This window comes from Cibotium barometz, chromosome 13, assembly GCF_041138505.1.
Source record: "Cibotium barometz isolate CiBa-2024 chromosome 13, ASM4113850v1, whole genome shotgun sequence".
In the NCBI taxonomy this organism is placed as follows: Eukaryota; Viridiplantae; Streptophyta; class Polypodiopsida; order Cyatheales; family Cibotiaceae; genus Cibotium; species Cibotium barometz.
In genome coordinates this window covers 24062373-24134461 of record NC_141058.1, presented here as the reverse complement: position 1 = coordinate 24134461, position 72089 = coordinate 24062373, and the positions used below count along the sequence as shown (strand labels likewise).

The 72089-nt window shown below is 41.6% G+C and overlaps 2 pseudogenes; both read right to left on the bottom strand.

Moving 5' to 3' along the window:
* Nucleotides 1-13279: 13279 nt before the first annotated feature.
* On the bottom strand, nucleotides 13280-15312 carry LOC147632531 (copper chaperone for superoxide dismutase, chloroplastic/cytosolic pseudogene; annotated as a pseudogene).
* A 23151-nt stretch (nucleotides 15313-38463) lies between these two features.
* On the bottom strand, nucleotides 38464-69769 carry LOC147632530 (octanoyltransferase LIP2p2, chloroplastic-like; annotated as a pseudogene).
* Nucleotides 69770-72089: the final 2320 nt, after the last annotated feature.

The following is a 72089-nucleotide window of genomic DNA, read 5'->3' as shown; positions in this document are numbered from 1 at the left end:
GGAATCTGAAGTGATGAGATAGAAATGATGTGATGGGATGAGTATACATATAAATGGAATATGGAATAAGTAATGTAGATTGATGAGGGATAATGTGGAAAAATGAAAGTTAAAATAGAAATTGTGTTGTAAACTGTTTGTAAATACTGTTTGTAAATGCTGTTTGTAAATGATTGTTTTATGTCAAGAATGCTGGGGGGAGCATTTTGACCGTCTTGTGATTAAAGTCGTGATGGTAAAGTTGCAACTGCTGACGGGGAGTCAATGAAGGACGTCTCGCGTAGCAAGGTCGGCCGAGGTCTTGACCAGCCTCGGTGCGATTAAAATGGTGAGCTTCCGGTACGGTGGATGAGGGGCCAAGGAAGCGGCCTATGCGTGAAGCGCTAGGTTACCTGCGAAGGATCCTAGAGGGTGCTGACCATACGGTGCTCGGGCTCTGGGTTGCCTAGGATACCCACGCGTGCGTCGAGGAAGATATTGGAACAGAGTTGGAGTTGTTTTTTGAAATCGAGCATGGATCTGGTTGATTGACCTTGCTGGTCTTCAATGGATGAGTCCATGGCTCCTTATATGGATCCGTTGGTTGATCTTGCTGATCTTCAATGAGAGTCCATCTTGATAAGTGATTATATTACCGAGTATTATGGGCTAGGAACTATCGAAACGGCTCCTGAGCGTTCTAGTTGCCAATGATGCCATAGATACTCTGATGAAGGAATGATGGAAAATTAAGAATCAATTGGATAAATTGGAAGATGGTGATCAATGATACTATGGTTTTATTAAAGGATTGTTTTAAACTGGTTGAATCTGGTTGAAAAAGGCAATTTCATATTGGTGGGTGTGTGAGTGGTGTGACTAGTTTTATTTTGCATGAACATCCGGCTAGGGGGCCTTGGAACTCTTTTCCTTGGTACCCGGGACAAAACCTAACCAAATTCTTAATTGGATCCCATCACTACAGTGGTTGGGCGGTTGGCTAACCCATGGGACTGGATGGGGTTAGGCTGGACTGATGGATCCGTAAATCGAGACTCAAACTTTTGTTTTTACGATAGAAAAAAAAAAGAAAAAAAAAATCCCGGACAGTAACTGTTCTATGGATAGGAATCAACGGCTGTGCCTCTTGAATGGGAAAAAAAGCGTTGATCCCAATGATCCAAGTGCAAGTTTCTTCCTTGAACTGACTAAGTATCTTATAGATGTAATTGGATCATCTCGATCAGAAATGATCTTGACTACGTTAGAGTAAAAAGTTATCCTGGTGGAATCGCCCGTGCTTCCGGTTAAGAAAGTTTTTTCGGGTTCGGTTTTGGAACAACCGACGGATTAGTCTCTTATCCGGATATCCGTGGGCGAGGCCCCGAGTGTGGGACCCCTGTCCCGCGCGAGAAGCGCTACTTCCGCTGCCAGTACCCCGAATCCGTTGCTCGGTGGAAACAGGGATCTTACAGTTGGTATCAGAGCGTTTGGTTGATAAAGATCAACTGAGAAGACAAATATATCAAAAATTTATCAAGAAACACAAAAAAGTTATAATTGTGTGAGATAATTCATACAATTCGATATTCAAACTGAAACTCGTAATTTGGCAATTCGGTCTTCAGATGGAAGTACCGCAATTATATAGAATCCCTGACTTGCTTGAGGCCTAGACATGATAGTATTTACCTTATAATTCCAAAGGCCGTGACTACCCGTATATACCGAGAGTATACTGCAGCTCTTTACTGACAGTATATACGAGTAAATCTAAGACTTGAAATTATAAGCGTTAATGCTATCTAGATGATGATTTCGAACGTGATTGATATGATTTTTAATTCTGTTTGAGAATGAATGAATTGATTTGGATTCTGATTGAAAATGCTGATTGAAAAATGTTGATTTTTAAAAATTAGTTGAAATATAATGAAACCACAATGAGGGGGAATGGGACGAGTCCCTGTGATGATATTCATAACTAGAATGATGATAACGAATTCAGCAAATCACTATGAGATTAGTGGGTTGTGCTGTCAGATTGCTACTGTTAATACTTGACCGGTAGATCAAGTTAAGGGATGTCAAATTGAGAACTTTCTTGACTGAAATTTTCGTGTGGAGGAATATTCCGAAGGAAACTTTTTGGTCTAATGGACCATTATCATGTTAAATGAATTGTTATTTAATGATGAGTTCTATATAAGGGATATTTATCCCAGTGTTCTGTTGGGTTGACCAGAATATAAGCAACCCCAGAATAAAAATTGGATCTTAAGAAAAAGAGTTATCCTCTACCTTGCGAGATGAGGACATCTCGCACTTTTTAAGTGGGGTAGAATGTAAGATTCCTCCCCAGCCTTCGAGGTATACAGGAGTAAGAATCTCCCTTTCTGATCTTATAATTATTCCCTCTCTAAAATAAAAGAAAGTTTCTGTTTAAAAAAAGGAAGACCCTTTCCCTAGAATACTTCTCAGGAGTCCCACCTGTTTTAAAGATTTAGAACAATGAGTTCAGAAGTGAGAATCGGTGTTTTGGATACCAAGGTTTTGGCTTTCATTCGAGTACGGCCCAAAAGAAGTTCTTTATCTCTTGGGGAGTATAAGAAGTTATCCCCCAGATATTGTGACCCTTATATCTGAATTCAATGAAAGTAGGTGACTTAGCCTAATGACTTCTTTTATCTCCTCGTCTAAAAATTCTTAATGCCTTCTATAGAAAAATGTGTCAAACACAAATCATGGAAAGACGGTAAAACTTCAGTGGCAAGTTACCGATGGCTTCTAGGTTACGCTAGCTCCTTCCTTTATATAAGTCGTAACTTTTACTTGTCGCTCACAGTAATCTTACTCCCATCAATCTCCTTTCTTTCTTAATCTCCTTCATGGCTTGGCAACAAGAACTAGTTTTATCCATGATGATTTCTCACCTTCAAGACGCAAGAGAGTCTGTGAAGAAAGACTTTATAGAACAGTATGAGCGCTCACTTTTTCCTCACCTAGGAACTTCTGTAGTGCAGACCAAATGGCGGACCTGTCAAAACATAACTAGGGTAACACCCTGGGGTCAGCAGCACTTTCGTAACAATGTCCGCTTGGCCATGGTTATTGAAGCTTTGGGTTTGGGTCCCCGATACTACTGCGTCATGAGATCAAGGCATCTTGGGTTTTCTGAGCGGGTCTTCTTACTGGCGTGTTTTCTTCCTCATGAGAAGATATGCCTCTATCCCGTTTTTGGCTTGCCTCCTCTCAGAGGTCCTTTTGTTAGATCACCTCATACCACTAAGATAGGTGCGGCAATAACCAGCAGAATCATTCCCATAGATGAGTTACCCTATACTTGTGCAGCTTGTGAGGACTGCTTTTGTGACCATATGATGGACGGGCTTATGGAAGTGTAAAGAGTTCTTCTATCTTACTGTATAAGTCCCGTGAATGAATAAAGTTTAAATCTTGTTCTTATTTTGAATCTTGCTCTCTTTAAGACTTTTCTTGGTGGTTAATCGTGATTAAAATTTTTCTCTAAGTCTCATATTCGTGCATCTTGCGAAATTATTCCAAGTTGCGAGATGAGGACATCTCGCGTTTTTTAAGTGGGGTAGAATGTAAGATTCCTCCCCCAACCCTTTTTTGATGTCTAGTATATTCTCCTGTAATCAATTCCTTTTCTAAAATATAAGAGATCTTGTTTGTGGCTGTTTTAACCTAGAGAGAGAAAATATTCTAGAGAGAGAATATTCAGATTTTGAATATTTTTTGATAGAAAAATATCTCTTATAATTCAGATGAGTTTCCCTGAAACAGAAATTTAAAAAGAATTTTCCAATGTGCAATTGGAATTAATTGGAAATAGGTATAAAGAACCTTAGCCTAAGGGTCTAGATTTTCAGAAATCTTTAGACTATGGTCCAATTAAGGTTTCTATGGGCCAATAGCATCAATCCATGTGTAGGGAGGAGATAAATCCAAATCGTAAAAAGAAAATACCCAAAAATGAGTAAATGCTCACATGAGGTGAAGAGTTGAAAATGTACAAGGTTTATTAGTAAAAAACTATGAGCAATATTAAAATGATTCCATATGTAAGGAAGGGGAATTCTTTAAAGGAGGTGCATATTTCACATGCTTGAATGAGTTTTAAACTCATAAAAATTAAGATATTTCATCTCTCCTCTCTCCTCATTCAAGTCTAGTTCCAAAAAGTTAGCTTAATTGACCTAAAAATGGTCAAAAAGTGACCAAACTGACTTGGAAAATTCTAGAATCAGTTTGTTTGGTTAGGAGCTCAAATTTTCCTATAAATAGAAGCCTCCCCTTGTTGAAAAAAACATAGTGTCTTATACTTTGTTACTCTACTCCTCCTAAGCCAAAATAGATAGTCTCTTATGCTTTGTTACTCTACTCCACCTAAGCCAAATTAGATAGTCTCTTATGCTTTGTTACTCTACTCCACCTAAGCCAAAATATATAGTGTCTTATGCTTGTTACTCTACTCCACCTAAGCCAAAACATATAGTGTCTTATGCTTTGTTACTCTACTCCACCTAAGCCAAAATATATAGAGTCTTATGCTTTGTTACTCTACTCCACCTAAGCCAAATTAGATAGAGTCTTATGCTTGTTACTCTACTCCACCTAAGCCAAATTAGATAGAGTCTTATGCTTTGTTACTCTACTCCACCTAAGCCAAATTAGATAGAGTCTTATGCTTGTTACTCTACTCCACCTAAGCCAAATTAGATAGAGTCTTATGCTTTGTTACTCTACTCCACCTAAGCCAAATTAGATAGTGTCTTATGCCTTGTTACTCTACTCCACCTAAGCCAAAATATAGAGTGTCTTATGCATTGTTACTCTACTCTACCTAGGCCAAGAGTTGTGAATTCTTTAATAATTCACTAGTTTTTGATACTTCTCTCTTCTTCAATCCCCATTGGTGGCTCCATCAACATACTAAACCAATTGATTGGTTGGGGGCCTCTACCGTGAATAAAGAATCAAGCAAATCATAAGGTAAGTATATTGAATTTTGATCTTTTCTATAATTTCTCAATGATTCTCTCTTCTCAACCCCTCTCAAGCTTGAGAAGTTTAATTGGTATGGTTTTTTTTAAATGCTATTGAAGTTAATTGGTGAAAAGTAGTGAGGAGTTACATAATTTAATAAATGCTATTGAAGTTAATTTCCATTTATGTTTAAATTCTAATGGTTTTTATGTAATTACTCTCTCTCACTCAAGAAATAGCCATACTCATGACCCATTCTCAATCCAAATGAAGCTTTTCATAAAGCTTTTCACAAAGCTTTTCCTTAATCCAAAATTAAGCTATGCTTGAGGTCAAATTAATGGCTTTTTTCTATGCTTTTAGTTTATGCATATTGATGATTCAATCCATTATGGATTGATGATCCAATTAGAGACCATTCTAATTATTTCCTTAATGATAAGCTTTATCCCGTAGAAAAAAATTGAGATTTATCAGTCATAGTAGCGGAGCTATGGCAAAATTTTTATAGAAATTACGCATAAAATAAATTCATTCAAAGCATAAAAAGAGGACTTCCTACCATATTCTAGGAACTATCATCCTAGATTAATTAAAAGACTTTTATTATGCATGGAGATGTGGATGTTTGCATGTAGATGTAGATGTATAGACGTAGATGTGGATGTGGAGGTGGATGGATGCATGTAGATGTAGATGTATAGATGTAGATGTGAATGGAGATGTGGATGTATGCATGTAGATGTAGATGTATAGATGTGGATGTGGATGTATACATGTAGATGTAGATGTATAGATACGGATGTGGATGTGGAGGTGGATGTATACATGTAGATGTAGATGTATAGATGTAGATGTGGATGTGGAGGTAGATGGATGCATGTAGTTGTAGATGTATAGATGTAGATGGGAATGGAGATATGGATGTATGCATGTAGATGTAGATGTATAGATGTAGATGTGGATGTGGAGGTGGATGGATGCATGTAGATGTAGATGTATAGATGTAGATGTGAATGGAGATGTGGATGTATGCATGTAGATGTAGATGTATGGAGGTGAATGTGAATGTGGATGTGGATGTATGCATAGAGATGTAGATGTATGCATGTAGATGTGAATGTACGCATATAGATGTGGATGTATGGATGTGAATATACGATATGGGATGTGAGGGAATCTGAAGTGATGAGATAGAAATGATGTGATGGGATGAGTATACATATAAATGGAATATGGAATAAGTAATGTAGATTGATGAGGGATAATGTGGAAAAATGAAAGTTAAAATAGAAATTGTGTTGTAAACTGTTTGTAAATACTGTTTGTAAATGCTGTTTGTAAATGATTATTTTATGTCAAGAATGTTGGGGGGAGCATTTTGACCGTCTTGTGATTAAAGTCGTGATGGTAAAGTTGCAACTGCTGACGGGGAGTCAATGAAGGACGTCTCGCGTAGCAAGGTCGGCCGAGGTCTTGACCAGCCTCGGTGCGATTAAAATGGTGAGCTTCCGGTATGGTGGATGAGGGGCCAAGGAAGCGGCCTATGCGTGAAGCGCTAGGTTACCTGCGAAGGATCCTAGAGGGTGCTGACCATACGGTGCTCGGGCTCTGGGTTACCTAGGATACCCACGCGTGCGTCGAGGAAGATATTGGAACAGAGTTGGAGTTGTTTTCTGAAATCGAGCATGGATCTGGTTGATTGACATTGCTGGTCTTCAATGGATGAGTCCATGGCTCCTTATATGGATCCGTTGGTTGATCTTGCTGATCTTCAACGAGAGTCCATCTTGATAAGTGATTATATTACCGAGTATTATGGGCTAGGAACTATCGAAACGGCTCCTGAGTGTTCTAGTTGCCAATGATGCCATAGATACTCTGATGAAGGAATGATGGGAAATTAAGAATCAATTGGATAAATTGGAAGATGGTGATCAATGATACTATGGTTTTATTAAAGGATTGTTTTAAACTGGTTGAATCTGGTTGAAAAAGGCAATTTCATATTGGTGGGTGTGTGAGTGGTGTGACTAGTTTTATTTTGCATGAACATCCGGCTAGGGGGCCTTGGAACTCTTTTCCTTGGTACCCGGGACAAAACCTAACCAAATTCTTAATTGGATCCCATCACTACAGTGGTTGGGCGGTTGGCTAACCCATGGGACTGGATGGGGTTAGGCTGGACTGATGGATCCGTAAATCGAGACTCAAACTTTTGTTTTTACGATAGAAAAAAAAAGAAAAAAAAAATCCCAGACAGTAACTGTTCTATGGATAGGAATCAACGGCTGTGCCTCTTGAATGGGGAAAAAAGCGTTGATCCCAATGATCCAAGTGCAAGTTTCTTCCTTGAACTGACTAAGTATCTTATAGATGTAATTGGATCATCTCGATCAGAAATGATCTTGACTACGTTAGAGTAAAAAGTTATCCTGGTGGAATCGCCCGTGCTTCCGGTTAAGAAAGTTTTTTCGGGTTCGGTTTTGGAACAACCGACGGATTAGTCTCTTATCCGGATATCCGTGGGCGAGGCCCCGAGTGTGGGACCCCTGTCCCGCGCGAGAAGCGCTACTTCCGCTGCCAGTACCCCGAATCCGTTGCTCGGTGGGAACAGGGATCTTACAATTTCACAAAGTGGTGCTTATGTTAGGAAGAATCCCTTTGATGGGATCCATAGTTTCTCCTTGAACTCCCCACAAAGTCAGTTTCAGACCTCTAGTAGAGTTTGAGAGAACTTTATTGATTTTTAGGAACTAATTGTTCTCTTCATCTATGAGGATATGAATGTTAGGGGAGGTTCATCTCCTCTAGAAATACACATGAATAGGAAGAGGTAAAGGTGGTCATCATCTAGAGGACGAGGTCGCGAGTCAGTTTAGAAATTAAAACTAGCAACATTAATAAATACAAGAAAAACAATCTCATAGAGAGGTGAAAGAGGTCACTCTAGAGGCAAGAGGAGCTAGAGGGGCCGAGGTGGTTGTGGCAAAGAAATCAGATAGCATGGAGGAGTACTATTCTTATGGAAAAGTAGGCCATATTGCAAAGGGCTACTTTAAAAGTGGAGAATGATATAAAAAATGGTAAGTTATAGAGCAAGGCAACTATGCATCATCAAATAAACAAGGTGATGATAGAAGTGAGTAGTTTTTGTGATGCAACACATGCTCGGTTACATGATAGGAGATGCAACACATGCTCGGTTACATGATAGGAGATGTCTCATCATCAAAAGATGTGGATGTTAGAACTTTTAACCACATGATCAATCATGGCGATGAGTGGTTTAGAGACATGTAGAAACTAAAAAATCAGGTCATGTAGAAACAGTGATGATACTTCACACCCCATTATGCATGTTGGTAAAGTGCCATTATCTATGCAGGATGGAAAAATGAAGTACTTAGTAAATATACTTCATGTTTCAAATATTACAAAGAATCGATGGTTAAGCAGGGTCTATAAGTGAGGTTTAATCTTTAAGATTGGTTTGTGAAAGACTTCAAAAACCATTGCTGCTTGGTTATAAAGGGTAACCAAAATGTCAAGATGCTTACTTTGGATGAGAAGAAAAAAGATATGTAGACTAGGCCAATAGATGTTATACATTCGGATGTATGGGGAGACCTACCAAAAATCGCAATAATTATAGGCTGCAGATATTATGCTACATTCATTGGTGATCACACTAGGAAAATGTGGGTTTATTTCGTGTAGGAGAAAAATGAGGTGTTTTCTCACTTTCAGAGATTTAATACCTTATTTGAGAAGGAAAAAAGTATGCATACTAAATGCCTAAGATCAGATGGTGGGGGAGATTATTTATCCAAAATGAGTTTAGTGATTTCTTGAGAAAGCAGGGAATCAAGAGACAATTCACATGTAGGTACACATGTAGGTACACTCTGTAAATAACACAATAGCGTTGCACAAAAAGGAAAAGCATATACATTATAGAAGTTGCTCATGCCTTGATGTCTGAAAAGAATCAGATTATTTTTGGGTAGAAGTAGTAGATGTTTACATGATGTAAAACCAGACGTGTCTCACTTGAAAGTGTTTGGATGTATTGTGCATATGTGCATGTTCTCGATAAAGCGAGAAACAATTTGGATCCAAAGGTAGAGAAATGCTTCTTAATTAGTTATGATGTAAAACCAGACGTGTCTCACTTGAAAGTGTTTGGATGTATTGTGCATATGTGCATGTTATTGATAAAGCGAGAAACAATTTGGATCCAAAGGTAGAGAAATGCTTCTTAATTAGTTATGATGTGGAGAAGAGAGGCTATGGATGCTATAATCCTGCTAGTTATGAGATACAAGTATTTATATTATCTTCAATGAGATGAGTAGCTAGTATACACTATCAAAGGTAGAGAAATGCTTCTTAATTAGTTATGATGTGGAGAAGAGAGGCTATGGATGCTATAATCCTGCTAGTTATGAGATACAAGTAAGTATTTATATTATCTTCAATGAGATGAGTAACTAGTATACACTATCAAAGGCAACAACTGAAGATGCAAATGTAAGAAGTAATGTTGTTGTGCCACATGGAGAGAAGCAACATAGGTTCTTAGTGGACTTGGAGAGTCCTCTAGTAGTGGAACAAAAAGGTTATGAATGCTATAACCCTACCATTCATGAGATACGAGTAAGTATTTATATTGTCTTTGATGAGATAAGTAGCTAGTATGCACTAGCAAAGGCAACAATTGAAGATGCAAATGTAAGAAGTAATGCTGTTGCCCGACATGGAGAGAAGAAACACAGGTGCTTAGTGGACTTGGTGAGTCCTCTAGTAGTGGATCTAGTATTTGTCCATGGTCAAGTAGGTTCAGGAAAGATGCCAGAGATGTAGATACATGACCTTATGGTACTACATGTGCTAGTACACTTGTATCACACAAAGAGAAGGAAAAGGTAGATCAACCTTTTGTGTTTCATACGTCAACATGTCACTCATATGCGGATGGTGACTTTACTGGATTCAAGAGAAGAGCCTTGATGAGGAGCTTGGCATTTTATCAATGGTGGTTACTTCTCGATCAATGAGAACCAAGGCCATTTTGAGGATGCCTGATAGTGATCTAGGTGTACACATGTCTATGAGGGTTAGATACCATGTTGATAGGCTGAGATATGATGGACATATAACCCATTATTATGCTTGCGTGGTTATAGAAATCCATGGACCCCACTTATTTTGAGCAAGCATTTTGAAATAAAAAAATGGAAGATGCCATGGCACACTAGTGGGGGCAGATAACTATTAGTTTGTAATTAAGTTTACAAACATTAATATTGTTTATGTTGAGATATCGAGCTCGTGTAGTGAGCCTGGGGGATAGGCCCCTCACTTACACCACTGGCATGGTTGGTGAGATCTTGGGTGATATGCGGCCAGTGGGATGACAGGCTGTGTGACAGCCATTCTAGAGACTGGCATAGTTATAGCGCCAGCTCATTTAGTTGGGTTCACACTATAGAGAACCCTTGTATGTATTTGGTTGAGTACCTTTCATATTGTGTGTACTCTTATCTTGTATATGGTGTGTTGAGTGTTGAGTAGAGAAGAAGAAGATTTCCAGCCTCTCACCTTGTGTGTTCTCTATTACGAGGGTAAGAGCTTCAACTACTCTTCCCTATTTGTGTTGGTGACTACACCCTTGTCGGGAGCTCTACGGGAGGCACCGGCAAACGATCTCTGATTGAGAAGCTTTCTTTGCAAGAGTAAATCTATAGGGCAACTATAGTGGTGCACAAAATTTTTAATGGCGAAAAAGCATTTCGGGCGCGTCTGGACCTCCTTTTTTCAGAAAGCAGGCGATTTCGAGCACTACGGGTAAGTCATCGATTCTCTGCAGGACTCTGTTTTAAGAACTACAGGAAGACAGATTGGCTGTGCAGACGTTGTGGGTGCTGCAAAGAGGTCAACAGTTGCCATTGGGTGTATGTATGCATATTCACGTCTCACTGGTTGTGACATTTGAGAGTACTATAGTACCGCTGCAGAAATATAGCAGTTTGTGCAGGACAAACCAGAGTGCTTTTTCTGGTAAAATTGTGCGTCTGGTAAGATGTCAAATGATGGCATAACACAGATTGTGGCTGAGAAGCTTGATAAGAATAACTTCCATGCTTGGAGGTTCAGGTTGATGAATTTCTTGACGGGAAAGGGCTATTGGGACTACATAGAAGGTGACCATCCGACTACTGCAAATGTGAAAGAGTTTAAAGACTGGAACCAAGGAGCCATGAAAGTTATGTATTGGCTCTCCATTAGTATACAGGACACCATGATTGGGCACATTCAGGATGCCAAGTCCCCCAAGGAGGCATGGGACACCTTGGTAAAACTCTATGAAACAAATACCAAGGCACGTAAGATACAGTTAAAGAATGAACTTCATACTGTGGAGAAAAAGAGCATGTCTATGAATGACTATGCATTGAAGATAAAGGGTATTGTGGAATCCCTTGCATCTATTGGTGTGTCAGTAGATGATGATGATGATAAGGTGGAAGTTTGTCTACGTGGTCTCGGGCCACAATACAAGGTGTTCAAGACATCTATTCAGACTCGAGAAAACATTCCCAACTTTACAGATTTGGTGTCTATGCTGATTATAGAAGAGAAGAGCTTGAGTGAAGACCAACAGTCTTCACAAAACAAAAACAGTTCAGAGCAACAGGCCTTCTACACAAGTTCAGGAAGAGGACGAGGTAGAGGAGGTGGCCATGGACGCGGTCAAGGAGGTGGCCGAACAGGTAATCAGAATTATGGCCAGCAGAGCAGCAACAACAATAGTCCCACAATACACAACAACAAAAACAACAACAACACGCAGGTGGAAGAGGCAAATTCAGAGGCAGGGGGAGTCAAAGAGGACGTGGAAATTGGCAAAGGCAATATAATGATGCACGTTGTCGTGACATGGGTGGTATCGCTGGGAAAGTGCGAGACTTCTGGCTGTGAGAGTCGTTTTCAAATCCCACCAAGGAAACAGAATATATATCTCTTCAAGAGGCATAAGACATCTCCATTTTGGATGACATGTACATGTGCCAATTCACTTCAAAACATTCCCAAATTCAACTTGATGATTCCACCTAAGTTACATGTCAAGAGCATGACCAGTTCCAAGCATAGATCTTCTGACTCTTTATCCAAAAGCCTCAAACATACCACATGTAGGCATAGCACAATCTTCAAAAGATTCCCATATACATGTAACCATTCACATCACATGTTTCACATAATGTCAACATCTCCATTTCAAGATGACTCTTGATCTCATAAAAACCTGCTTTCAGAATCCAAGAACTCACAAAGCAAAAGATGGCATATGGCATATGTACAACATATTCATGTGATTTTAGGAAACTCCATGTCTAGAAATCTAAAATCCATCCAAGTAGCTTTTTTTTTAAAACCAAAATAAAGTCTAAGTCCGAGAAACTCTTTATACTTTTCTATTTTCATATACCAAGACTCCTCCTTGTGTTGCCGTGCTTTTAGTGAGAAGGAGTAGGATTACCCTTTAATGAACATATCATTAAAGGGTATATACTAGCAAAAACCAAGATGCCTTTTTTATGTGGAAATCAGTCTCACTTTATTTTGAGTCTCCTTGATCTTCCTCTCCTTCATAGGGTGATTGCTTTCATGTTTTGATCATCAATACAGCAGCTTATCTCACCATAATATGTGTTGCATTAAAGACCGAGCTTGAATGAGAACCATCAATTGAATAGTAGCCACCGATAGCCACAAAGTATGCACCAACCTTTGGTTCTATGAAGTCCTTCACTTAGTTCACAAGAGGTTGTAGCACCGGAGTCGCCAGCCAGTCATCCTTTGCATGAATTCAGCAGCGCATCACTTCTTCTTTTGAATTTTTTAGAAAGCGTATCACTGGATGGAGTTTCAATTCCTCTCTAATTCAAACCCCTACAAGGCTTGAACAGAAGTAATCCTCACAAAACGAGATATTCTGCAAGATTCCCACTCTGGGTTTTTTTCTTCTCCTCGTTTCTGCCTATCCCCCCCCTCTTCTCTGCGTTCCTGGTTTTTTCCCCCATTTCTTTCCCGCAAGAGAATCGGCTCCTTTCGCTTTTGCAGCTAAAATTTTGAATTTCCCAAAATGGAAATACGCTTGCGCCTCCTTTTTTCCAGCTTCATATTCAGATATTCCATTTTTTTTAAAAGAACGTCTTCGTACTTCTGCCATGTAAGCCACCACCTTCGAACACGTTTCTAGCTGCAATACTGTAATCAAATCTCACTGTAAGTGCTCCAAGTAGAGGGCCTCATTGTATATAGCATTGTATTCTACCTTCACAAAATCGTTGTTCGTAGACTCCCAAATCACCGTGCTGTCACAGGTACACAACTTCTTGTAATTTTTGCCCACGCCTGCACTCTGTGCAATAACAGCAGCTGCAATTCCAGGTCTACTCTTGTCCTCTGTTCCATAAACCACCAGTGCTCTCCCAGGTAAGTCTGCTACTTTCAGCATGGGCTCGAATCCGGAATACTCTGCTTTACCAGCAACGTTCACGACAAGAACTCCAAGGTCACCTACAGGTTCACTTAGAGTTGTGCCAAGTGAACTACTGTATATGTTGCCAGTATTAGCTGCACCTCGTGTTAAATCACCATATTCATTGATGGACCATCCATGAGGCCCTTCAGACAATCTGCTAAAATTAGCCTCAACACGTGCTAGCTCCATGCTTACTTGCACTATATGCACTACACCAAATATTTCTGGGCCTTTGAACTCGGCTCTACTGTGGCAACATTTTGAAAATATTCAAGAGCGCCTTGGCCAATGAGTCTTGCTTTCCAACCAGTCTGCTCTAGAGCTTTCACGCTTTTGCAGCTTGCTTTGCACCAGTTTCACAGACGCATGATTGCCAGCAACATGAAGAGGTGTAAGCCCATCATAACTGGGTGTATCAGGCCTTTAAAAGTGCTTTTAGACTCATACACCTTCTTTAGATTGTCTCAAGCTTCTTTGGGAGTTAACACCTCCCTCAAATGGTTGAGGATGCCATCCTTCACACTTGTTATGATTTATGGTACCTCCTACAAGAAGCTAATTAGACTAATGACACACTAAGGAAACACAAATGATTAACATAATCCTAAGGTGGATGATGGCTAAGCAAGATCATGATGAGAGTATGTAAAACAAAGTGATGATCATCATCACAAGCTAATTAGGTTGCAAGATAGATTAACTTACACTCATAGAGAAGCTTGAGATATTATTGTACTTCATTGCTTGAAAATGACCCCTTTTATATGGGTAGAGTACATCTTTGCTTGTTCCATGCATGTGGGATAGTCCACTTTTGTCATGTGGCTTCATGCTACTGCATCTTTTCAATAAATTGATACTTCACCTCTATAAGCTTCGTCTTCCTAGTAAGATACACTGAGTATGAACTAACTATATGTTGCTCATATTATCCCAATAAATGACAATAACCTTATCCATGGGCTTACCCATATCTAGCAATAGCTTCTATAACAAGCTATCTTATAGGCTTCTATAGCAGTGCCCCTATACTTCTTAAAACATGTGAAACATTTTGTACACCCTACACTCTAGCATGTGGAGAAACATATCTCTCTTGCCTTAGCTATCTACTGCCTCCAAAGCCACAATCCACACAAAACCCCCTCTACAAGTGATCTGTGTCCATTGTGGAAGAAAACGCAGCCAAACAAGGGCTACAGACCTGAAAATTTAGGCCGACCAGTGTCCACACCTCCTATGAGGAAAAATGCTGAAGAGAAGGTACCTTCAAGTCCAACGGGAGGAGCCCAGGTGAAGGTAGAGCTACCACCTGAAACAACTCAAAAAAACGCAGCAACCATGGCTACAAATCTGAAAATGCAGAAGTGTTTGGGACAGGAGATAGGGCAAATTCTAGAAAAGCAGAAGAGATATGGTACCATCAAGTCCTCATATCAATAGAAATAGCAAACCTCCTACTGTCCTGCATAGAACAGGCGGCTCACACTACAAGGGGGTAGATGCTGAAAAATGTTGTAATCTGCTATAGAAAACACCTGTAGAAAAAATGCTGCACTCTAGGTGCTGCAGCCCTGAAAATAGAGCAGAAAATAGGTGAGGGGGAAGTCTCAGGAGGTCAAACTGGCTATGGATGACCACGGGCTACAATGGAGAAGCACTTGAAAGAGGCAAGCGACCAACAACAACCTGAGAGAAAAAAATGCAGCTCTGTCCACCTTGCTGAAAACCCAAAAATGCAGGAGGGAGCATCCAACACTGTTCTTCATCGGCGCTCTGACACCATGATAGAATGTGCAGTGGAAGAAGGGAAAGTGGAAACATAGGAGAGAGAGTGAGAGAGAGATGGAGAGGAGAACCTACTCTCAATATCATCATCCAAAGAAATACATGTCCTGAGCAAGAGGGGAGAAGGCCTCGTATGTGAGGGACTGCAGCAAATAATGCTAAAAAATGACAAAGGAGTGAGGGTATGCCGGCTATATATATGCCCAGAAGTAGGCAGCCAACCAGCTCACGGACTAGGGAAAAAACCTCCACGACTAGGATAAAAAGTGCCCAAGACTCCATAAAATGGGGATAAAATATGGGTAAAATAAGTGAGGGGTGAGCAGCCCCTCTAGCTAACATGGTCAGCCCTAGAGGCTAAAATAGGACACCAAACAAGAAGCCAGCCAACAAGGAGATGATGTCTAACATTATGCATCTTCTCTTCTTTGTGATTAAAAATTAACTTTGTCTTTTGTTCACTAGTATAGAAGAAATATGCTGACTGGGAATAGGACCATGTGAAACAACGATGCCGTTCTTTAAACCTGAGTTTCGTGAGTCTTTAGTAATCCTTTAAAATAGCATACATGAATATGAAAGAGATGTAGTAGAGACGACACTAGATGGGGTCCCGAATTACCCACTGAAGTCCCCTCCCCCCCTACGAGCAGGACTATTTGCTTTATTTCTTCATTTGGAGAATTGTATACAAGCTGAACTGAGTCCACAAGACTTAGTAGACAAACTGACTAACTTCCAAACGCAAGGACAAAGCGACCAAATGCTGGGCAAAACTGTACATTTGAAGCTATCTTCGAGAGAAATACATCGGCCCGAGACTAAGGGAAGGTGTGTTGAATACTCTTGAAGAGATTAAGCTTCTTTGCCTTGGGCTAAGAGCACAAGTAGGGCTGTAAGTATGCACAGGCAACGTGCTTGTTGACCTTGATCCTGAACTCGAATCATCTAATCTTAAACTTGAAGAAGAACATCTTGCATTTCTTGAACTAATTGATCCGCTAATGCCACCTTGTGTTGAAGATCAAAGTTCGATGGCACAATTGGTGTATGACCATAAGTGGCTTGTAAAGGACTCATGCCTATTGTTGTGTGATGAGAATTATTGTAATAATATTTTCCATCAATGGTAGATAATCTTCCCAAGATGCGAGGCGAGACTGAATATAATGTCTGAGCACCTTGTCGTGCATTTCCATCGCCTGTAAGGAAACACAATGGACAACTGTTGCTTGGCAATATGGTAGCGCATCACAACCTTCTCAACTATTACTCCGCATCTGATGGTGTCTCCATTGTGTTGAACAACTTTTTTATCCCATGCAGATGATAAGAAACAAGTCAGAGCTCTCTCCCCCTTTGCAATCCATAAAGTTGGGGTACGATGTGTGTCACTTGTACGGAACAGGTACACAAAGAGGTGTAGAGGTATGAAGCAGGATATGGTTTCTTTGTGAGATCCATATGTGCACTTCATAGCATTTTGCACCTTGCTTTCGATCTGCAAACAAACCATGGCCACTGAAGCATTGTCTGGAATTGGCCATTCAATAGATGTGAGAGTTGGCGTAGGTTTTGGGACTAATTTTCCAGTACCATTTGCTGTCGTGGGAACCACATATGTATCCTCATAGAAGAAGATGTTTCGTGCAAGAAGTTGTGCAGCTGGACACCCTCCAAAGATTAAACTACCAATCTCCACATGGTACGCTTCAAAGGTTCCTGAAATTGCCTCCATAGGCTCCCACTCACTATAGTTTGAGGGAAAAATATCTACGTAGAGGAACCCAAGAACAATCAAAGCAGTGCTCAGTACCCCATCATTAGCACACAATTGATTTAAAAACAAGAATATAAAGTGGTGAAATAACTTACAATTTGCAGGAAATCGTTGACGTTGGTCATGGTCTGCTAGTTTCAGCTCTGTTGCCTTGTAAACATGTTGGACCTTGGCTAGCTTTTTTCCATCATGATCTTGTTTGAGCTCCAATATCCGCCCTTTCCAATGGTGACTTTGTATATCAACGTATCGCTTTGACACCTTGTGGGTTCCTCTTGTACTAGGCTGCATCGTAATCCAATTCCACTTCTCGTACTGTTTGATGTTCCAGTGTCCATCCTCATCTTGACCACTGCTACAAGAGAGAGATTGAATACTGATCGGAGGCCTTCGAGCTCTAGAAGAAGACATCAGATGTATATATTAGGGAGATTATAAACCTTGATGGCAAAGGAAAATTGAATGGTGAGAAAAAAACTTAGACTAGGGAGATGCACAAAAGAGAAGGAGTTGTAGAGCAAGTTCCAAGGGCTTGGCTGTGCTATTACTGCACTTTGAAAGAGGATATTAGAGGGGGTGAGAGGAGACAATGAGTAAGATTATGAGAGCCAAAGCATTTGCAACTCAAGCTTCCATAGCTTGGCTCCACTGTTACACTCTGTAAAAGGAGGTTGGACAAGGTAGAAGGATGAAGTAAGGAAATGTAAGTGAGGATCAAACTTCCATAGCTTCTGAGAGGAGGTTGCAGATCAAGCTTCCATAGCTAAGCTCTGTTGTTACACTCTGTAAAAGGAGGTTGGACAAGGAAGAAGGATGAAATAAGGAAATGTAAGTGAGGATCAAACTTCCATAGCTTCTGAGAGGAGGTTGCAGATCAAGCTTCCATAGCTAAGCTCTGCTGTTACACTCTGTAAAAGGAGGTTGGACAAGGAAGAAGGATGAAGGAAGGAAATGTAAGTGAGGATCAAACTTCCATAGCTTCTAAGAGGAGGTTGCAGATCAAGCTTCCATAGCTATAGATCTAGGTTTCTGAGTGAAGAGAGAGGTAGATCAAGAGGTAGATAGCTAAAAGAAGTAGTCTAGAGAGTGAAAAATGCCCTGCTATGAGAAAGGGGAAAGAGAGAGCGTTTTGGAGGGAACGTGGGAGAGAGGGATAGTGGAAAGTGAAGGGGAATGTGCATTGAATGCATGGGAACTCGTTTTTGGGCCTCTATCACTTTAGAGACCTTACTTAATGCTGCAGGCTGCAGGCTATCCTTTTCTATAAAAAATAGGGGAAAAATTCATATACGTATAAAATTTTTGAGTTTTAGTTGATTTTAAAAATTAAAAAAGAGCCTATTCAGCCTATTATTCTAAGTTTAACCACTACCTTCTAGGCTCTTACAAACCATTGGTTTCAGTCCACATGTAATCTCCCTATTTGTCTATTTCTTAATCACCTCCATTAGGCAATGGCAAATTAAAGGGTCCAAAAAGACTCCATTGAGTTCCTAATGTGAGCTGGTGCTATAACTATGCCAGTCTCTAGAATGGCTATCACACAGCCTGTCATCCCACTGGCCGCATATCTCCCATGATCTCACCAACCATGCCAGTGGTGTAAGTGTGGGGCCTATCCCCCAAGCGGGTCATCAGTGTCCACCGCCTCACTATACGAGCTCGATGTCTCAACGAACAACTCCTATAGTCTTGTCCATGAAGCAAGCTCTTTCTCGCAAGAAAACTGATATAAAACTTGTTTTAATGGTTTTCGGGTAGGCAATAAAAATGTCCAAAAAGAATTTTTAGGGTTTTGGAGTAGTTTTAGGGTTTTTGAAATTTTCTATTCGTACAACTACACAGATCCATACAGTCGTACGGAAAGATGATGATGTGGCACTGCAGTTGATGGAGGTGCTCTTAAATCAGCAACAACGATGAAAAACTCCATGATTTGATTCATAGATGATGATGAAGAAGATAATCTCCACGCTTCAACGACAAGAGTGCAGTTGGCCAGCATCAGAAGCTCCTGCCAGCCTCTGGTAGCCACCCACACCATGGAAAAATGGAGAAAAAATACGGGGAGTGAGGAAAAATGATAAAACACCTATACAGGATGGGCACACCCACAACAGAGGCCCTGGTGTCTGATAAAGACAGGAGATGACTTCTAACACCCCCTCTCAGCTCCTGGCTGTGAAATCAACCCAAGGGAGCTGGAGTGCCACCTGAGTGTAGCCTGAGGTAGAGACTTTGTGATGAAGAGGTCCGTCGCATTGTCCTTCGTCGAACAATAAAGGAGCAAGATGTCACCAGCCAAGATCTTCTCACATACAAAGTGATACTGTATCTCTATGTGCTTGGTCCGAGCATGGAAGACCGGGTTCCGAGCAATAGCTATACATTGCACTGGATGATTGTGGGCTCCTTCTGTAAAAACCCAATCTCGCCTAGCAGCCTCCGCAACCACACAACCTCGCAAGCAGCACCACAAGAAGCCCGGTACTCTACCTCTTTAGAAGATAGGGCAATAGTTGGCTGCCTCTTACTGCTCTAAGAAACTGCTCCTGAGCCGAGGGTAAAGCTGTAACTTGAAGTAGATCTCCTCGTGTCTGGATCTCTGAAATCTAGTCTGAACAAAGAAGGAATCAATCTTTTGATTCCAAGCCCTGGGAGCCTGCTTAAGACCATACAAGGCCTTACGTAACCTGTAAACCATCCCTTCTGATCTTGGAACAACAAAGCCTGGAGGCTGCTCAACATACACCTCCTCTCCTGCAGGTCACCATTAAGGAACGCAGATTTTACATCCATTTGATACATGGGCCACCTCTGAGAAGAAGACAAGAACGGTCCGAATCGTGGACATCCGTGCTGTCGATGCAAAGGTATCCTCATAGTTGATGCCTGGCCACTAAGCATAACCTTTAGCCAGAAGTCTGGCTTTGTGTTTGTCCACCGACCCATCTGACGCATATTTGGTCTTAAAGACCCATTTGACACCAATGTGACTGACTGTTTCGACGGCCTTGGTACCAACTCCCATGTGTTGTTCTTCTTGATGGCATCAAGTTCCACCTGCATGGCTTTTCTCCAAGTATCCTGTGAGAGGGATTCCTTGACGGAAGTGGGCTCCTTGTCCCACATAATACGAGACATCAGAGCATAGTTTACCTTAAGAAGCTCCGCTGTATTGCTTTTGTCTCGAACTCTGTGTGATCTTCGAGGGCTATCCTCTATGGTCCACTCGGAGGGTAACTTCGTGACACTTGACTCCCGAAGGGTGTCCAATAACCACCTAGGTACTCGAACAGATCGTGGAGCCTCTTGCTATTGCGAGGGCTCTATTCTAGCTACGGGCTCAACCTTCTGTGCTAACTGAGGTTGATCAACTGGAGCAATGGTCTGGGAATCAACATCAGACTTCTGGATCTCCAAGAAGTGGTGGCTCCTCGACAGTGGATACTAGAACATGCTCATCAAAGACCACATCCCGACTAACAACAATATCATTCCTATTTGGATCATATAATCTGTATCCCTTGGAAAGAGAATTATACCCCACAAATATAAGCTTGTGGGATTTGGAGTCAAGCTTCCCCCTCTGCTTCTTCGGAATATGTACATACGCATCACTCCCAAAAAACATGGAAGTGCGAGACATCAGGTTTCCTGCCAAAGTATGCCTCAAACGGAGTCATATTAGGTACTAAAGTTGTTGGAGACCGGTTGAGGGTATGGATAGCCGTTGCCATAGCCTCTCCCCAAAGTGGACAAGGAAGATCATGATGCTCTAGCGTGGTCCTCGCCATCTCCACCACAGTCTTGTTTTTGCATTCTACAACTCCATTCTCTGAAGGCGATCCGGTATTGGCCAGTTCCCTCTTGATGCCGTGGCCAGTTAAGGCCTCCGAACCTCCACTGTGAGGAGGGTTTGTGAAATGTTCCTCCTGGTCCAAGACCATGGGCACAAGCTCCTCCTAGGTAATGGTGCTGAGCCTGCCACTCGTAATCAAAGAGGAGTAGAAAGCGGAATACTGAGCAGGCAAGTGGGACAGCAAAGTAATGGCCATGTCTTTAGATGATATCTCCTTCCCAGCTTGGAGGACTTCGTGCTGAAGGGCCTGTAGCTTGTTAATGTGCTCCCACATTGTTGATGACTTTGCAGGGTTCATAACCCGCATCTGCACTTCCAAGGAGATCCTCTTCATGGGTGATACCCTGTTATAAAGAGAAGCCAAGTGCTGCCATATGCCTCTGGCCAACATCATGTGCTTTACGTGATTGATTACTTGTGGTGTGCAATTGAGGAAAATAAATGACCGGACCCTCGCGTTGACACGATCCCACATCTGTGCCTGTGCCTCGCAGTCCTTCTTCATTGACAGTAACTCCCCTTCTTCTACTTCCGGCCTAGGAACCCCGATAACGATGAAATCAGCAAGGTCATATGACTCCATCATAACCTTCTAGATGCCATAATTGTTCCCATCCAATTGACAGTCCGCTGGGAATGTGGGGAGAGTCGGGATCTTCACATGCTTCTCAGCCATCTCTAACAAATCTGCCATCTCAGGGATGTAACTGAAAAGGGTGGGTAGGTGGGAAAAAAAACTTTAAACTTGCAAGTGGCTATCCAGCACCTTAGCACGCCTTCCTCTTGCAACTTCTCTTCCCGAACAGTCCAAACAGTCCACCGATCAGCAATGTAACTATCCCCCTCTTGCTCAAGAAAACTCCCAAGATCTTTCAAGAGCCTAGGGCTCCGATACCATGTCAAAATATGCAGCGGAAATGATAACCAAATTTGAGACCACAAGAGCAAGTAGAGTGCAAAAAATAGACAGCACAAGAGAAGGAGGAGAGAGATAGGCGTATAACTCTTCTCTATACACAAGATCCCGAGGAAAAATTGAATGAATACAATGTGGGGGCTATGGGGCATATTTATATGGCCCCATGAGTGCAATCGGCCAGCACATCATGCCCCAGCCCTCATCGACTGGGCAGAGCTAGTCGATGTAACTTGGTTGAACACAATGCTAATCAATACACTTAAATACACTAAGATTTAATGGACACTTATTCAAATACAAGAAGTAAATTGGTGAATTGACAAGAGACACACAATGAGCCGGAACAGCCAACCCCTCCCTCAAATAAAGTATATTGATCTTGGGAGAATCAAGTACATAGTGTCATGGGCATTTCTGACTAGATTTCCATACCAATGCATATGAATACAGTATTGCAAACAAGTGGTTGGTCGATGTAGACTTGCAACCCACACTACCCTCTCAAGTGCCCATGTGCCCTACCATCTGCTCTCTATTGTTCCACCAACACATGGTAGCAACAATCTGCAAGAGAGCATGTAGGAAAAGAGAACACTACATAGGGTATATGATCTTGTAATCCGGTCCTTCCTCTTGCTACTTGCTCCCATATCTAAGCATAAAAGCTTACCAATAGCTAGTAGAGTCGCCGATGACAGCGAAAGTCTTCGTCGCGATGGAAGTCCTTGGAGTGTTGAGATCTTTGATTCGTCACCTTTCTTTGCAAGATAAAAGTCTTCAAGAGGATGAAGGGAACCTTGGGAAAGCTTCCCTTATGGTTCAACTTGAGAAAGGAAGGTTGAAATTAGGGTTTTCAGCAAAAAGACCAGAAAAGAGAGCTATTTTGCTGAATTTCAGTCTCATTGTGGGGGTGAGTAGGAGAGTGATTAGCACTTGGAAACACTCTTGGAAGCTTGGAAGAGACCCTAGCAAGTTGGGTATGGCTATGGAGACTTGGAAATGGAGAGAAATGGTGGAAAAACAGAGTTTTCAGCCTCCAAAAATCTTCATGAAGAGAATACACAAATTTTCGCTTAATAAGTAAGTGAATTGGGTCCAATTAGGTGAAGGGACATGGGGAGATGCCCATTTATGAGTAAAAGGGGAGGATCAGGTCTTGGACATTGAGTCTTGTCCGCCTCGGGACTTCAATGAGTGTGAACTTGGAAGCGGTCATAATTTATAAGTGACTTTTAGGCACCCAAACTTTAATGAAGTGGGAACGCACTCACTTATAAATATCGGCTAAGTCCTAAGGGCTATTTGAGCCTAGATTGGGTAATACTTACCACCTATTCACATGCCACACAACCATGTCAGTAGAGATAGTTTCACATGCACGGTTCACGGGCGGGCGTCCCCTAGCCTGGAATTACACATAGGTCATGTAGGCATGAAAATAGCATGCAATTTCATTTGCAGGCAGGCACATAAAGATGCTATGCAATGCAACATTGGTATGGACAATCCCCGTTCATGAGACTATACCAAAATAGATGTGCTCCATGCAAGTACACGAGGTACTAGACCCAATGGAACACCAATCCACTAAGCATTTCTAGGCATGTACACGGAGGCACAAGTCCCAACGAAAATCCAAGTCTACAGTATCACATGAGTGGCATCAATCCCCGGCATAAACAACTGCCATGGACACCAGTCCAATGTACATACATGATAAGAAAGCATGGGTGGACCAATTGGGTGGCCAAATGGTGACAGTCGGCCATCAGAGAAAAAACCCACGACTCCTTCTGATCAAGTCAACCAGCTCCAGGTGAACAAAAGTGCAGTCGGCCAGCATCTGAAGCTCCTGCCAGCTTGTGGAAGCACCCACACCATGGAAAAATGGGAAAAAAATACGGGGAGTGAGGAAAAATGATAAAACACCTATAGAGGGCGGGCACACCCACAACAGAGGCCCTAGTGTCTGATAAAGACAGGAGATGACTTCTAACAATTGTCCACCTTTTTGCAGGTTTGGGATAGCCCTCTCTTTGTCCTTAGAACCTCCTTGATCCTGCTTAATTTTAAGCACCAATTGCTCCATAGTGAGCAGATGCTATGAGTTGCTGAAGAGTGTGTTTCGGGCGCAATTCGGTGCCAGAACGATAAGTTGGTTGCAATCTAGAGCAAAACTTCCTCTTCCTTTCATCTTCGGAGAGTTGCATAAAGGGAGTTACCTCAAGCAAGACTTTCCAAAATTTGTAAACATACTTCTGCACACTTTCATTGTCATTTTGCTCAAGTCTATCCCACTTTTGTGTGAGAGTTTGCTCCGCATTGGGAGGCAAAAATTGTGCATAAAATCTGTCCTTGAACTCTTTCCAAGTGCAAATGGGATCTTTGATGGTCTTTTCAGTGATCCACCAATGGGCAGCTATCCCCTTCAAAAACATGCTTGCATGATGAGTTTTAGACTTCTCAGTAAAGTCCTCATCACTCACTAAAAGCAGTGTCAAACTGTGCCACAAAAGCAAGCACCTTGGAGGCATCATACTCTCCATGAAAGGCATCAAATTTCATGGACTTGTCCCTTGCCTTGAACTCCTTGTTGAGCTTTTTGGGATGTGATTCATGTTCTTCTCTCTTTCTCTTTCTCTTTCCCTTATCCAACGGGGCAGCCCTCTCTGCATGGGCTTTATGGGCAACCAAAGATGTTTCACGAGGCAAGGTGGCATGTGCATTATGAATCTATGGCCCAGATGCATGTGACCTCCCCAAATGATGCAATGTCTCACCACCACGAGACAACTCAATGGGCAAAGTCTTTCGGCTTGCATGCTGACCACTCTCTCCATGATATACATCCTTTGAATCCACAAGGCCATCATGTCGCCCACTAGCTCCAACATGCACATACTTGTTGTCTCCTGTCCCATGAGGAGTAGATGCATGGTGAGAAGTGACTGATACCTCTTTCTTGTGTATAAAAGACCTCAGTCATTCAGGTGTTGGGTCTCCCTACTTCAAACGAGGTGGATTCTTGAATACTAACTCTCCATCCTCTCCTTCTTTGAGATCACCCTTGTGGATAAGATAGGAGAGTCCTAACTCCCTTGGCTTCTTTTCCACTTCACGAGCCATAGACTCAAAGGTCATATCCACCATGGGATCAGCTCCTTGCTTCAATGACACTTTGTACATGGGGATCTTTATGCAAGAATTTTAGCTCTTGCTCTTTTGGCTACAAAAGCTTCTTCATATGCTCCAATTCAGCCCTCGATGCATGGGGCTCATCCTCATGCACAAGCTCTTTTCCACGGGATGGCTGTCCCATGAATGCATTGTCATAATCTCTCTCAAGAGGCTTGCGCCTTCCAAGCAATGCATCGGAATCACGAGAAGCACTGGACTGGCCTCTGGAATTTGGCACTTCCATCCATTGAGTCAAGTGTCTGTATTTGTTCCGATCTCAAAACGCCGTGTCTCCTCTTGGGAAAGGGAGATGACCGGACTTTGATACCAATGTAACCACTCCCTACAGGAGGCTTGACAAATCAGAAGATAAAATACACATATTTTAGATCACTTAACTAATTCAAACAATGGACAACACTTGCAACATTAAAATTGAAAATAACAAAGAACACTTTACACCATCACTGGAGTTGGAAAGGGGGGGCCCCCCACCCCACCCCCCTCAATACTGTTGTATTTCTTAGAGTATTTATTTGTGTAAGTGTTCATGGGCCCTAGGCTAGATTTCTCCATAACGAGGAGTGAACACAACTGGTAAACAATGAGATGTTTTTGGTGAAGAATTAGTTGTTGGAGTAGACCAAGTCACAGGTAATTTCCCACCTTCATTGGGTGAACACTTGCCCTCATTGGTCTTTCGGGACCGTGCACCAATAGGCACGCCTGTACTAACGCTTGGCAAGGTGAAACACCTTGGAGGGAGCAATACCTGGTGCTCCTGAATCAACTTTGCTCCCAGTTTTCAATAGTTAAGCCATAGCGTGTAAACACGTACTCATACAAGAACTTGGCTGTGGTTCTGGCATCATTTTTAACTGTAGCCTTTGCCTCTACCCATTTGGTCAAATAGTCAGTTGCGACTACAATATATTCGGCATGCGTGTGACGAGCTGGAGGTTTAATGGGACCGACAAAATCAATACCCCATTTTGCAAAAGCACGTGTGCTTAACATAGGCCGCAATGGCATATTGTCCTTTGTGATGGGAGGTTTGGTCCTTTGACAATCGTCACAACGTTTTATATATTCTTCGTCATCCATTTGTAAGGTTGGCCACCAAAGCCCAGACCACCTAATCAACTTAGCTGTGGTATTGCCCGAAAAGTGTCCACCCCAAACACCTGCATGTGCATGAGTCAAGATTTTCAAGTAGTCAGCTTCACATACACACATGCGTACGTTGCCATCCTTGCCCCTCTTGTAGAGTTGGCCCTCTATCAGCATATAGTTTGCCGCTTCAACTTCAATAGCATGCTTTCGATATTTAGGAATTTTTTGATCAGTATGACCATGCTGAAGATAGTCCACAATATACTTACTCCAACTTGGTATAGTTGAAATTGGAATAATGTGACATTATGAATTGGCTGTTGAATTTGACATGAAGCACAGTCACGAATAAATTTTTCAGCATTCGCATGCATGGTAGGCCACCATTGCCCATCCTAAGATATACGTCGCACACAAGTAGTAGCTGATGCATGGATTCCACCGATACTCGCATGTGCCCATTCCAAGATCTCCTCATATTGGTCAGGGTTAGGTATAAGCCGCAACACTCCATCATTACCCTGACGATATAATCTCCCTGAGATTAACTTGAATGGTTGCCATAGGTCCACATTAGGACCCGCTAGTTGTATCTGCCCACTTGTCAAAATTTCTAAGATGGATTCAGACCATTTAGGAGCTGTCTCTACAAGGAAAAGTGTTGAATTTAACATATCATCATCTACACCCACAGGAGCTTCACCAGAGGTGACTCGAGGCAAATGATTTGCCCTAAGATGAGTTGTTCCTTTTCGGACTGCCACTTCAAAATCAAAATAAAGAAGGATGACAAACCACCTCACAATCCTTCTAGTTGCACAAGGCTTATTCACCAAATATAGCAATGTTTGATGGTCCACAAAAAATATGAAATTGTTTGCCAAAAGGTAATGGCGAAACTTTTTCACTGCATATATCATGGACAAACCTTCTCTTTCTGTTGTGGTATAATTCTTCTCAGCATTGTTCAACTGTTGACTAGCATATGAGATTGGGAAATCCTTATTATGTTCTCCCGATTGAGCCAAAATACATCCAATTGCAAAGTTTGAAGCATCAATATGGACATGAAAGATTTGGTTCCAATCTTGTGCCCGTAAGATGGGTGCAGTCACTAATGCTTGCTTCAACTTTTCAAAGGATTCCTCACACTCATCAGTCCAATTAAACTTTACAAGAAGAGCATATAATGGTCGGGCTAGGACAGCGTACATGTAGATGAATCGACGATAATAGCCACAATGTCCCATGAATGTTTGTACCCCTTTAGGATTGATAGGCCGAGGTAATGAGACAATGACATCAATTTTATCCATATCTGTTGAAATCCCATTGCGAGAAACAATATGGCCTAAAATTTTTCCTTGTCTTATCACCATGAATTTGCACTTGTCAGGATTCAAGCATATACGATAAACTTGACACTTTTGAAACACAAGTCTGAGGTGTTCTATATGATCATCACACTCTTGTGAGTGAACACATAAATCATCCATGAAGATCTCAAGAAACTGCCTAAGGTACTCCCTGAATACATGACTCATTAACCACTAAAAGATTGCTGGTGCATTTGTTAGACCAAATGGCATAACACGATAGGCAAAGATGCCATCTTCAAATGCAAAGGCTATCTTGTGTTGATCCTTTGGATCAATTGACACTTGATTGTAACCGGAGAATCCATCCAAGAAACTATATGCCTTTTTCCCTGCAACTCGTTCCAGAACATGATCCGTGATTGGAAGTGGATAATGATCACGTACAGTAGCTGCATTTACCTTCTTGAGGTTTACACATACTCAAAGTTTTCCATTTTTCTTGGGCACCACTACAATAGGGGAGACCCATTCAGTGTGTTCAATCTCATAGATAAATTTTACCTCTAAGAGCTTCTCTATTTCTTCTTTTATCTTTCATGCCAAATTCGCATTGTAAGTATAAGGACGTTGCTTGGAAGGTTTTGCATCCTCTCGCAATGGAATTGTATGCTGACATATGCTTGGATCAACTCCTTTGAGGTCTTTATAAATCCAAGCAAAAACATCGCGATACTCCTTTATTGTTTGATTTAATAACTTCTCCTCATCTAAGGACAAGTCTGTGGCAATCCACACATAGCGAGGCTCTTCTCCCGGCTTAGCGATATCAAATTTTTTTGCATCCTCTGGACCATCATATGAAACCCCTGGCATGCTTGGCTTTTGTCGCATGGGCTGTCGAAGAACAATCTTCCGATCTTGAAGAGTGTATTGTGTGAAGTTGGGGGGAACATTGAGACCTTGTTCTTTTCCACTTGAGTCGTCACTCATTGAAGACCATGCAGTTTTGAGCTCTCCTTTGCAATCTTGCATCAAATTTTTTTGTTCAACCGTTATCTTTACACTTTCAACATTCTCTTTTGAATCGGTTTTAGACTTGAGTTTTGGTTTTTGTTTCTTCGTTTTTTATGATTTTTGCTAACAGTTTTTAGCTTTTCTCCTGCTTGGAATCCATCTGATCGTTTTACTTGGCCTTTGATACTATCTTGTGCTTGGACATAGTATAGATATCCATTCTTTCCTGAGAAGTGAGGTGGTGGTCGAGAGTGTTCATTCTTAAACTCCTCCTTTTCTTTTTGTATTCTCTCACGTCGTTCCCTCTCATCTTGTTTACGGATTCTCTTATGGCTCTTACAGCATTTACGTTTAGGTCGGCTTCGAGGGATCTCTACTTGAACCTCCCTTCCTCTCAAGAGCAGGCGTGCCTTTCCTAACTCTTCCTCAGGGATTATCACATCATTATCAAAATCAGAGTCCCATCCATCTTCCTTATCAGCATCATTAGCAGATTCGAGTGTTAAATCCTCCACTGAAACTTCCTCTACATGCAGTGCTGTTGTGGATGCATCCCCATAGTACAAAACATCTAGAAGGTCATGTGGTTGTACCATTCGTATAGGAATAATGTCATATCCATCTGAGTCACAAAATTGATTCCGCTTAGGTAAAGCACATGTCGATAATGTTGCAAGGACATGACTCCATTCTAGTGGATCAATTAAGTGCTCAGGAAAAGGTTGTGGAATGTATGCCTCATCCGATACACTACTTCGATTACCCTTAAGTCTCTCGGTGTTGAAATCCCTACATGAGGCTCCACACATCCACAGATCTTCTTGCCCATCTGACAATGTAACTCTTGAGCCCTCAGATGAAGCAGAATCAAACTCATCTATTGGAGACCTTGTTACATCACGATATGAGTGATTCTTTAGGTTGACCCTTGTGATGACAGAATCATGCCGGAGGTACAAATAATTGTATCCCCAATCTTGAATCATTTGAAATCGTCGCATGAATGGTCTACCCAATATCACTTCATAGTTTGGATGTTTTCCAAAATCCACTACTGCAAAGGTGTGCTCATATTCAATCCCACATGTGGTGACCAATATGTTCTCAAGCAACCCAAGGGGATGTTCTAAGCTTCCATCTGCTAGTTGCAAGCGCGTCCTGGTACTCCTAATAGCTGGTTTGCCCACTTTTCCCAAATGGACCTTGTCACACAATGCCCACTCCTGCACCACTATCAAGTATTGCAGTTGAAGCTACTTTTCGCACTTCTAATGGGAGGGTAGCATTTCCTTGATCATCCTCACAAAATTTTCCTACTTTGTTGATAGGAACTGGCATAACATGCTTTGTCTCAGGGTGTATAGTACAATGATGGTGACCCTTTTGTAGCAATACCTGCTCTGACAAACATGTGGCAATATCATTCCACAACTCAGGTCGAAGCTTTATCAAATCAAGCAAAGGTAAGGTACAAGCCACTGGTGCTGATAAAATAGCTTGCACGATACCCATATCCATCTCCTTTGTCAACCTTCTATGCATGGAGGGTATCCTCAAGGTTTGAGAACAGTTCTCATATTCTCCCAAATATAATGGTAAGGTTTTCATTGTATGCTTACTTCTAGGAGAAACAATTGTTTGAACTTCCTCATGGATGCTTGGGTGTCTAAATTTGTTTTCTATATCCTTGGTAAAATCCACCTCAGAGAATGAAGGTGAAATAATAGAGGATATATTCTCATTAACTTTCTCATGAACTGCTGCCCACATCTCATTTGCCATGTCCTCGTTAGCATCAATAACTTCATCATTGCATGGGAAGGCAAGGCTAGGAATACCTTCTTTCAATGGGGTGTCAATTGGTGCAGACTTCTCGCTATGAGCTTGTGAGATGAGCTCACTTTTCATTTCCCAACTTGATGACACTTCTGGTATGGTTTCTAATGTTGGCTTAAGAGAGGTTGGGTCCCGAGGGATTGGTGGAGGTGGGCCCTTAAGTATTGATTGAGCTTCCCTAATGAGTTGCTGATATACAGCTAGATTGATCTTCTCCTCACGAGGGTTTGGGTATTCTTGAAGCTTCTTGGGTAGCTCGGATAAAGCTGCAATGCGACTTCTATGAGCATCAATGATGGCATCTAGAGTCTCGTTCACCTTATCCACAAAAACAGAACCCCGAGAACTATCCTCGGTCGTACTAGCCTCATCTTGTTTAGCACTAGGACCAGGTTGAGGTTGATGCTCCTCATGCACTTCTTGGGATGTAAAAGTTTGATCCCTCATGTTTTGTTTATAGACTTCTTGAGAACTAGTGGATGCACTCTTAGTTTGCTTGTTGCGGTTCTTTTTCCTCCTAGTGGTCCTTTTTCTATTGGAATGTAGGGTCTTGTCCACTAGATTTGCCTTTACATCCCTAGTTCGAGGTGTCTCATCAGTTTGCATTTTGGCATTTCGTGTCTGTGATCTAGTCATGACTGTAAGTGGCACGACATCCTCATTCTCTGATGAAGGTGGCGATGGAACTGCCCCTATAAAATTAAGTGAGACCTTTGGTTGAGAGGTGCCTTCCTCATGTGGTTTCAGCAAACAATTCTTTGGAAAGTGTTTTACACAACACCCTAGACAATATCTTTCAATTGGTGGAAAGTGTGGTATTGTTGTATTGGATCGAGCTGCTTGCTTTGAGCGATGTGGACAATCACGAGCCCAATGGGGTTCTCCGCACTCATAACAGGGGCCCATTGGTTTGGCTTCTACTTTCCTTTGTTGCCATTGACCTGAGGGGCCTGGAGTCCTAGGTTGGTAGCCGCCTAGCAACATCAAAGAATTTTGTTCCCCTGGTTGAGCCTCCCCAGTGCTTGGCTTGGATATGCGGGACTTTCAAAGATATTTTCCTTGGATGAATATGATGCATATTCCTCCTCCACATAGCCTGGGTTTACCAAGTCTCTATACATATTTGAATTGTCATAGTCAACCCTCACAGGAGCAGTCCCAGAAGCAGGAGGTTGAGCTCCAAGAACAGGTCGTGCTTGCTCTTGTGCCATCGGTGGCTTACGTTCAAAATTAGTATACTGCTGATGCATTTGTGGAGTCACTCCACCCCTTTGCTGCTCACGCTCCTGTCTCATTCTTGCAATGCGAGTACATTCCTGTGTGGTGTGGGTAAAGTTCCAAGCACAGGCTTGGCACCACTTCTTTGTGGGTTGGTTTGTGACTAGAGGAGAAAAGGTATTACATTCTTCGGTTTTATGGTTACCGCCACATGCTCCACAAAGATGAGGACCTGTAGGTAGTACACTCCTCATTCGCTGCTGCTGCTGTTGTTGTGGCTGCATGGGTGGGCGATAGGTTTGTCCCAATCTCCTTAGTACTAGGTTAGCTATCTGGTCTGGATTTACTAGCGCACTAGACCCTGAACTTTGGTCATCACCCCACTGATCCCTAGGTTGCACCTCAGGGCCAGAACCATCTTGGAATTTAAAGTTATCTGTGAAATCCATAGCATCATGGCAACACTCATTGAAATTTGTATGCTTCTTTGCATAGAGATGTGTATGCAATGTTGAATTTTTGAGTCCTTTTAAGAAGAGAGAAATTAATCGACTCTGGGTGGGCTTCTCATCTTCTGAGCAACGATTAATGTACTGCTTCATCCTATTTACACAATCTCTAACACTCTCAGTCTCGCCTTGCTTGAAAGAGTAGATGTTTGCTACCTTGTCATGTTGAATCCCCATCAAGGAAAAAGTAGCAATGAATCTCTCTTCCAGGACTCGTAAAGAAGATTTGTCTGAAGCCTCTAGTGCCTGAAACCAAGCAAGGGCCTTTCCCTCAAGAGTGAGCCCAAATCCTTCAATTTGCGTACGCTTGTCAGTCACTTGCTCAGCTCGAACTGCTTGCCTAAATGCTGCTACATGGTCATATGGATCTCCCGACCCTTCGTACTTCTTTACCAGTTTCTGAAGAGTTGATGGCCTTACTTGTCTTGAATACTCCTCATAGGGCCTACGGCCTCTCACTCTCAGTGGGAATTGTTCCTCTCTTTGGTAAGATGGTCCACATGCATCCTCTCTTTGGTAAGATGGTCCACATGCATCCCAAATTGGTGTGGGTCTCCTATTACCTGCCTCACCAACCCCCTCCAAAGATCTTGTTACCCGCATTTCAGGAGGTGCATTTATGGGAGGCCGAGGTGGCTCCCCTACCCTCCGATTGTCATAGTGAGAAAAACGTTGTTGTGGTATGATCTGTGGTCGCACTTTTGGTGTAGGATAATATCTTGGTGCTAGAGTTGGGCTACTTGCAGTGGTCCACTTTGATGTTGAGGGTCCCTCTCTAATGAACTCTCGTAGGGGAGGAGCGACAGTTTCTCCAAAAAAGGCTGTCTCTCCTGGTTTGTTGTATTTGTTAAGAACACTTCCATGAATAATGGTTGTCCTTTCCACGTGAGCTCCCGAATCTCCTTCCAATCTAAGGTTCGGTATTCATTGGCCCATTTATCAACGATTCGGTTCTTGTATTCTGCAAGCTTCTCGACTACCACTACAAGTGCTAGAGGAAGATCTAGCTCTGGCAATCTAGTTGTGGCATAATATCCTTCTAAAGAGTCCTTATAGACCTCTTGAAGTGGGTCATCCTGTAAGACCTTTGTCACTGGAATTTGTTGTACAAACTCCCATTGCTTCTCAGCCCCGTGATCCATTTTACTCTTGCCTTTCCTATCCCTTTCCAAATTTAGATCTACAAGAAGTAAATCATTGATGGCTTTGAGGACTGGGCATTGGATGGTCCAAGCCTGTCCGGCTCAATGAGCCAATCATCTCTAGACTCCCTTACTCTGGAAAGCTTTGATAAGTCTAAGAACTCACTTTTAGAGAGCTCCCCTAATTTGTCTACATTCTCTGGATGATAGGTGACTTCGTATAGCGAACACCATCTCCACCCATGTACATGTTACCCTGGTCATTGACTAGAGGTGCTCTATCAAGTTCTGAGAAAAAGTCTGCGATCTTAACAAGATACCGTTGTTGTGGATCCCTAAAGATCTCAGCTCCTTGAGCATTCGTGTAGACATATTGAAGTCTCACATTCAGTGGTAACCCCATGGTGTCGGCTTCAAATGGATTAAAAGATCTTGTGGGTGTCCTATTTGGGGCAAAGGGATGACTATTTGTTGACTGCCCTAGATTGTCCATGGACAATGAGCTAGTTGTTCTGGAAAGGGTATCAGATTGGGATTCGAAAAAGGTTTCAGCAATATCTGCCAAATTTTCTACCGATTGGGTCCCACTTTCCTGTGTAGGTACTCTAGAAGGTGCTCTAGGCCCTATGGCAGTGTCTATATGACGTCCTAACCGCAAGTGCATAAGGTCAAATTTTAAGGTTTGTTTTTTTTTATTTTTTTTAAAATATATATATATACTTATGTATATATATATATATATATATTTAAACCCTACCTAACCACTAAATGCAACTAACATGAATATGTGTGTAAATACCTATCCTATTATTTATTTATTTATTTATTTATTTATTATTTTTATTTTTTACTAATTACACAAAAATACTAATTATGCACAAAATTTTAAAAAAATGCAAGTTACACTAATTATGCAAAAAATTACAAAATAAAATAAAAAAATATAGAATATATAAAAAATATAGACTCCTAAAAAAACACATAATTTACATGATTTTTCTTTTTTTCTTTCTCTTTTTTTTAAAAAAAATTATTTTTATTTATTTTTATTATTTTATTGTTTTTTTCTTTTTTTATTTTTCTTATTTTTTTTCAAAAAAATGCAAAAAACATGAAAATTAACAAAAAAAAATAAAAAATAAAAAATAAAAAATAAAAATAAAAAAAATAAAAAAAACTCACCTTATCTTCCTTAGCGCCTCCGGATCGTGCGCCGGCTGCTTCGCCTTCTCGGTGCCGGTCTTTTTTTTCGCTTTCTCGCCTGCGTCTACCAGCGCTTCGCTCGCAGCCTTCACAGCTGTCGCCTAAGGTGCAGCCTTCTCTCTTCTTCGTCTCCTTCCGCCACCGCCGGCCTTGCTTACTTGCGGCCAGTCAGCCAGCCTCCACGCGGCCCTTCAACGGCCACTTCACCACCTGGATCTTCACCTTCTGGCCTCGCCGCCGTCGGCCATGCCTGGGCTTCACCTTCTACGGCCAGCCACTCCTTTGCCGCCAGCAGCCTTCTCTTCCTTCGCCCTCTCGTTGCTGCCGGCCTTCGTCTTTATTTTCACTTCCTCCCAGTCGTTCAGCGGCGTGCCAGTTGGCTTCTTTTCCACTTCTCCGCCTCTGCTACTCAGCTGTCTGCAGCAACCCGGGCTGCCAACTTCTTCTTCGCCGCCTCACAGCTGCAGCCTTCAACGGCCACCACTGCTGGCCTTTGCTTTCGTGGCCTTCATCGGCCTTGCTTTTGCTTCACGTCTCCTTCACCTCGCCTACAGCCAGTACCGCCTCTGCTGCTTGCTTCGCTTCTTGGCCCTTCCTTCTTCGCTCGCCTCACCTTCCTTCGCTTTAAGCTGAGGCGCCTGGCCACCACTCCCTTCGCACCGGCCTGCGCTCTTTCCACGCGGCCGCCCTGCAGACAGCCGGCCAGTCGCCTCCACACCGGCCAGTCAACGACGCTAGCCACCTTCGCTAGTCAGCCGACAGCTTCTGCAGCCAGTCACCTGGGCCTTGCTCTCCTTCGCCAGCTCACTCCTTTCTCTTTTTTCAGCCAGTTTTTCACCTTCGCAGCGGCTGTTTTTTTATTACTGCCGACTACTTTAACAGTCATGTTGTTAGCCTTAAAGTTATCGACTTATGGTACTAGTTGTAGCGTTTAGTTTGACCTATTTAGAAAAATGCTTTTTTAACTCTAATCTATGAACAAAACACGAATACATCAATGACAACAACCATGGAAAGCATATACATGAATGAGAAAACATTAGCGGGAGTAGATGTCAACCGCACAAGTAAGTACTAATCTATTTTTTTCTCTTCTAATCACTAGCTCCGAGATTCCACACTCATGCTAACCCTAAACCTAAAAACAAAAAGAAATAGTGGTAGTAATGCAAGCTTCTCAACCGGTTTTGAGTCTTCTCCCCGGCAACGGTGCCAATGGAGAGACGAAAAACTCTCTCACTTGTAGCAAGAGTAGCACGATCCACGTGTAGCTCAATCCAATGGGATTTGCATCCCTTTCGGAGCTAGGGATTCAACCCGTACCTGTGCACAAAAGCTTATCCACAAATGGAGAGAATGCTAAGAACACCACTACCTTGACATAGACTTAACACACACACAAGCTCAATCTCGCCATAACTCATTCACTCATCATCCCACTCATTCATGCATCCAATACAAGAAGAAAGCTAAGCTAATGCATACACAAGCTCAAAGCATACTTCATTCTCAAGCACTTACTTCCCTAGCATGCACACAAACCTTGAAGCTATCAACAAAGAAACATGCACACTAGAGAATAGACATGAGAAGAGAGACAAACACCATCTCATTGCATTGAAAAAAAAGAACATTGCTCATACAATAAAGTAGATGGGGAGAGAGAAGAGCTTGCACCTCTATGAAAAAAGAGGGAGAGCTAGTCTCAAGAGAGCTCAAACATGAGTTTAGCCCAATGTGTCCATAAGCTCTCAAATGAGCCACTTTTTATACAAAAAACTCTAAAACTCCCAAAACTTCCCATGTGGGATTATTCTTAAGCCCACTCCCACACTCATCTACAACTTGGAACTCTTTACAAGAGCCCTAAATAAGAATGTCACTTGTTTTCCTGCTTGCATCTTTGTGTTGCATCCTTGCATTGATCACCACTCGTCACGCAACAGTAAACATCTTGCTTTTTAGCACCAATTTTTTACACTAATTCCTTGTCATCCTTTCGGGAAAAATGCCCTATTGTAAACATATCATAATACCAGTTTTGTTCATATTTTTGTACCATTACTCCAAGCAATTTATCAGTCAGACGATCCAACACTCTAGATTTTGCAAATTTCCCAAATAGGAGTAACATCTAGCCAACTTTCCTATGAAATTCAGCTTGTTGATAAGACACAACAATGCTTGATGATCCACATGGATTTCTCATTCATCAAGGTGATGTGGTGGAGGGCATAGAGGGTGAGCTTATGTTCAAAAAGTCGTCTCATCCAAACCCTCTTAAAGCTGCTTCTACAAAGCTGAAATCTGCAATTCATCAAGAGAGGGAAAAGGTGTCAGTAATCTCTCGGCATGGCTCTACTAGACATGGAACCATCTCAGAGGCATGCTTCCTCACTTCTAGGTACACATTGTAGGGAACTGACTCATGTTTCAGCTCCTACAAGGAAGGAACTAAAGCACTATGTTCGTCATGCAGATAAAAGCAAGAGGAGAGCCGACATTTTGTGGGGAGGATGTGTGTCACAGTAAGAGGACCAAAGAGTTCAAGGTAGAAGACCAATCTATAAAATTTGAGAACTACCATGGCAAGTATGACTCCACCAATGCTTTATCTTTCATTTCCCAGTTTGAGATTGCCTTGCATGAGGGAGAGTTCACCGAAGGATTAAAGTGTTAACATGTTGGCATGTATTACAAAGGGACTGTTGCACATTGGTTGTTGGTGGCCGAGAAGCTTTCCGTCAACACCACTGCTACATGGGCTGAATTCAAAAGAAAATCTTATGCTCAGTTTTTGCCTCCTAATTTTGCAAAGAATGTACACCAAAAGTGGGATTGGTTGGGCCACACAGAGGAAGAAATCAATCAATTCTTATGTATAAACTTTTGATAGGTACTATTGGAAGTGATTCCCTTTATGAAGATTGATGAAGAGAAAAAGAAGAGAAAGTTTGAGTTGAGGCTTCAAACCATCTTTCAAGATGCACTTAAAATCTGTCCCAATCAAACTTTGTAGTATTTCATCTTAGCACTTTGCGTAAGTGAAAGTCCCGATCAAAATTCTGTGGCTCAAACATATGCACATCCCATTGGATTTCCGTATCTAAACGTATCGGAATTGACCTTTCTCATCCTCTTGTGATTTTTACAACTGTAAAGCTAGGTGAGTGACTTTATTGGTGAATTGGAGGACTGGTTGCACGTTCTAGCGCAATCCTCGGAACTCATCCTCAAGCCGCTCAAGATAGTGAGGCGGTAGAAACCGCTTCTTGAGGTCCGTGAGGACAAAGTGGTCCCATTCATAGGTAGTAACACCAAAGTGGGAATTTTCCTGGGCCCAATGCATCCACCACCAAGAGATAGCTTCCCCTTCTATGTAGCTGCTAGCTAACACAACTTTTTCCACATTTGACTTCCTACCAACAGCCAAATAAGCCTCAAACTGATGAATCCATGAGTACAAAGTTGTGGGGTTCAGTTTACCATTATACTTACTGAAATTCATCCTTTCGTGAAGATGAGTCGAGGAAGTTGCCGGTACCATCCTTGCATTGAGAGCTACGCTCATGCTCCACGTGTTGTCTTTGTTCTTTCTATGAGGCAGTGCGAGCCACTGCTTGCGTCCGAACCTCTAACTCCCATGCTTGTAAAGCACGGGACTGCTTTGGTAACTCCGCAATCAAGGTAGCTGAAGCAGAGATTTGGAAAGGGATCTTCGTGATAACTAGCAAAGGAGAGAAGGTGGGAATGGGTGTCGAGGTATCCTGAAGAGGTATCTACTTTTCCACGGCTTGTATTATCAAAGCCTTGCACTCCAACATTTGTTCCCTTGCTACCGACCTCTAAAAACCAACCATACAAGTGAAAAAAAAATCCTTTTTTTTGGCTAATCTCTTCACCAAACGCTAGAGCTCTGATACCATTGTAACATGCAGAAGCTTACAGATAGGATCATACTTTGATAAAATGAATATATTAGCACCTTTGTTCTTGACGATGATAAGAGTGCATCATGGTTATGACCATAAAAGAGATGGTTACATACGAGAACCTGCGCTTAAAATGGAGATGGCTTGGCATGCATTCAATAATTCCATCCCAAAAACCTCTGAAAATTCTGCAAGAAGTCTTTGATGTAGCAAATCTAGCAGATTGTTCTGATCAAGTTCAGAACTTCGTCGCACTAGAACATCTGATTGGGCTTCAATTGGCTGCGAAAGAGCCTGCCTTTGAAGGATCTCAAACACACGTCCAAACTGGCCGACTGCTGATGCCACAGGGGACTATACTTTTGAAAGGAGACACACATTGAGGGCCAGCCCATGGTAGGTTATCCAGCGTGAAACCCTAACTCCAATCGCCGCAACTTTCTTGTCTCCTACATTATCAGCAACAAGTAGGTGAATTCACACTAATGACCTCAACAAAATCTACTCATCACCAATCAACACTCACAAAAAGGTGCGTACACAAAGGTGATGCTAGCTTACCAACCCAGACACCCGTTAGTCCTTCAATGCGTGTGGCTTCAATGGCACATGCAGTCTGTGAAGAGCTCGAATGACTACTTCCTCCAGCGATCTAAGATACCAATGGAGGTCCATTCGATGATGCCGTAAGTTCAATATAGGGTACATAACCAGCTGCTGCTGCAAACCCAATAATCATAAATGAACATCGCATACATGTGACTGCAGTTCTATCATCATCGATCACCACCAAGCCTACTGATATGAACAATTCAAGATGATCTGCACAAAAAGACTCGGTGTCCAGCATGGCACCAACCAACTTTGAAAGCATAAGAAATTGCCATGGTGTGGAGGAGATAATAACGGACCTGGCCAGGACCATGGTAAGTAACTTCCCCTCCGCATTCTGTCGGGTGGTCTTTATCGAACAATAATTTCTTCTCAGAGCTGTGGGTCATCTACATCATGTCCCTTTTGCAATATTATCACCGCGTCATCTACATCATGTCCCTTTTGTATTGCTGCAGTGTTGCTCTCTACCATAGCTTTCTGCCACTTCCATGCATCCAAGTATGGGAGTGCTCTGATCATAAAAATCATAACAGTCACATCTCACACAATTAAGAATTAGCACTTGCAATATATATTGAGTATTTGCAAAGCTTTTCCGGCAGCATAATTCCAAAAAGTGATTTTCTTAGGGCTAGACAATTATAAAAACACTTTTTTTCATGCATTTTTATGTTTTCCCCGTTAAGTTCAAATTCATCTAAAACATATACATATCTGTATTTATTTATTTGTGTGTGTGTGTGCGCGCGCGCGTGCGTGCATGTGTGTGTTTTGTATACATACATACTTTTATTTTGTAAAAACCAGTGCTCTATTACCCAAAAACAATATACATGGGGAGGATGTACTTCAAAGAGAAGTGATCCAAGGAAGAAAGCTTAAAATAGTAGCAAGACTTCAAACTGTGGGATGTCAATAGCCTCAAACTGTCGGGGCTGCAATGTAAGGACTAGTGAAGATTGGCACGAAAAAAATCATAAGTATCTAGAGGAGGCTATCGAAACATAGCGTGATTCCGAGCCTTCCAAATAGTCCAACGTGCCCAATATCTCATCCATATGATGAAAGTGTCAAACAGGGATTTCATTAACGTCTTCACAATTTCGTGATCACGTTAACAAAACCTAGTGTTAACATATTAAAACTTGTGATCACATTGTATATTCACATGACCTGAGAAATGACATGTCGGAACCCACTAGTCCAGTAACACCTCCGGGCTTCTATCTTTCCCGGCGGGCCCGCCGGGATACAGAGTTTTCCCGGCGGGCCCGCCGGGAAAGACAAAAGCCCGGCGGGCCCGCCGAGAAAAACAAGGAACACTGGCGGGGTATTATTCTGTATATAAACACTGCCCGACACCCATCGTACAACTTTTGGGAAGATAGTCCTTGTTTTGGGGGCGTGATATCTCTCCTCAAAGTACTTGTAGAGCTCTCGAGTTGCTAGAAGTGTCCTCTTGGGAAGAACGTCCTTATTTTAGGGGCTGTCGTCTTTCCTTGTAGGCACTCCTAAGGCTATTGGGCCACTCGTCCTTAGTTCTTTGAACTGGGGATAGGGTGTGGTTCGTAGCTAATACTTGTGGAGATTTAGGGACAAATTTGGAGTCATTCAGCTTTGCATTTGAGCCACGTACGTAATCTACCTACCTCATTCTGCTTTATGAATGGTTTGATGGAGTCAAGAGTCCTGCTTAGGGGCTTGTATTGGTTCTTGATACTTGATATAGTTTAGAGTAGACAAGGGTCTATTGTCCTATACTAGAGTATTGGGCAAGCATAGATCTTTGATTTTTTTTTGTGAATGTTAGAGAAGGTCTATTGTCCTATACTAGAGTATTGGGCAAGCATAGATCTTTGATTGTATAAAGTATCCTTAATTGGGTACAAAAGGCATCCTTCATTGGGGGTGCAATGTGCATGATAGTCTCGAAGTAGTTTTGTAGTAAGACCTTGCAAGATAGTTTGAAGTAGTTTTATGTTATGTGATGATCTTTTGTATTTATCAAGATAGTTTCGAAGTACTTTGTCTGCAGATGTATGTTTTGTCATACGTGAGTGATTTGTTGTTTTTTCATTTGTGTATTCATTGTTATATGCTTGGTTGAATAGGTTATTTGTTGAGATGGAGGATAATGTTGGATCCAGTGATACCTCCAATAGAGTCCAAATTTCAAATAGCAGAAAAAAAAGGCACCTGGGATAGAGTGGCAATATGCAATTAACGTTGGTGATCGATTCATAGATTGGGAGTGTAAGCTATGCCATGCAGTAAAATCAGGTGGGGCGCCTCGACTAAGAGAACACTTTTTAGGCGGACCGAAGAAAAAGTCATGTACCCACCCCTCTGCACCTATAGTGGCCAAACGTGTAAGATTCCTCCCCCAACCCCCTTTTTGATGTCTAGTATCTTCCCCCGTAATCAATCCCTCTTCAGAAATATAAAGACCTTGTTTCTAACTGTTTTAACCTAGAGAGAGAAAATATTCTAGAGAGAGAATATTCAGATTATGAATATTTTTGGATAGAAAAATAACTCATCTTATTAAAATAAGTTCCCCTGAAACAGAAATTCAAAAAGAAATTTCCAATGTGCAATTGGAATTAATTGGAAATAGGTATAAAGAACCTTAGTCTAAGGGCCTAGATTTTCAGAAATCTTTAAACTATGGTCCAATTAAGGTTTCTATGGGCCAATAGCATCAATCCATGTGTAGGGAGGAGATAAATCCAAATTGTAAAAGAAGATACCCAAAAATGAGTAAATGCTCACATAAGATGAAGAGTTGAAAATGTACAAGGTTTATTAGTAAATAAACTCATATGTAAGGAAGAGGAGTTCTTTAAAGGAGGTGCATATTTCACATAAGATGAAGAGTTGAAAATGTACAAGGTTTATTAGTAAATAAACACATATGTAAGGAAGGGGAGTTCTTTAAAGGAGGTGCATATTTCACATAAGATGAAGAGTTGAAAATGTACAAGGCTTATTAGTAAAAAAACTATGACACATATGTAAGGAAGAGGAGTTCTTTAAAGGAGGTGCATATTTCACATAAGATGAAGAGTTGAAAATGTACAAGGTTTATTAGTAAAAAACTATGAGCAATGCAATTTTGACACATATGTAAGGAAGGGGAATTCTTTAAAGGAGGTGCATATTTCACATGCTTGAATGAGTTTTAAACTCATAAAAATTGAGATATTTCATCTCTCCTCTCTCCTCATTCAAGTCTAGTTCCAGAAAGTTAGCTTAACTGACCTAAAAATGGTCAAAAAGTGACCAAACTGACTTAGAAAATTCTAGAATCAGTTTGTTTGGTTAGGAGCTCAAATTTTCCTATAAATAGAAGCCTCCCCTTGTTGAAAAAAACATAGTCTCTTATGCTTTGTTACTCTACTCCACCTAAGCCAAAATATATAGTCTCTTATGCTTTGTTACTCTACTCCACCTAAGCCAAAATATATAGTCTCTTATGCTTTGTTACTCTACTCCACCTAAGCCAAATTAGATAGAGTCTTATGCTTTGTTACTCTACTCCACCTAAGCTAAAATATATAGTGTCTTATGCCTTGTTACTCTACTCTACCTAAGCCAAGAACTGTGAATTCTTTAATAATTCACTAGTTTTTGATACCTCTCTCTTTCTTCAATCCCCATTGGTGGCTCCATCAACATACTAAACCAATTGATTGGTTGGGGGCCTCTACCGTGAATAAAGAATCAAGCAAATTATAAGGTAAGTATATTGAATTTTGATCTTTTCTATAATTACTCAATGATTCTCTCTTCTCAACCCCTCTCAAGCTTGAGAAGTTTAATTGGTATGGTTTTTTAAATGCTATTGAAGTTAATTGGTGAATAGTAGTGAAGAGTTACATAATTTAATAAATGCTATAGAAGTTAATTTCCATTTATATTTAAATTCTAATGGTTTTTATGTAATTTCTCTCTCTCACTCAAGAAATGGTCATACTCATAACCCATTCTCAATCCAAATGAAGCTTTTCATAAAGCTTTTCCTTAATCCAAGATTAAGCTATGCTTGAGGCCAAATTAATGGCTTTTTTCTATGCTTTTAGTTTATGTATGTTGATGATTCAATCCATTAGGGATTGATGATCCAATTAGAGACCATTCTAATTATTTTCTTAATGATCCAATTAGAGACCATTATGGATTGATGATCCAATTAGAGACCATTCTAATTATTTTATTAATGATCCAATTAGAGACCATTACGGATTGATGACCCAATAAGAGACCATTCTAATTATTTCTTTAATAATGAGCTTTATCCCTTAGAAAAAAATTGAGATTTATCAGTCATAGTAGCGGAGCTATGGCAAAATTTTTATAGAAATTACGCATAAAATAAATTCATTCAAAGTATAAAACGAGGAATTCCTACCATATTCTAGGAACTATCATCCTAGATTAATTAAAAGAATTTTATTATGCATGGAGATGTGGATGTTGCATGTAGATGTAGATGTATGGATGTGAGTGTGAATGTGGAGGTGGATGTATGCATGGGACGTGGATGTATGCATGTAGAAATAGATGTGTAGATGAGGATGTAAATGGAGATGTGGATGGATGCATGTAGATGTAGAGGTATAGATGTAGATGTGAATGGAGATGTGGATGTATACATGTAGATGTAGATGTATAGATGTAGAGGTGGATGTGGATGTGGATGTATGCATGTAGATGTAGGTGTATAGACGTAGATGTGGATGTAGAGGTGGATGTATGCATGTAGATGTAGGTGTATAGACGTAGATGTGGATGTAGAGGTGGATGTATGCATGTAGATGTAGGTGTATAGACGTAGATGTGGATGTAGAGGTGGATGTATGCATGTAGATGTAGATGTATAGATGTGGATGTGAATGTGGAGTGGATGTATGCATGTAGATGTAGGTGTATGGAGGTGAATGTGAATGTGGATGTGAATGTATGCATAGGGATGTAGATGTATGCATGTAGATGTGAATGCACGCATATAGTTGTGGATGTATGGATGTGAATATACGATTGTGATGTGAGGGAATCTGAAGTGATGAGATGGAAATGATGTGATGGGATGAGTATACATATAAATGGAATATGGAATAAGTAATGTAGATTGAGGAGGGATAATGCGGCAAAATGAAAGTTAAAATAGAAATTGTATTGTAAACTGTTTGTAAATGCTGTTTGTAAATGCTGTCTGTAAATGATTGTTTTATGTCAAGAATGCTGGGGGGAGCATTTTGACCGTCTTGTGATTAAGGTCGTGATGAGAAAGTTGCAACTGCTGACGGGGAGTCAATGAAGGACGTCTCGCGTAGCAAGGTCGGCCGAGGTCTTGACCAGCCTCGGTGCGATTAAAATGGTGAGCTTCCGGTACGGTGGATGAGGGGCCAAGGAAGCGGCCTATGCGTGAAGCGCTAGGTTACCTGCGAAGGATCCTAGAGGGTGCTGACCATACGGTGCTCGGGCTCTGGGTTGCCTAGGATACCCACGCGTGCGTCGAGGAAGATATTGGAACAGAGTTGGAGTTGTTTTCTGAAATCGAGCATGGATCTGGTTGATTGACCTTGCTGGTCTTCAATGGATGAGTCCATGGCTCCTTATATGGATCTGTTGGTTGATCTTGCTGATCTTCAACGAGAGTCCATCTTGTTAAGTGATTATATTGCCAAGTATTATGGGCTAGGAACTATCGAAACGGCTCCTGAGCGTTCTAGTTGCCAATGATGCCATATATACTCTGATGAAGGAATGATGGAAAATTATTAAAGGCTAGGAACTATCGAAACGGCCCCTGAGCGTTCTAGTTGCCAATGATGCCATATATACTCTGATGAAGGAATGATGGAAAATTAAGAATCAATGGGATAAATTGGAAGATGGTGATCAATGATACTATGGTTTTATTAAAGGATTGTTTTAAACTGGTTGAATCTGGTTGAAAAAAAGGCAATTTCATATTGGGTGTGTGAGTGGTGTGACTAGTTTTATTTTGCATGAACATCCGGCTAGGGGGCCTTGGAACTCTTTTCCTTGGTACCCGGGACAAAACCTAACCAAATTTTTTTAATTGGATCCCATCACTACAGTGGTTGGGCGGTTGGCTAACCCATGGGATTGGATGGGGTTAGGCTGGACTGATGGATCCGTAAACCGAGACTCAAACTTTTGTTTTTACGATAGAAAAAAAAAATAATAAATCCCGGACAGTAACTGTTCTATGGATAGGAATCAACGGCTGTGCCTCTTGAATGGGGAAAAAAGCGTTGATCCCAATGATCCAAGTGCAAGTTTCTTCCTTGAACTGACTAAGTATCTTATAGATGTAATCGGACCATCTCGATCAGAAATGATCTTGACTACGTTAGAGTAAAAGTTATCCTGGTGGAATCGCCCGTGCTTTCCGGTAAAGGAAGTTTTTCCGGGTTCGGTTTTGGAACAACCGACGGATTAGTCTCTTATCCGGATATCCGTGGGCGAGGCCCCGAGTGTGGGACCCCTGTCCCACGCGAGAAGCGCTACTTCCGCTGCCAGTACCCCGAATCCGTTGCTCGGTGGGAACAGGGATCTTACAGTTGGTATCAGAGCATTTGGTTAATAAAGATCAACTGAGAAGACAAATATGTCAAAAATTTATCAAGAAACACAAAAAGGTTATAATTGTGTGATATAATTCATACAATTTGATATTCAAACTGAAATTCATAATTTGGTAATTGGTTCTCCAGATAGAAGTACCGCGATTATATAGAATCCCTGACTTGCTTGAGGCGTAGACATGATATTATTTACCTTATAATTCCAAGGGCCGTGACTACGCGTATATACCGAGAGTATACTGCAGCTCTTTACTGACAGTATATACGAGTAAATCTAAGACTTGAAATTATAAGCGTTAATGCTATCTAGATGATGATTTCGAATGTGATTGATATGATTTTTAATTCTGTTTGAGAATGAATGAATTGATTTGGATTCTGATTGAAAATGCTGATTGAAAAATGTTGATTTTTAAAAATTAGTTGAAATATAATGAAACCACAATGAGGGGGAATGGGACGAGTCCTTGTGATGATATTCATAACTAGAATGATGATAACGAATTCAGCAAATCACTATGAGATTAGTGGGTTGTGCTGTCAGATTGCTACTGTTAATACTTGACCGGTAGATCAAGTTAAGGGATGTCAAATTGAGAACTTGCTTAACTGAAATTTCCGTGGAGGAATGTTCCGAAGGAAACTTTTCGGTCTAATGGACCTTATCATGTTAAAGATATGAATGATATGATCTGAATGAATTGTTATTTAATGATGAGTTCTATATAAGGGATAATTATCCCAGTGTTCTGTTGGGTTGACCAGAATATAAGGAACCCCAGAATAAAATTGGATCTTAAGAATAAGAGCTGTCCTCTACCTTGCGAGATGAGGACATCTCGCACTTTTTAAGTGGGGTAGGATGTAAGATTCCTCCCCAGCCTTCGAGGTATATAGGAGTAAGAATCTCCCTTTCGGATCTTATAATTATTCCCTCTCTAAAATAAAAGAAAGTTTCTGTTTAAAAAAGGAATACCCTTTTCCTAAAATACTTCTCAGGAGTCACGCCTAATTTAAGGATTTAGAACAATGAGTTTAGAAGTGAGAATCGGTGTTTTGGATACCAAGGTTTTGGTTTTCATTCGAGTATGGCCCAAAAGAAGTTCTTTAACTCTTGGGGAGTATAAGAAGTTATCCCCCAGATATTGTGATCCTTATATCTGAATTCAATGAAAGTAGGTGACTTAGCCTACAAGTTTCTTTTATCTCCTCATCTCAAAATTCTTAATGCCTTCTATAGAGAAATGTGTCAAACACAAATCATGGAAAGACGGTAAAACTTCAGTGGCAAGTTACCGTTGGCTTCTAGGTTACGCTAGCTCCTTCCTTTATATAAGTCGTAACTTTTACTTGTCGCTCACAGTAATCTTACTCCCATCAATCTCCTTTCTTTCTTAATCTCCTTCATGGCTTGGCAACAGGAATTAGTTTTATCCCTGATGATTTCTCACCTTCAAGACGCAAGAGAGTCTGTGAAGAAAGACTTTATAGAACAGTATGAGCGCTCACTTTTTCCTCACCTAGGAACTTCTGTAGCGCAGACCAAATGGCGGACCTATCAAAACATAACTAGGGTAACACCCTGGGGTCAGCAACACTTTCGTAACAATGTCCGCTTGGCCATGGTTATTGAAGCTTTGGGTTTGGGTCCCCGATACTACTGTGTCATGAGATCAAGGCATCTTGGGTTTTCTGAGCGGGTCTTTTTACTGGCATGTTTTCTTCCTCATGAGAAGATATGCCTTTACCCCGTTTTTGGCTTGCCTCTCAGAGGTCCTTTTGTTAGATCACCTCATACCACTGAGATAGGTGCGGCAATAACCAGCAGAATCATTCCCATAGATGAGTTACCCTATACTTGTGCAGCTTGTGAGGACTGCTTTTGTGACCATATGATGGATGGGCTTATGGAAGTGTAAAGAGTTCTTCTATCTTTACTGTATAAGTCCCGTGAATGAGTGAAGTTTAAATCTTGTTCTTATTTTGAATCTTGCTCTCTTTAAGACTTTTCTTGGTGGTTAATCTTGATTAAAAATTTTCTCTAAGTCTCATATTCGTGCATCTTGCGAAATTATCCCAAGTTGCGAGATGAGGACATCTCGCGTTTTTTAAGTGGGGTAGAATGTAAGATTCCTCCCCCAACCCCCTTTTTGATGTCTAGTATCTTCCCCCATAATCAATCCCTCTTCAGAAATATAAAGACCTTGTTTCTAACTGTTTTAACCTAGAGAGAGAATATTCAGATTATGAATATTTTTGGATAGAAAAATAACTCATCTTATTAAAATAAGTTCCCCTGAAACAGAAATTCAAAAAGAAATTTCCAATGTGCAATTGGAATTAATTGGAAATAGGTATAAAGAACCTTAGTCTAAGGGCCTAGATTTTCAGAAATCTTTAAACTATGGTCCAATTAAGGTTTCTATGGGCCAATAGCATCAATCCATGTGTAGGGAGGAGATAAATCCAAATTGTAAAAGAAGATACCCAAAAATGAGTAAATGCTCACATAAGATGAAGAGTTGAAAATGTACAAGGTTTATTAGTAAATAAACTCATATGTAAGGAAGAGGAGTTCTTTAAAGGAGGTGCATATTTCACATAAGATGAAGAGTTGAAAATGTACAAGGTTTATTAGTAAATAAACACATATGTAAGGAAGGGGAGTTCTTTAAAGGAGGTGCATATTTCACATAAGATGAAGAGTTGAAAATGTACAAGGCTTATTAGTAAAAAAACTATGACACATATGTAAGGAAGAGGAGTTCTTTAAAGGAGGTGCATATTTCACATAAGATGAAGAGTTGAAAATGTACAAGGTTTATTAGTAAAAAACTATGAGCAATGCAATTTTGACACATATGTAAGGAAGGGGAATTCTTTAAAGGAGGTGCATATTTCACATGCTTGAATGAGTTTTAAACTCATAAAAATTGAGATATTTCATCTCTCCTCTCTCCTCATTCAAGTCTAGTTCCAGAAAGTTAGCTTAACTGACCTAAAAATGGTCAAAAAGTGACCAAACTGACTTAGAAAATTCTAGAATCAGTTTGTTTGGTTAGGAGCTCAAATTTTCCTATAAATAGAAGCCTCCCCTTGTTGAAAAAAACATAGTCTCTTATGCTTTGTTACTCTACTCCACCTAAGCCAAAATATATAGTCTCTTATGCTTTGTTACTCTACTCCACCTAAGCCAAAATATATAGTCTCTTATGCTTTGTTACTCTACTCCACCTAAGCCAAATTAGATAGAGTCTTATGCTTTGTTACTCTACTCCACCTAAGCTAAAATATATAGTGTCTTATGCCTTGTTACTCTACTCTACCTAAGCCAAGAACTGTGAATTCTTTAATAATTCACTAGTTTTTGATACCTCTCTCTTTCTTCAATCCCCATTGGTGGCTCCATCAACATACTAAACCAATTGATTGGTTGGGGGCCTCTACCGTGAATAAAGAATCAAGCAAATTATAAGGTAAGTATATTGAATTTTGATCTTTTCTATAATTACTCAATGATTCTCTCTTCTCAACCCCTCTCAAGCTTGAGAAGTTTAATTGGTATGGTTTTTTAAATGCTATTGAAGTTAATTGGTGAATAGTAGTGAAGAGTTACATAATTTAATAAATGCTATAGAAGTTAATTTCCATTTATATTTAAATTCTAATGGTTTTTATGTAATTTCTCTCTCTCACTCAAGAAATGGTCATACTCATAACCCATTCTCAATCCAAATGAAGCTTTTCATAAAGCTTTTTCTTAATCCAAGATTAAGCTATGCTTGAGGCCAAATTAATGGCTTTTTTCTATGCTTTTAGTTTATGTATGTTGATGATTCAATCCATTAGGGATTGATGATCCAATTAGAGACCATTCTAATTATTTTCTTAATGATCCAATTAGAGACCATTATGGATTGATGATCCAATTAGAGACCATTCTAATTATTTTATTAATGATCCAATTAGAGACCATTACGGATTGATGACCCAATAAGAGACCATTCTAATTATTTCTTTAATAATGAGCTTTATCCCTTAGAAAAAAATTGAGATTTATCAGTCATAGTAGCGGAGCTATGGCAAAATTTTTATAGAAATTACGCATAAAATAAATTCATTCAAAGTATAAAACGAGGAATTCCTACCATATTCTAGGAACTATCATCCTAGATTAATTAAAAGAATTTTATTATGCATGGAGATGTGGATGTTGCATGTAGATGTAGATGTATGGATGTGAGTGTGAATGTGGAGGTGGATGTATGCATGGGACGTGGATGTATGCATGTAGAAATAGATGTGTAGATGAGGATGTAAATGGAGATGTGGATGGATGCATGTAGATGTAGAGGTATAGATGTAGATGTGAATGGAGATGTGGATGTATACATGTAGATGTAGATGTATAGATGTAGAGGTGGATGTGGATGTGGATGTATGCATGTAGATGTAGGTGTATAGACGTAGATGTGGATGTAGAGGTGGATGTATGCATGTAGATGTAGGTGTATAGACGTAGATGTGGATGTAGAGGTGGATGTATGCATGTAGATGTAGGTGTATAGACGTAGATGTGGATGTAGAGGTGGATGTATGCATGTAGATGTAGATGTATAGATGTGGATGTGAATGTGGAGTGGATGTATGCATGTAGATGTAGGTGTATGGAGGTGAATGTGAATGTGGATGTGAATGTATGCATAGGGATGTAGATGTATGCATGTAGATGTGAATGCACGCATATAGTTGTGGATGTATGGATGTGAATATACGATTGTGATGTGAGGGAATCTGAAGTGATGAGATGGAAATGATGTGATGGGATGAGTATACATATAAATGGAATATGGAATAAGTAATGTAGATTGAGGAGGGATAATGCGGCAAAATGAAAGTTAAAATAGAAATTGTATTGTAAACTGTTTGTAAATGCTGTTTGTAAATGCTGTCTGTAAATGATTGTTTTATGTCAAGAATGCTGGGGGGAGCATTTTGACCGTCTTGTGATTAAGGTCGTGATGAGAAAGTTGCAACTGCTGACGGGGAGTCAATGAAGGACGTCTCGCGTAGCAAGGTCGGCCGAGGTCTTGACCAGCCTCGGTGCGATTAAAATGGTGAGCTTCCGGTACGGTGGATGAGGGGCCAAGGAAGCGGCCTATGCGTGAAGCGCTAGGTTACCTGCGAAGGATCCTAGAGGGTGCTGACCATACGGTGCTCGGGCTCTGGGTTGCCTAGGATACCCACGCGTGCGTCGAGGAAGATATTGGAACAGAGTTGGAGTTGTTTTCTGAAATCGAGCATGGATCTGGTTGATTGACCTTGCTGGTCTTCAATGGATGAGTCCATGGCTCCTTATATGGATCTGTTGGTTGATCTTGCTGATCTTCAACGAGAGTCCATCTTGTTAAGTGATTATATTGCCAAGTATTATGGGCTAGGAACTATCGAAACGGCTCCTGAGCGTTCTAGTTGCCAATGATGCCATATATACTCTGATGAAGGAATGATGGAAAATTATTAAAGGCTAGGAACTATCGAAACGGCCCCTGAGCGTTCTAGTTGCCAATGATGCCATATATACTCTGATGAAGGAATGATGGAAAATTAAGAATCAATGGGATAAATTGGAAGATGGTGATCAATGATACTATGGTTTTATTAAAGGATTGTTTTAAACTGGTTGAATCTGGTTGAAAAAAAGGCAATTTCATATTGGGTGTGTGAGTGGTGTGACTAGTTTTATTTTGCATGAACATCCGGCTAGGGGGCCTTGGAACTCTTTTCCTTGGTACCCGGGACAAAACCTAACCAAATTTTTTTAATTGGATCCCATCACTACAGTGGTTGGGCGGTTGGCTAACCCATGGGATTGGATGGGGTTAGGCTGGACTGATGGATCCGTAAACCGAGACTCAAACTTTTGTTTTTACGATAGAAAAAAAAAATAATAAATCCCGGACAGTAACTGTTCTATGGATAGGAATCAACGGCTGTGCCTCTTGAATGGGGAAAAAAGCGTTGATCCCAATGATCCAAGTGCAAGTTTCTTCCTTGAACTGACTAAGTATCTTATAGATGTAATCGGACCATCTCGATCAGAAATGATCTTGACTACGTTAGAGTAAAAGTTATCCTGGTGGAATCGCCCGTGCTTTCCGGTAAAGGAAGTTTTTCCGGGTTCGGTTTTGGAACAACCGACGGATTAGTCTCTTATCCGGATATCCGTGGGCGAGGCCCCGAGTGTGGGACCCCTGTCCCACGCGAGAAGCGCTACTTCCGCTGCCAGTACCCCGAATCCGTTGCTCGGTGGGAACAGGGATCTTACAAAACGCATAAGAGAAGAAATTCAAAAGAAAGATTCAAGAAAACATGACACTCCTACCGTTAATGTATCAAGGCAGCAAGAACATTGTTGTTCTAATCATCAAACTCCCGCTACATCGCCTACTTGTACCCCGAACGGCAATGTGCAACCAGAAAGTAATCTACCCAGTGCATCTTCTTGCAAGCGAAACTTTGACGTAGGAAATATACCCATGCGTCAAACTTCATTGCAAGAAAGCCTACGTCAAGGTCGACTCGATGATGCACAACTCGTCCTTGCTGAAGCGATTTACTTTTCTGGGAGTGCTATGATGATGGTGGACAGTGAGCATTGGAAGAGAGCATGGAAGAAAATTGGTGAGTTTGGACCAGGGATTTCACCGCCTACATACCATGCTATGCGAAATGATCTATTAGAGAAATGTTATGCGCAGGTAAAAGAACGTGTACAAAGAATAATTCTTAGCAATATAGAGCTTTCTGGATGTAGTATAGTAAGTGATGGATGGTCTAATGTGCAAAGAAAACCATTAATTAATGTAATGGTTATTTCACCTAGAGGTGAGACTTTCATCCGTGCCGTGGATTCAGCTGGTTCAATCAAAACTGGGGCTTACATTGCTCAAGTCATTAGCTTTGTGATAGAGGAAGTGGGTGCCAAAAATGTAGTCCAAGTCGTCATGGACAATGCAAAAAATTGTAAAAATGCATCCAGAATCCTACAGCGACAATATCCACATATTTTTTCGGTAGGCTGTAATACTCATAGTTTGAATCTTGTATTAAAAGATTGGTATAAATCTGATGATACCAAATGGTTTGCCTCAATCGTCGACACTGCTCGCCAGCTTGTGAAATTCATGCTCAAGAGACAGAGAGTTTTAGATATGTTTCGACCTCGCATGTCAGTTATGTTAAAGCTTCCAGCGGAGACTAGGTTTTGCACTCACTTTTACACTTTTGAGTCTCTTCTTAGAAATAAAGATGCAGTTTGTGAAACATTTACATGCATGGCATTTCATGACTGGGAGAACACTCAACTTGAAAAAGTGAAAGAGAAAATCAAAGTCTTGAAGGGAGCACTTACGAGAAGAAGTTGGTGGAACAGTGTGATGGATGCATACCATGTAATGATGCCTGTTATGTATGCTGTACGAAGTCTTGATCAAAGAGCGCCTAATCTCGGAAAAGCATGGATGCAATGGTGGACTGTCCAGCGGAGTTTGGAGTGTCCTGAGAAATTAGAGCATTCAGTGGTGGAAAAGCAATGGCGTGTACCATTCTCCAGTAGACAAAGAAAAGTTCTGTTGAAGTACTTTCATGCTAGATGGATTGGAGCGCATTCACCACTGCACAGTGCTGCTTACATGTTAGATCCTAAATATTGGAATATGGATTTGATGTCCAACGTTGAGGTGGTGCAAGATTTTTATAAAGTGGTAAACACTTTCTATAATAATGATGATGATCGTGTACAATGCATAAAGGAGATGACCTCATTTCGGTTGAAAGAGGGTTTATTTTCCAACTCCCTTGTTCAACAAATGGCTAAAGAGCAACCTGCATGGAAGTGGTGGATGATGAATGGTGGTGAGCATTATGCTTTATTGCGCAACCTTGCGATGAAGGTTCTAAGTCTCTTCAAACTTGGGCTCAGAAAGAAACTGGAGCATGTATAAATATATTCATAGTACTATTCGCAATCGACTTCTTGCAGATCGAGCAGATAAACTTGTTTACATGTATTGCAATGAAAAGATCTTGCGAGACATCGAAAGCGAAGAGTATGAAGAAGATATGCCCAGATGGATGTACAATTGTGAAGATGTAGTAGACGAGAACTTTGATGTTGGACGTACGTTGTGCACCACCCTTGAGATAGAAGACAATTTAGACATTGACTTAGATGAGCTTAATTTAGCAGACGAGAGAGTAAACGGTGAAAGAATTTTGGAGCAAGATATTGACATAGAGGAAGAAGTCACTTCATTAATTTAATAAAAAGTACTTGTACAAATGATCATATTTGGAGAAATTATCAATACAAAAGTAGAATTTGTTTTTCTTAGCTCTCATCTTGAAATAAATTGCGAATTGCACTAGGAGTTGCATCTAAAGGTCCTGGTGGTTTATATTCGCTAGCCATGCCGAACACTGTATAAATACCTTGATTTATTGGGACATTGCACAATGCACATGTGGAAGTATTTTGCATTTGTCTCACTAAACATATTAAGTGGTAATAGTGTCCACATGGTAGTATATACTGGCCGCTCCACCCATCGAATACTTTGTAACATACAGGACATTGGGGGGTGGAGGAACTTGTAGCCTCAGCAGAAACTCCCACAAGATCAGGATGTATCAAAAAATGAGATATGTGGTTTCCTTGGCGCACAGGAGCAATACGTGAGGAGATGCTCTGCACATCTTGGCTGATCTTTGTTAGCTGCTCTTGAATCCCTCTATTGGCCGGGGGAGGAGTTGACGCTTGAGTTAATCGGTCAGCTTCTTTCTCCTTCTCTGCTAGCTGTGCCCCTAAGCTTTCTTTGACCTGGTTTAACTCCAGTCCAGCGCCCTCCACCATGAGAGCAAGTTCTTCTCTTGTGAATGTCACTGTCTCTTCACGTATGTCGTGGGTGTTGACAGTGGCCTCTCTGGAGGCGAAGTCCACTGGAGTTTCTAGGATAAAGTGAGCATATAGCATTTTAGCAAAATAGAGTGGAGCGTCGGCGTTATGGAGAGGACGACCGTACACCTACAAGAAAATGCGCTCGGCATTAGTTTTGATATCATTGTGAGTGCAACGAGAAATCTTCCATCTTCCCTTCTTAATCTCGCCATCTGGACATGGCCATATTTCCTTTATCATCTCTGTGGTTACGCGTTTGTTTATGTCTTTCCATTGGGCATAAGTTGGATTTGTCCATTTCGATAACCTGCATGCTGTTCTTGTAGCTTCGCGGGCTGTCAGGCCATGTGCAAGGGCCTTCATTCGCTGTTCTTGTAGCTTCGCGGGCCCACATACACACACACACACACAAGTTTTCATTACCTGTGTATGCTGTCAGCAATGAAATCCCAAAGGGCCCCCCGGGCCCATATATATAGAAAATTGTACCCCGCCGGGCTATATGACGACCCCGCAGGGACCCGCCGGGCTTTGATTTATCCCGGCGGGCCCGCCGGGTATAGCAAAAGCCCGGCGGGATTTTTCCCGGTTACCAGGTCGCTTGCCACCGGCTTTTTTGAGAACATGTTAACATGTGAACATGTTAATAACATGTTCACACATGTTATTAACAAAAAAAAATTTGTGATCACGTGAATATAAAATCAGAGGTGTCAAATCCACTCATACAAGATGGTAAAACACCAAAAATCCAGAAGGGTTTTCCTCCTTTGAACGATGGAAAACGTCCTCAGAGGTTGTGAGTGAGTGCTTGCAAGAAATTTCTGGACTCCATGCAATGCCAAAGAAGATGAGGAGCAGACTCTACATGTCGTCCACATCTACAACATCTATCACTGGAGATACGTTGTTTTGCTAGAAAAGCATAAATTGGAAGTACTCCCCGAAGACATCTCCATAAGAATAGACGTTTGAGAGGTAGCTTACAACCCCAAATTGTTCAAAGTCTTTGTTTCCACCATTTAGTAGTCTTATGCAAATCCCATAAAGCATCAGCATGAGGGTGAAGGAAGCAATACTTTGTACACATTACTTGCTGAAAGCGCATTCAATATCGAAGAGTGAATAACTTGCCAATCATGCAATATGTCCTGATCATCCAAGGGTGGGATGGGTTCAAAAGGCCGCAACGACATAGTAATAGTTTTCCACACACTTGCCTATGATGCAAAGCCACGTTATGTTTCAAACAGGCTTGTGGGAAAGCCATCACAAATTCTTTTGTTCTGCCCAGCGTTTGGTCTCTTTGTCCTTGCGTTTGGCGATCAGTCAGTTTGTTTGTCTACTCAGTCTTTTGGACACAGTTCAACTTGTATACAGTTCTCCAAAAGAAGAAATACAGCAAATACTCCTCCTGCTTTGCAGGGGGTCCCTTCAATGGATGATTTGGGACCCCATCTGGTGTCATCTCTACTACATCTCTTTCACATTCATGTATGCTATTTTAAAGGATTACTAAAGACTTGCTAAACTCAAGTTAAAAGAAAGGCTTCGTTGTTCACACGGTCCTAGATTGGCACATGCTACATTGATAGCAAAGCTTGGGATGGGATTCAACCAAGAAACCTAGGGTGAGGGCATCCAATGGATGGTAAAGTTGAGATCGGGAAAAACCACTTGCCCATCCACAATGGCATCAAGCTCCGAAACATCACTAAAGAAGAAGAACCATTCCAAGAAACGCTTCTGCAAAAACAAGACGAAGACAACCAAAAGCTAAAGGAGCAAATACGGCACATTAGGACCTCAATGGAAGGCTTCTTGGGCCCTTTTATTTGGCAGTTTAAGGAGTCAAACCTTTTCTCTTAAGAAGAAACATTTTCTAATTAGAAGCTTCAAAACGGCTACTTTATTCGAATTTGAATTTTGGGGGGAGAATGGAATTTAAAATCTAGCGGACAAAACCATATCATGTAGCATATCTCTGGAAAGCTCTTGATGCATAGATCATGAATCTATAATCTTTGCTCAAATCGGAGCTTGTATGTAGAAGTTATGGAGGTCCGAAAATTGTAAAATTGCCTCCCTCCCTTTTTGTGGGGGAAAAAGTGCACCCTTTGACCACTCTTACGCCTCTCTTACAAACCCAACATTTCAGTCCACATGGCAACCCCCCATTTGGCTATTCCTTAATCACCTTGATTAGACTTGGGTAAATTAAAGGGCCCAAGAAGACCCCATTCACTTCCTAATGACTCCAGATTCAACTCGAAAGAGTTAGTGTGTTCGAAGGTGGCTGCCCTAAACGTACGCACCTCCCACTGGATTTGTGTGTCAAGGCCATACAAGAATTTCCCTTTCTTGTCCGTATCAGATAAGCCCAACTGCAAACATAAGTTTGAAATTTTATTGGCAAACTGAAGGACTGGTTGTGCATTCTGACACGCGCTTCCCTAAACTCATCTTCGAGTCGCTCAAGGTAATGGGACGGTAGAAACAGCTGCTTAAGGTCGCGGACAAACTCGTCCCAAACATAAGCTGCCATACCTAATCTCGTGTGGGCATGAGCCGTCCACCAAGGAATGGCCTCACCTTCCAAGTACCAACTAGGTAAGATCACCCTGTCTATGCCAAGTGCCGAGTGGAGCAATAGACAGCACCAGTGGAGTCAGTTGTTTCAACAATTTGGAGGAATGATTGAGTATGTACTGGGTAGTAAGAACAACCCCATTGCAGATGCTCTGAATCGCAAAGGTAGTATTCAGACTGTACATGTCATGTGCATGCCCGTGCCATGGCTAATCTTTAGCATGAGCTAGCTTAATCCTTGATTAGTGTAGCAGATCAGATAAGCATTTAGGTCAACATCAGTACAACAAGGTTTTCGTGCATGCAACATTGGTATCAGAGCATTCAAGCTCAGCCCACTAAGCTATGTCCCAAGGGAGGTGCACAGTTCTAGCAGAAAGGATGCAATAGCATAGCAGATGGAGTGGTCTGCAAAACAGGCAAAGCTAGAAGAAGCATCCCCTGAGGGTAGGTACGCAAACCCAGTACCTCATTAAGCCCTCAGATCATTTCCAAAGGCCTAGCAACAAGCATGATCAGTTTCAGTAGGTGACCCGACGCTGTGTCAAGGATAAGGGAAAAGCAGGCATGGGGACAACAGTGAACAAATGCTCAATACTTCATCGAAGACTTGGAAGTGGAGATCAAGAGTGAAGGTGTTCAAACCAAAAATATTAGTTAGTGAAAGTCAAAGTCAGCAGAAGTCAAAGTCAGTAAAAGCAGTAGCAGTTCAAGGTCAAGTCTAGGAGGAAGGATGACATTGTCTCCACCCCATCATCAAGTTTAGCCGAAGGGAATGTCACGTGCACACCCGTGCCATCGCTTATCTTCAACATGAACTGGCTTAATCCTTGATTAGTGCAGCATATAAGATAAGCATTTAGGTCAACATCATTAGAGCAAAAGCATTAACATCAGCATCAAAGTCATCATCAGGAGCACTTGGGCATTGTCGATAGCATGTGGACACCTCCTATCATTAGTCGGCCACCTCCTATCATCAGTCGGCCAACATCAGAAGGCAACTAGGACCAATTGGCCAGCATTTTATGGAGATCCAACATTTATTCCCAACCGCCTAGCATTGTCGGTAGCATGTGGACACCTCCTATCATCAGTCGGCCAAAATCAGAAGCCAGCTAGGACCAATTGGCCAGCATTTTATGGAGATCCAGCATTTATTCCCAACCGCCTAGCATTATATGTTCCTCACCTAGCATTATATGTTACCCGACTAGCATTATATGTTATTCTAGCATTTGTGTGACTGATTCAGCAGGCCGACAGTTGTATAACTGGCCAACTACTATCCTACACCAAGGGCCATACTGTAAGGAGTTCTAAATTTTGGACAATCTATATACTGTGTCTTCATACTGTCTAAATTTTTTACCTTGTATCTCCAACACAGTGGACTACTGTAATGTTACATGCCCGGAAGCCTTGCTGTACTGATCCACAGCCCTAAGCATACTTAAGAACGTCAATGCTAATTATCATATGATTAAGACAAAGAGGAGAGAGAAGCAGAGAGAGATTAGGTGTCAGGTTTTCTTTATTCATATGGTACAAAAAGGTGGCTTATGCTTGTACATGGCTAAGGCTTGTGGTCCGCCCATAAGGGTCAACCCTTAGCCCTTCTACATGAGTTCTACTTCATAACTAGATGTATGAAATCTCTACTACTGTCCCGTCCTTTGGCTAAATAATGAGTTGTACTTATAGATGTATTTAGAACCGGTTCATTACACCATTCAAGATGGTTGGCTCTTTTACAAGGGTCAACTATGTGTTCTCAAAGGGAGAAAAGACCAACACTCCTCCATGATGCCCATGATTCACTTGTTGGTGGTCATCGTGGAACCAACAGTACCTTGGAGTCTTGAGAAGTTAGAAAGATCGTTTTATTGGCTGACGATGCGCAAGGATGTGTACAACTATGTTTCTCAATGTTCCATATGTTAAAAAGTGAAAGTACCTCATACCAAACAGGCAGGGTTGCTTCAGCCATTGCCCATTCATGAGGGTCTATTTCATGATATTTCAATGGATCTTGTTGCACCCCTTCCTGCATCTACTAGATCTCGGAATACTCAATGTATGATGATAGTTGACAAATTCAGTAAATTTTGTATACTTATACCATGCAAGTAGATGGCCATAGCAGAAGATATAGAGTGTCTTTTTCTCCGACATTGGTATCCAATTTGAGGTTTACCATGTACCATTACTTCAGATTGAGACCCAAAGTTTACATCTCACTTTTGGCGAGCTCTATTCGACAACTTTGGTACCAAATTGGAATTGTCCAGTGCATTCCATCCCCAAACTAATGGCCAAACCGAGATTTACAATCAGTTAGCTTTTGATGTGCTTAAAGCATACTGCCATGATCAACAGCCAAAGTGGGAGCATCCCCCAATGGTGCAGGCAATTCTCAATGACACTCACTCATCCAGTGTTGGTAGAACTCCGTACGAGGTAGCCTTTGGTTGAAGATTTTCATCCTTGCTCACGAGGATGATATTCGTTCCTTGGAAGCCAACAAGATGACAGAAACTTTTTCAGCCATCATTGAGTCCATCAAAGAGCATCTTACCAACACTCAGGAGGCTTACACCAGACATGCAAACAAGTCACGAAGAGACGTCAATTTTAAAGAAGGTGAATGGGTATATTTAAGGATCATGAAGCAAAGACTCAAGCAAGTGGGCAAGTGCTATCCAAAGTTGTCATTCAGAAGTTTTGGTTCTTTTCCCATCATCAAGAAGATAAGCGACGTCACTATGCAACTCAGATTGCCAGAAAGTTGAACGATGCACAACGTCTTCCACGTCTCTTGGTTAAAACCTTATACTAGACCTTCATTGCACAATGTTCCAAAAGAGCAACAACCATAAATGGTTGATGAAGCACAGGTGATAGAGTCTGAGCACATTCTTCTACATCAATGGAAGCATGGTTCTGGACGACGTCTTCGCCAATTTTATGCAAAGTTCAAAGATCAAGGGTGTTGGAGAATGGACAGTGGAAGCATAAAAACAACAACAAAGAGAGATAGAAAGAAAGAAAGAAAGATATATTAGCATCTACGAGAGGCCGAAGTCGGCCTATGGGACAAAAAATAATACAACTGTGTTCTTCCGGTCATCTCGAAAGAAAAGAAAAAGAAAGAAAAGGAAAAGAAAGAAAAGAAAAAGTGTGCATGTGTCTGGATACAACTGTGAATCATCATGAATCAGTGGAGCCCATATACAAACAATATAAAGGGGGTGGGGATGTGGATGGAGTGCTAAGGCAAGATGCATCTCTATATGCTGAAGGGCTAGTACAAGTATGCTATGCAGATCTATGTCTAACTCCATCCAATGCCATAAGAGGGATATAAGATATCATACATCGCCGATGCTGAGGCTGTGAGTGGCGTGAACATGTACCCTGAGTCTAAATGAAAGCGAGCTAGGCTGTGAGTGGCGTGAACATGTACCCTGAGTCTAAATGAAAGTGAGCTAGCCTCTCTTGTGTCTCCATCTAGTGCTCATCCGGATAGCTGCTATCTCTCAGTGGTGACGGAGTCGGGGTGCTCTTTGTCCAGTCTGTCTAGGTCTCCTATATCTTGGCTCTCAATTCCTCTGCTCTCTGTGCGGTCACCCCACATGGTACATCAGCTAGCACTGGCATAGCTCTCTGGAAGAAATCTGTGAGCTGGGACTATCTCCCACCCCTAGTGGGAGCAGGTGTTTGGAGGAGTCTCTCGAGAACTATGAAGCTCTAGTAGTAGTCTGCCAAGCTATCGCTGGGGTGCGAGGCCTCCATCAACTGATGTAGTGAAGAGAGAGAGAGAGAGAGAGAGAGAGAGAGAGAGAGAGAGAGAGAGAGAGAGAGAGAGAGAGAGAGAGAGAGAGAGAGAGAGAGAGAGAGAGAGAGAGAGAGAGAGAGAGAGAGAGAGAGAGAGAGAGAGAGAGAGAAAGAAAGATTTTATTAACGTCTTCCAAAAGACCGAACTCGGCCTATGAGACAAATCAGTGTACCTGTGTGGGGTATCCTCTGTCATCCCAACAAAATGAAAAAGTACTGAACTAAAAAAGTTGAATCTGGGTGTGCAATATAAGTACAATGAGTGGGGGAGGTGATGGAGCTCTACTACTAGGAGAATGCAAAGCTATATGCATGGAGTATACAATCATGATATGCAACCTAGCTAGCTCCATCCTGTACCATACTAGGGGTATAGAATGGTATACATCAATGAAGGGGGTGTCCACAGCTCCCTGAAGAACATGCCTGGGTCTGCTCTGAAGCGAGCCAGTCGCTCCGCACCCTCTCTGTGAAACTGAGCTCTGATCTCTATCATCTCTCTCTAGTATAGGCATGGTGTCCGAAAGCTAGGTGTCCTCTGTCTCCTGCGGGCTCTGAGTGTCTACTCTGTGGAGAGTATTTCCCTGCTGTGTAGGGGATGGGAGTGGGGTGGATCTCTAAAAAAATGTAATAATCTGTGTTTGTCGTCCCCCCTCTGGAGCTGTCTGAGCCTGTAATGATGTCTCTCTATGACGATGTATGTCTAGAATGAATCTCCCCAGTATATGCGCTGGTCTGCTCCCTCAAAGATCTGGCACAGGGAATGTGGCTCTGTGAATAAAATGGGATATCTCTCTCTGATGGCTGTATATGCTCTGCATCTGTATACATAATGCTCCTCACTCTCCACCTCCTCTCTGCACAATTTACATACCCTCTCCTCTCGGGGGATCCGTGCTGCTCTACCAGTCTCGATCTCCAATTGATGTGATGAGACTCTAAGCTGACCAATAGCTACTCAGGAGCCGTGTGGTAAAAAGCCCTCCATGTATCTAGGCCTCTCTATAAATCCATCATCAGTGATACTCATGAAGTGATCTCTGTAGTATAGCATCTTTGGTGGAAGAGGCCGTGTAGGTGATATCCATGTCTCTCGTGTATAGAGCTGCTAGGTCCTGTCTCAATACTCTGTTCCTCTCATTATGAGAGAGATGGATATGTGGTGCATCCCTCTCATACTGGAATGGTGGTAGATGATCCATGTCTAGGCCATGCTGTGAGAACCAATGTGTGACCTGTGCATACCATGATCCTCTGTTTCCTACCTCAGCCAACTGTATAGATGCCTCAAAAGCTCTGTATGACAATCTGTCCTGTGGCATCTCTCTGAATCTGTCTAGCAGGCATATATTGTGGAATATGGCCTCTACCATCATAGGAATATGGCCTCTACCATCATAGGAGAGGCGCAGCAAACTCTGCTCGGATAATGTCATGAGGTACTAACGGTTTGCTGCATATCATGCGTGCCATCATGAGGGCTTGTAGTCTCTCTATCTGTGTCCACCAATGGGTAGCAAGTCCTGGCGCCCATACCTCTGCTCCATACATTAGCGCCGGTGTGACTAATGTGTCAAATAGACACCCTTTCATTCGGGGTTCCTGAAAATGTGCCTGGTGGCACTGCCTCTCTAGCATAGCCAATGCTGCATATCCCCGTGTCAATCTAGCTCTAGCTGTTGAACCCATGGTGAAGCGTGTGGCTGCTGCTGCAGAGAAGGTAACCCCTAGGTACACATATGATGTCACCACCTCCACCTGGCGTCCTACGAGAGTGAATGTCAACTGAGTCCTGCCCTGTCTCGATGTATGAAAAACCATAACCTTAGTTTTCCCAAGGTTCACAGTAAGACCCCTCTGTGTGTAGAAATCATCGAGTGCATGTAGATGCTGCTGTAGACCTCTTGGAGACTCAGACACTAATATAATATCATCAGCATAAATATAAAGCATAATATGTACTGAGGTACTTGCTAGATCAACTCCATCTCTGGCTCCCCGTGTAATGAAGTCAGCCACCTCATCAACATATAACCCAAATAGCGTGGGGAAAAGTGGGCATCCTTGCTTCACACCAATGGTGCTAGCAATAGTCTCGGACATACCTCCTGGGCATCTGACTCGCCCAAAAACCTGCTCATATAATGTATAGATGCCCCATGTCATATCTGCTGGTATGCCAAGAGACTGCAGGCAGCGCTGAAAGAGCCTCTCTTGTGGTACTGTGTCAAATGCCTTGTGGAAATCCACAAAGCAGTAATAGAGCTTTCTCTTCCTCACTCTGGCCTAATCAATCATACATCTCAAAGTGAATACATGGTTAGTGGTAGAGAAATCTCTCCTGAAGCTTGCTTGCCCTGATGAGCATAAGCCTGCTCGCTCAGCGTATAAGCTACACTCTTGCTCCAACACAACACGTGGCCAACCATAACCGTCCTGTAGTTGCTCAGAGATCAAGCATATCCCCTATTTTGTGGATTGGCACAATGGTGTGCATCATCCACTCTGCAAGCAAACCCTCTGCTCTAGTGCTCTGTTAAACTGGTGTGTAAGAAAAGGAGCCAAAGAATCTAGTGCATATATGAGATGCTCACCCTGTAGGCCCATATGGTCGGCGGCCCGTCCATGCTGTAGGTGGCAAATAGCTTCCTTTACCATCGAGTAGGTAAAGAAGCTAGCTGTGGTAGGTCGAGGCTCCTGTGGGGCTGAGGTATAGGTGGTTGCTGTGGGGCATGGTATAGGCCCTCTACATATGTGTACCATGTCTGTGGGTCTGCAATGGGTGTCGATGTCCAGGGCTCTCTGAAGTGCCGCCATGAGATAGGGCTATCTCTACTCATGAAGAAATGAAAGATCTCTAGCTCTTGTATCTTTGCAAAGGCCCGCCTTTTGCGGCAAGTAAGTCTCCTCATCTCTCTCCCTCGACTCCTACTCTGTGATGGCTCCCAAGGCTCGCTGTATGTGGAGCCATGAGTATAGGGCTTTGCACTCATCATCATACCATCTGTTCTAGGGCATAGTCCCAGATCTTGCAGGCTCTCCTAAGTGGACACGATGTGGGAAGCTCTGTAATGCAGCTGTGTGTAGGAGTGATGCCTGGGCTGTAATAGTATCCATAGGTGCAAGGTGATCCATGAGTAGGAGCCATCCTCTACTCTGCCAATGTATATGTCTGCCATGTCATGTGTGAAGTAGATGGTAGTGTGTGGTGTCGATATGTGGGGGGCTGGTGATACTGGTGATCCAGCTAGTGAAAATGCCAAGTATGTATGATCTGCCCCAATAGGATGAGGTGGGATGGAGAATGAGGTGACAAGCTGTGATGCCTCCAAAGATCCCATAATGTAGTCCACCACCGTGCCTCTGGTCCATGTATGACCCCCATGTGGGAAGCATGTCAGCCCTCCTGATATGGCCACTGTAGCATCCCATTATAAATAACGAGACGATGCCTGGCTCCCAACTCTAGTAAGTGGTCCCCATAATGTCCTCTGTCTAGTCTAGTGTCCTCTGATGCCCGACTAGCCCCTATCTCCACTGGATCCACTGGGTGGAGGATCTGCATGTCATCATAGTCATACACCTCACACTGTCTGCTCTGTGTGTGGGCATTGAAGTCACCCGTAAGAAATACTTTCCCTAGTGTAGAATAATGCATAATTTCCTCTGAGAGACAGACAAGTGTATGGCGAGGCTCCTGTCTCCTCCTCCTATGGCATGTCCTCTCTAATGACATAGGAGGATCCTAGTGGAGGAAAGTAACATCGGGCTATGGATATAACCCTGTCCTGTGAGAGATGTAAGCTAATCCACATGTATTTGGCCTCTGGATCCTGTGCTACCACTCTCAGTCTCCCTTATAGCTCCCGTCTGAATAGAATTGCTACTCCCCCCGACCCTTTTGAGGTACCCTGACGTGTGGTTCTCCTATATGCTGACTCCCACTGGAATCCCTCTACTCGAGATAGCCCTCTCTCTAGGCTCTGATGTGGAGAGAGAGAAAGAGAGAGCAAAGAAGATGGAGAGAGTTGGACAAAACTGGCTCGTCAACAGTGCAAGAATCATGTACAGAAGTAGTACCTTTTGGGGTAATTTTTCGTATGCAGTGACCCCTTTTGTGAGCCCAGTCCGGGACATGTCACGCACGAGCTACACAGGTCAGTCTCCTAGCCTCTTAGAGTGTCAAGTTAGTCCTCTTAACTCACTGTGGAGAATTCAGCAAGCGTTCATCATTCAGGAGCATGTAGATGTTAGCCATAGCAGTAGATCCATTAGAGCATGTGGATGCACTTCATGTAGAGGGGGCCAGCCCTAAGGCCACCCCCAAGGCAACCCCCAACGTCGGCGTGCCTTGGGGCTGGCCTTAGGGGAGTAGCCAACCCCTTAGCCATACCTTAGGCTCAGCCAACCAGCCTTTGGGAGGCTATGGAGCAGTCGGCCATGTCACGATTGTGACTTAATCTCTCTTAATTACCCTTGATTACCCTAATTATTCTTAATCATTAAAAGGACACTAGTGAAGGGTCACACCCTATCACATGGCTCATCATTAAAGGACAAATCTCTATGTCAAAAGGACAAAACTATTCATTCAAGAGTCACACCCTTTGTGCCTCTTCATTTGCACCTCTTCAGGCCCTATTTAACAAGGCCTTGTGTCTTAATGCAAACAACACAGCTTTCTGCTCTCTAATCGTCTTTAGTTCTAATATTCAATCTTAGTCATGTCCCTTAAAGTATTAATAGACTAGGAAGGCCTCAGAGTGGTATCAGAGTAAACAAGCTCTGTAGGATGCCCACACTCGAAAAACCCTAACCCTAACCCTAAAAATCAAAAACCTTAAATCAGCAAATTAACCTTAGAATTAGGTAGAGCAAGAGTTGTATGGAAGAGCAAGAGAGAATGCCCCATCCAATTTTGAATCCTTTGCCCGATTTTACTTGATTAGTCATTTTTTCTAATTTTTTTGCAATTAAAAAAAACGATGGAAAGCAGAGACACACCAGGGTTGCATCCATGTGCTATAGAGCAGGCTGCCCTATATTCCCCTGGAGGTCCTGATCGTATCCTTCTAGGCTGAATTGTCGTCATCAAAGGGGGTGCCACCTTTCCAGTTCATAAGCACGATTGCTCACATTCTTTTCTAACATGACATTTCACAAAAGAAAGAGAAAAAAAAAACGACTAAGTTATTAGCCTTATAATTTAAGGCTTACATTTAAAGCCTTTTCCAACCACGTAAACAACCAGTGGCCAGGACCCAACCAGCCAAAAAAAAAGAAGCAAAAATCAACCAGCCCACTGATTTAATTAAAAAAATACAAAACTTCGCCACCTGCACACATGCAAAGAACCAAAACAGGTTGCACCCATTCGTGAATCATCTCCACCCCCCCACATGGTCTCTCGCTGGTGATCACTTACTGTTTGCACATGTAATGGCTATCCTTCATAATGAAGATGTTGTAGCTCTTCATCATTTTCAACCTTTGCTCCTTGTGCCTATAGTATCTCCAATAGTCGGGATCCTTCAAACACATACAATTCAGGTGTGCTCCTTCTAGTTTCTCATTTTGTGCCTGTATAAATACACAAAAAAAAAGTGGTATTTCGTTGCTCAAGAAACCCAGTGTTTCATTCTTCTATGTGCACAATACTCTTCGGGACGTCTATATGCATGAATGATTCTCTCCAAGTGGGTTAAGGGACTTTAACTGACTGACTGACTCACTAATGCTGAGGAATGACCTACGTAGCTCGTGCCTGACATATCCTGAACTGAGGATTACAATGGGGTCACGACATATGACAAATATCAAATCCTAAAGGGTTCTAATACTGTACAATGTTGCACTCATGATGAGCCATCTTGTCACCATGCACTACAGTGCAGAGTGCATGTGACATGTTTTGAAGGATCCACTAGTAGGGGTGGAAGAGCCAGAACAGATTGAGTTTTATTCTGTGTTGAGAAAAAGAGGAAAGACAGTGAGATCAGAAAGTTTCTCTTGGACCTGGAGTATTATTCTCTATTGGATGCGAAATGGATGCCAGGGAAGTACTTCAAGGACTATCCAGATATACTCAAGCTTATGAGAAAGTGGTTGGTCCATATGTATTTGAAGTACAGATATGGACGTCTTGCGATCAAGATAGATTCAAGAGGGATGGATTGTGCCTCTCTAGCCCTCTTCATTGTATATATATTGGACTAGAATTGATCATTATTCTGCTTGGACATGCTCTAGTTGGGTGCCAACGATGCCAGATAGCCCAAGGAGCAAGACTTGTATATGGGAGAGGCAACAATGCCAGATGACCCATTGGATGGCAACGATGCCAGATATCTTGGATATCGCAGTCTGGCGGTCATTGCAAACAGATGGCCTAGATGACTGTATTGGATTTTGCAGTCGGGTGGTCATTTCGTAGTCGGGCGGTCATTGCCCAGGTGGCCTAGATAATTGTATTGGATTTCGTAGTCGGGCAGTCATTTGCGACTATATGGCCCAAATGACTGTATTGAACTTCACAAATCGGCGAGCGATCATTGCGACCAGATGGCCCATATGACTATATTGGATCTCATAGTCGAGCGGTCAATGCAACCAAATGGCCCAGATGACCATCGAAGAACTCTCAGGCAATCCTAGTGACGAGATGGCCTTGAGGATAATCTGAGCGGTTTCCTCGGGAACCAGATGGCTCAGCATGGTTTCAATGAAACCAGATAGGACAATCCATGCACTGCATACTAATGTATGTTTGAATTTCTTTGACTTTGTGTGCTATTTTTGATGTGTGGACAATGCTTGGATTTATGGCATGTGATAGTCCACTCAGCTCAAGACTACCTGGCCAGTACCTGGAGAACCGAGTAGTAGAGGCGAATGATGCATACTTGTTTGTTGACTAGCTCGTGTCTAGTTTTTGCAAGAGGTAAGTATGCATTTATTATATCTAACACATATGATAGGCCATGAAGATGTACCATCAAGAATAAGAACATTAGTCAAAGAAAAGGCATTGAGATGTTGCCAAATGAGAAAATGACACCACGGATATGGGGAAAGACCAAATGCACAAGCTCACCAGATGGGGCTAGTACCTTGAAACATATGGATGTACCTTGAAACATATGGATGTACTTGATGTACCTTGAAACATATGGATGTACTTGATGTACTATGAAACATATGGATGTACCCGAGACATATAGATGTGCTTGGAACACTTGCAGTTCGTAGTTGAGGACAACTGCAAGAGAATGTAACTATTTGGTCCTCCTAGCTCTAATCAAGTTGATGGACACATGGGAACAGGGTTCCTAAAGTCACCATTGGAAAAAGCACCAATCTTGGTCAAAAAGCAAGAAAAAGCAAAAAGTAAAATAGGATTGACCAAAAGCTAAAGGCACCATTGGAAAGAGGACATCAAATTGGACCAAAAAGCTAAAAGCCGCTCTTTTTTAAAAAGCAGCTCCAGGAGTCACCATTTGGCCCATCTCCATTTCTAAAGCCATTTCTATGGGACTCTCACTCCATAGAGTGGTCAAATTTGTACCCTATTCACATGTGGCCATTCCAGTGCCCCATGTGAAAGGGTCAATCATTTGGTGTCACATGGACGGGAACCAATTGTATGCCACCCGTGTGTGACTAGTATTGTGCCATATGGACATGAGCCTATTTGTTGCCACTGGTGTATGACCAGGATTGCGTCTTATCCATGGGATTGTCACTCCATGGTAGGACTGATATTTGTACTGACCTTGGAATTTTCACTCCATAGGAAGACCCATGCTAGGACTTGTGTTTTGCCTATGGGACTGTCACTCCATAGGAAAACCAGGACTTCACATTCCTCTCACGCCAATTTTGTGCCCGACAAGAAATCTTTGTACAAGTTTCATGAAAGGGAGATTTCGTCCATTACATGTGCACATACATTTATGTTTGCATGCATAAACTTGTTTCCGCATCTCATGTGTTTGCCTGCTATGTTGTGCCAGTACACTAGACAGGGACGCTCCCAGCATACCGTGGGTGTGTTGTTTGATAATGAGTTGGTGTGGCATGTGAACACGTGGTAAGTATTACCCTTTTTGGCCTTTTCAAATATAAAATCCCTTAAGTAATGTCAACCTTAATAATTATAAGGTTGGGTGTTCACACACATTTGAATATTGGTTAGACATTTGCTCTAATGTGGGTGCCCAACACTATTAATAACATTTATAGTTATTATTGCATGAAGTAATTCTTCTTCCCCCACACCTCGAAGGTTGGTGGGAGTGTGAATGAAGGAAAGGACTTGATTGCATTTGCTTGTACTCACCTCTAATTTGCAGCCAACACCCGCCTCTGTATACCACCTTGTACCCGCCTCTGTCCAACCTATACCTGTTGTACCCGGATGTACTTGATGTACCCTGTTTACTGAATTGTACCTATTGTACCTATTATACCTTGATGTACCCGGTTATATGGGCTGTACCGACATGTACCTGATTGTACCTGACTGTATCTGCTGCTGATGTACTTGCTTCTAGGGTACCCAATTGTACCTGCAGTTGTACCAACTGTTTTCCAACATCTACTATTGCCAAGACCTGCCTACAATTTGGAAGTGCAATAAAAAGGGGATGAGCTTCTCTCCTGAGAATTGAATTTGAATATTTGTTAGGTATTTATCTTTGTAATTTTTAGATTTAGTAATTATTAAAATTAAATGTTGTTTGAACAAGTTTTGTTAGACAAAATATCATACCCTGTTGCCTTCATTAAGTAAGGCCATCAAGACGGTGACTTTCTCCCATGATTACCCTGACCGTGCCCTCACATTTTGCAGGAGCCAGTGAAGGTCATTTGGGGTATGAGAAAAACTGGGAGCAAAGTTGATTCAGGAGCACCAGGTATTGCTCCCTCCACGGTGTTTCACCTTGCCAAGCGTTAGTACAGGCGTGCCTATTGGTGCACGGTCCCGAAAGACCAATGAGGGCAAGTGTTCACCCAATGAAGGTGGGAAATTACCTGTGACTTGGTCTACTCCAACAACTAATTCTTCACCAACAACATCTCATTGTTTACCAGTTGTGTTCACTCCTCGTTATGGAGAAATCTAGCCTAGGGCCCATGAACACTTACACAAATAAATACTCTAAGAAATACAACAGTATTGAGGGGGGTGGGGTGGGGGGCCCCCCCTTTCCAACTCCAGTGATGGTGTAAAGTGTTCTTTGTTATTTTCAATTTTAATGTTGCAAGTGTTGTCCATTGTTTGAATTAGTTAAGTGATCTAAAATATGTGTATTTTATCTTCTGATTTGTCAAGCCTCCTGTAGGGAGTGGTTACATTGGTATCAAAGTCCGGTCATCTCCCTTTCCCAAGAGGAGACACGGCGTTTTGAGATCGGAAGCAAATACAGACACTTGACTCAATGGATAGCCAAGGCAACCCTTTGGAAGTGCCAAATTCCAGAGGCCAGTCCAGTGCTGTAAGATTCCTCCCCAGCCTCTCAAAATGTCCAGCATCTTCCCCTATAATCAATCCCTCTTCAGAAATATAAAAGACCTTGTTTCTAACTGTTTTAACCTAGAGAGAGAAAATATTCTAGAGAGAGAATATTCAGATTCTTAATATTTTTGGATAAAAAATTATCTCATCTTATTAAAATAAGTTCCCCTGAAACAGAAATTCAAAAAGAACTTTCCAATGTGCAATTGAAATTAATTGGAAATGGGTATAAAGGACCTTAGCCTAAGGGTCTAGATTTTCAGAAATTTTTGGATTATGGTCCAATTAAGGTTCCTATGGGCCAATAGCATCAATCCATGTGTAGGGAGGAGATAAATCCAATTTGTAAAAGAAGATACCCAAAAATGAGTAAATGCTCACATAAGATGAAGAGTTGAAAATGTACAAGGTTTATTAGTAAAAAACTATGAGCAATATTAAAATGATTCCATTATGACACATATGTAAGGAAGGGGAGTTCTTTAAAGGAGGTGCATATTTCACATAAGATGAAGAGTTAAAAATGTACAAGGTTTATTAGTAAAAAACTATGAGCAATATTAAAATGATTCCATTATGACACATATGTAAGGAAGGGGAGTTCTTTAAAGAAGGTGCATATTTCACATAAGATGAAGAGTTGAAAATGTACAAGGTTTATTAGTAAAAAAACTATGAGCAATATTAAAATGATTCCATTATGACACATATGTAAGAAAGGGGAGTTCTTTAAAGGAGGTGCATATTTCACATGCTTGAATGAGTTTTAAACTCATAAAAATTGAGATATTTCATCTCTCCTCTCTCCTCATTCAAGTCTAGTTCCAAAAAGTTAGCTTAACTGACCTAAAAATGGTCAAATATTGACCAAACTGATTTAGAAAATTCTAGAATCAGTTTGTTTGGTTAGGAGCTCAATTTTTCCTATAAATAGAAGCCTCCCCCTTGTTGAAAAATATACAGTGTTTATGCATCGTTACTCTACTCCACCTAAGCCAAGAACTGTGAATTCATTTAATAATTCACTAGTTTTTGGAGCTTCCCTCTTTCTTCAATCCCCATTAGTGGCTCCATCAACATACTTAACCAATTGATTGGTTGGGGGCCTCTACCGTGAACAAAGAATCAAGCAATTTGTAAGGTAGTTAGTGAATATTGATCTTTTCTATAATTTCTCAATGTTTCTCTCTTCTCAACCCCTCTCAAGCTTGAGAAGCTTAATTGGTATGGTTTTTTAAAAATGCTATTGAAGTTAATTGGTGAATAGTAGTGAAGAGTTACATAATTTAATAAATGCTATTGAAGTTAATTCCATTTATGTTTAAATTCTAGGGTTTTTATGTAATTTCTCTCTCTCACTCAAGAAATGGTCATACTCATGACCCATTCTCAATCCAAATCAAGCTTTTCATAAAGCTTTTCCTTAACCCAAGATTAAGCTATGCTTGAGGCCAAATTAATGGCTTTTTTCTATGCTTTTAGTTTATGTATATTGATGATTCAATCCATTATGGATTAATGATCCAATTAGAGAATCATTTTAATTATTTCCTTAATGATAAGCTTTATCCCTTAGAAAAACTGAGATTTATCAGTCATA